Source organism: Saccopteryx leptura, chromosome 1 (genome assembly GCF_036850995.1).
Source record: "Saccopteryx leptura isolate mSacLep1 chromosome 1, mSacLep1_pri_phased_curated, whole genome shotgun sequence".
NCBI lineage: Eukaryota > Metazoa > Chordata > Mammalia > Chiroptera > Emballonuridae > Saccopteryx > Saccopteryx leptura.
In genome coordinates, this window is record NC_089503.1 from 261,888,234 (window position 1) to 261,960,322 (window position 72,089).

At 44.5% G+C, this 72,089-nt stretch overlaps 1 pseudogene; it reads right to left on the bottom strand.

Annotated features, from left to right (window-relative positions):
• Positions 1-30,556: 30,556 nt before the first annotated feature.
• Positions 30,557-31,913, bottom strand: LOC136388317 (cyclin-dependent kinase 16 pseudogene; annotated as a pseudogene).
• Positions 31,914-72,089: the final 40,176 nt, after the last annotated feature.

Below are 72,089 nucleotides of genomic sequence, written 5' to 3' on the forward strand. Positions count from 1 at the left end.
ACTCATGGGGGTAGGAGCTGTGTTGGTCATAGCAGGCTGGGTTATTCTTCCTATACTCTGTATCAGTCATTGCAGGTTAGGTTATCCTGCCACAACAGACAACCTCACAACCTCAATGCACTCAGGACTAAATACAGACAGAGTCTGTTTCTCCCTTTTGCAGCTACCTTCCAGAAAAGTTGGCTTGGTGCTCCAGGCTATGGCTCTGTGTTAGTAAGCGACTGCCCCGGCAGGATCGGAGCTGCGCACCATCCATGGAGCGCTTTGGCCCTGCGGTGACACATAACCACTTCTGGAAGCAGAGGAGACCCAGGACTGATGCACATCGGCGATGTCTCCTGCTCTCACCCCTCCCGGCCGCGGTTTCTTCCTATGGTCTTCACTTCCTTTTTCAGCAGAGGCAAATTAAGGTCGGTTGAGGCCCTGGGTGCGAAGAAAATATAGGGCCTCTTGTTATTAGAAAAAAGTGTAAAGTTGGGGTTTTGCGGGGCCCTTCAGAAGTCGGGGCCCAGGTTGCACGCCTGGTGCATCTGCCGTTTAATCCGCCTCTGCTTTTCAGTAACAAAGAGGAGCTGGGTACTTTCTGTTTAGATATTCTGTCATAAAACGTGGCCAACAGTCTAGCACCTTTCTTTGCCCTGCTGCCTATGTGCTCTGGATCACGTGCCTCTGACATCCCCTAAGTTAACCCTATTTTATAGAAATATCCGGGGGTGTCCCTGAGAATCTTCCTTGCACATCTGACTTGTGCATTCATGGCCCTAAAGAATGAAGTATATCCACCTCAACTTAAGGTCTGAAATTTCCTAATTTTAGACCAAAATTAGTTTTCCAGGTTCATTTGTTTATTCAACTCATGTCCAAATTGATAATTTATTGTTTCTTAGGTAGCACCTCAGCCTTCATCTCACCCTGCTTTTCTCCTTGTCCATTCTGCTGTAGCTACACTAGCCATTTTTTTTAATTGTTTGTTTTTTTAAATGTGCGAAGCTTATTCTTGTCCCGGGGCCTTTGCACTTGCTGCTTCCTTGCATGTCCTTGGACATGTTTTGCCTCCTCCAAGCTCTCTGTACACTCTCTTCTCTGAGCTGAGAGTTCATCACTTCTCTACTGTCTCATCTAGAGCATGTCCCCTCCAGTCATCCTATCATATCAGCTTCTTGCTATTTCTCACTATAAAAAGTCATTGTGTATTCTTCTTTGTTTATATTTATTATCTGCCCTTCCCACATAAACCCTCAAGGTAGGGGCCTTGTCTCTTTTCTTTTCTCCATCACTTAGAACAGTAAATGGCACATAATAGTTGCTCAGTAAAAATTTGTTGACTAAATTGATGCCGGCTCTCAACATGTGGTCTAGGTACTTCCTCATCTGGCCTCCTCTGCTATTCCATCCCCATTCTGGCATGTTTAAATCCTATGTGCGCTTTAAGGTCAGTTTAAAGACCACCACTTCATGAGTTTGTCTCTTATCCATGTTTCCAGTTCTCCCCCAGCAAGAAAGCATATCTCATCTTTCCTGAACACCTATCATACCCAACAGAAATATCTGTAGTTATCGCTCTCAGAAGGCTATGATATTCATTTTTACTTGATTTCCCAACTTCCCAGTGGTCAGTCCTTGTGTTACCAGTGAAAATGGGGTCTATTGCAGTGTTGCGAGTAAAGTACTTTAGGGACCCGCATGGGAGGATGGAGGTCTAGCAGTAAGATTTACTGTAGAAGTGTAACTTTGCCCCCAGGTTCCCAGTGTCACATCCCTAAACAGCTAGCCTAGCTCTGTGTCTGTGGCTGCAGTCCAGCAGTGTTGTGCCCAGATCCCCCGGAGTCTGCATTTGGAGTCTACACAGCTGCTGGCCACATGGCTGCTATGGAGAGAGAGCAGGCAAGTCATGGCAGCTGAGAGAGACTTAGAGCCTTTGTTAGGCTGATAATATTGCCTTGGGCTTGGGAAGGACCAGGCACTTTTCAAACTAACCAATTAATTTCCTAATCTTTCACATGCTTCTGCTGGTTGCTCCCTCAACCAATCAATATCCTAGATCACCCAGGGTTCTGTGTCTCTTATCCAGACCAATTCTTTCCCAGGCTAGGCTCCACCCGTTATGGTCATGTTGAGGGGAAAGCCCCAAAAGTCTAAATTCAGGATTGATTCTGAAGAACTGACACAGAGCTTTCTCTTTAATAGGAGAAACTTATATACATGGGCACAGCAGCTGCTCTGGTGGCAGTGGGCCGGATAAAACACACACCACTCCCAAAAGGCAGTCCCCTTTTTCTAGGGGGTTAATAGAAAACCATATGGTAGGTATCACATAGTCACCAGAAAGAACGATGCATTTCTAAATTAAAGGTAACAGCAGGCAGCCTGACCTGGTAGTGACGCAGTGGATGGAGAATCAGTCTGGGACATGGAGGACCCAGTTTTGCAACCTTGAGGTCACCGGCTTGAGTGCAGGCTCATCTGGCTTGAGCACGGGCTCCCAGCTTGAGTGCAGGCTCATCTACCTTGAGCACGGGCTCCCCAGCTTGAGCTCAGAGTCTCTGGCTTGAGCAGGAGAGCATAGACATGAGCCCATGGTCTCTGGCTTGAGCCCAAAGGTTGTTGGCTTGAGCAAGGGGTACCTCGCTCTGCTTGTCCCTGGTCAAGGCAAGTATGAGAATGCAATCAATGAACAACTAAGGTGCAGCAACAAAGAATTGACGCTTCTCATTTCTCTCTCTTCCTGTCTGTCTGTCCATATCTGTCCCTCTCTCTGACTCTATGTTTCTGTCAAAAAAAAAAAAAAAGAGGTAACAGCAGGTAGTTGCCGCACTCCGCACTCCGTACACTCATTAACCTCCCTCCTGGGATATGATGCTTGCCTTTGGGAGGCAGCCTTCTGGCTTTGGGGCAGTCAGCCCAGTGTGAGGTTTGCAGAGTCACAGAGAGGACTCACTGGGAGCACAGCCCTTCCCAGACGCCTCTGCGGCTGGAGCCACACTGCATCTCTGCAGTGAGTCCCCTGCAGTTGCCATCTTGGTTCCCTCTGTACATGTCTCAAAGTAAAGCACCTCCCTCAGTGCCATCTTTTTTTCTTTTTAATATTTTTTATTACATGGTTTATTCTTTCCATTTTTTTCTTTTCCTTTCTTTTCTTTGAGAGAAGGAAAGTGTGTGCATGAGAGAGAAACAAGAAGTGGAAGAGGGGCAGAAGCATCAACTCGTAGTTGCTTTCACTTTAGTTGTGCATTGATTGTTTCTCGTATGTGCCTTGACTGGGGCCGAGCCAGTGTCCCCTTGTTCAAGCCAGCGACCTTAGGCTTTTCAAGACAGGGACCTTTTGGGCTCCAGTTGGCAAACTTTGAGGTCATATAGACGATCTCCCGCTCACACCCATTCTCAGGGCTGGAGACCTCGGAGCTTGGAACCAGTGACCCCAGCATTCTGGTTGACGCTTTATCCACTGTGCTACTACCGGTCAGGCTCTCTGGGACATCCTGACTTCTACTGGGCATGTGCCCAGCAGAAGAATTTCTCCTACTGTTTTAGCTTTCCCGTGGTGATGACTGGGAATGGTTCTTGCCACCTGCTCTGGGGATTAGGTCCCGAGGGGAGAGGATGCCCTGGGAAGTGTGTGAAACTGTAACTTCCTAGTGAGGAGAGCAGGCTATTGTCTGATTCAGCTCCCTGGTTTGTTACAGTTAATAATACCTGATTCCCTTTGCTTCCTTCCTTTAGTAGTGTCTAGCTGCCTATGTAACCCTTGCAGGTGAAGGGTTTGCAGAGGTGCTGTGGCTGGTGAGAGAACCTGTCATGCCTGGAAGCTTCCTTGTCCAGAAGCCATTCCTCCACATCCTGGGTGAAACCCATTCGCTCCTACCTGTTGGTTATACACGAATAAAATAAACCACAGTCCTTAGTGGTAAGGACATTCCCTGTGCCTACTCTCTCTTTCCTTGTCTAGCTGTCTCAGAGTAGCTGGTTGAGAACATAAAGGAATCCCACAGAGGCTGCCCCGAGGGCCTGGGCGTGTGGGGAGGAGGACTACAGTGACTTCCTATGGGAGGTGCTTTGTGAATCTGGTCTTGAAGGAGGAGACTGGACCAGGTAAATTTGAGACAAGATAGCCACTGGAGCAAAGCTGTACAAAGGATATTTTCTGGGCCCAGGCCCTCAAAATTTGTTTGCTGGTAGCAGTTCAAAGTCATGAAGTCTCTCACTTGAGCCTGGAGCCTGAGGAAGTGCAGTTGGTACTATCAAAGGGAGGACTGCACTTTGTCCCCAGGGCTACCCAGCCCCCAGAAGTCTAAGGACTGGAGAAGAGCAAACCCTATGGGGATGAGGAATGGGGAAAGGTAAGAAAGACCATAGAGAAAGGGCATATATGCAGGGTGGAGCTTACAGCTATGCACAGCCACAGTCAGGGGACAGAGGAAGCAGGCCTGGGAGTTTGCATGCCGGGCCGATTCTGTAATAACCAACATCCCTCTGGCTTTAATGGGCTTTCAAGGAGGTCTTGAGTTTGAGCCTGTAATTTAGTAGAGGTGTGGCCAGGGGTACATTGTGTAACGTCTTTGAACCTCAGTGTTGTCACTCAAGCTGTGGAGTTTAGCATGTCAGCCTTGTAAAATTATCAAGATGAAATGAAAAATCCAAACAAAGTGGGTGCTACAGCTCACACATGTGCCTCATAAATACGTTTATTCTCTCTCTTTGTCAGGGGACAGACCAACACTTTCCCTTCCTCTGCAGATGAAGAAGCTAAGGCCCTGGACCAGGACATCACCTGTGAATGAGGGCTGGATTCAAACTGAGGTCTCTGCTTACTTTGGAGCCTTTCAGGTCTTCCAGCTGAGAGGGGCCAGTCATTGTGCTGGGGGATTACACACAGCTCTACTTTCTCCAGCAATTAATATAAGCCCTGCTGTTGGGCAGATAAAATATATTATGCTCACTTTGTTAAAGATGGCGCTGCCCACGTGGAAGCCCATCGCCCAGGTGATATTAGTTCCCCTTCTTGCTTGGGATGGGCGTGATTATGTTAATATGTGTTGGGGGAGGGCTTTTGCACCAAAAGGTTTTAAAAGGAAGAGAGATCATGTTCCGGGGGAAGAGGGATTACGTTCTAGAAGGAGAGCAGGTTGGAGAGCAGAGAAAGGCCACATGCAGGAGAGGAGAAGCAGCCAAGATGGTGGAGTGCTGAGGGAGAAGCCAGTTTGTGCAGAGTTTGTGTAGAGAGAAGGAGATGGGGAACAGAGGTGAATAAGGCTGGTGAGCTAGAAACCTTTGATTCTAGGAAACTCGGATAAGTCAATAGCTTTGTGAGCACTGAGTGAGTGGGTTTTGGAGCCCAGTGTGTGTTTTTACTTGCCCACTGGGTGCAAGCTAGGATTAAAGGTAATAGCCCACCAGTTCTTGGCTTTGTTGTTTCATTACCGTCTCTCTGAATCAAATACGAACCTGCACAGGCCAGGCAGCTGTGATGGTGGTCCCAGCTACTGGCTTTACACCTGCCCTATGCCCACTCCCACTCCAAAGCTTTATGTCCACAGTGGGAGTCAGCTGTTGCCATCGCTCCTCTAGAGAACAGTCAGACTTCCTCCCTTTTTGCAGGAGGCAGCCATGGTCAGAAAGAGGGTGGAAATGCTTCACCCAGCATCCCTGCAGGCAGAGGGCAGACACTGGAAACCCCAGCCTTGCATCTCTGGCTCCCTGCTCACATTCTTGGAGCCCTGCTCCTCCTGCTCCTTCACAGCTCAATCAGAAACAAGCCAGAACATCAGGCAATGTTGCCTGAGCAGAAAGGCACAGGCCAGTGAGGATAAGAGTCAATGTAGTGTTGCTGGAATGTCCTTTTCCCCTCAGCAGTCTCAAAGCCTTCACGAATAGTTTTAAAATAGATTGGGAAATAAGATAACAGTGTTTCTCAAGAGAAGTGACAAAAACAAGGCTATGTGGCTGCCCCCGCTGGTCTGCAGCTTTCTTGTGGGGGAACATGGGGGAGGGTGGCATCCCGGCTGTGAACGAGGAAGGGGACAGGAGGTGGACGGAGGACATCTCTCTCGTGGTCACCCATTTTGGAGAACACAGCAAGGCCAGAATTCTTCAGAAGAAAGAGACTCAGGCTGACTCAGAGCTGGATGGCAGGAAGGACTCCTAAGTCTCCCCCAAAAGATGGACTCCTTCCCTCCTTCTTGCCCACCATCACTTCCCAGAGCCCACCTGTTAGACTATCCTGGGTGTGTACCAGGGAGTCCACGTCTCTCCTGTGTGAGAAGCACCAGTGACAGAGAGCTCAGAGCTCCTCAAGTAGCGGAGGGTGGGTGGGCTGGCAGTAGCCTGGGGGTCTCTGGGCAGCTGCCTTATTCATAAGTGAGGAAGTGAGTTTGGTTGGACATCTTGTCCAATGGTTGCAGTCACCAGAGACACTCCCCTACTCCAACTTCTACAAAAACACTGGTTTACTGAAACAGGTTAGAGAACATTAGATGGATGTCCTTTCTGGCTCCTCTGGGTCTCAGAGCATGTGATGTTTGAATTGTGAGCGGCTGGCCTGGGGGGAAGCCAGAGACGTACCATAGCATAAAATCCAAGGAGGCTTCAGCCTTGGCCACGTTCACAGAAGAGTCCTTCCTTAAACTCTGCATCCTCAGACCTCTGTGCTCGCATGGCAGTTCCAGCTCTGGGGGGTGAGCAGGTATTCTTCCCTCTCTGTTCCTGGAGAGCTGTGTAGTTGTCTGGACTAGCCAAGAAAGATAGCCATCCAGAGAATAGTAGGGACGATAGGCTCTTGTCTTAGCCAAAGAAGCCCAGGCTGTTGGGAAAGGCTCTCGGGAAGGGAGAGTGTAAGTATGACAGGGGCCAGGTCTTCCTGCCCAGCTCATCTGAGAGATGAGGGGGGGAGCCTTCCTCTGTGTGTCAGGCAGTGGAATGAGCATGACTTCCAGAGTCAGAGGGAAGGACCTGGATTTCTTCATCCTTTCTGAGCCCCAGTTTCTTCATCCATAAAACAAGACTCTAATACCTCTCCAAAAGGTTGTTGAGAAGATGAGAAGTATGTAGTGTTGTAAAGTACCGTACCCCAGATGCTGAAAAGAACTGTACCTCACTTCTGCAGGTTTACGTAGAGACACCAAGTCCAGATGAACTTTAAAGAGTTTTATTAAAGGAGGAGATTTATTAAATATGCTGGCCACATACGGCTGACACGGGGCATTTGCAGACCCAAATCGTGTGTGCCAAATACATCTCAGGGGCTGGTTATATACCCTTGATCACACACAGGCTGGGGAGAGCATGACATCATGGCACAAGCTTATAACATTTGTTTAGGGGATACATAAGAACATTAAGACTTTCAAGGTAACACAATCAAAGACATTTACAATCTTTCAGGGTTCATCTTCCCTCCTTTGCCTAGAGATATGTTACTCTCAGGATTCCAGGAAGGGGGGAGGAACTACAATCAATGTAGGGTGGTATGTAAATTCTGTCTCCCATTGAAAGAGAAGAAGTTTCTCAGTTAACCTTTATTTTAGTTTTAAAACTAAATGACCCATTGTTCTTGCAAGCCAGAAACTTCTACATTATTCTCCCTCCCCTCCCCACAGGAAGGACGGGACAGGAAAGCTCGACCTTTCCTCCTAGAATATCAACGTTAACCTTGCAGCCCTTTGGTACCTTACTACAGTAGAAGAGTATAAGGAGGATGGTTGTTAGGATGTTAAAGACATTCATAAGATGTAAATTTATCTCTCCTTCCAGATAGTGATAAGGGAAAAAAAACTTCCCAGAGAATCTGGAAGCTATCCACTGAATCCTAAACTTCTCCTTCATCCTCCAGTGCAGCTGGGGAAGTAGTCCTCACATGTGGTAGCGCCCTTTCCTGCTTTCTGCCTAACTTGGATAGCCTTGGCCATTCGAGAGTGGGGGCTTGAGAGAAGAAAGTAGTGGAAGAAGGATCTTATCAGGGATCCTCCTGTGAAAGGGGAGCGTTCACCGCACTAGGCCCTCTGCTGAACGTGTGTGTACTGTGGGTTAGGAGCTCAATCAGTGAAGCTGACCCTGCATCTGGGGTCTTTCCAGGCACCTGTTGACGCCTGTGGGCCAGCAGGGTGTCGTCAGGTCAGGCTCACCCAGCTCTACTCGGGCCATATAATGAAATCAGTGAAGGCATCTGGACCAATATCAAAGCAAGTTTTGCAGCTGCAACTGAACCCCATTCTTTCTGGTCCCAGGCTTGTGACCTGGCTCTATTGCACCCCACATCCTGTGCTTACTCTTCCAAGTTTTGCCCTGAGCTGCCATCAGGGCTTCTTTCTGATGAGTTTGTATGAGTTAAAGTAATACTAAATATGGCCACAACTGCTTAAATTTCAACTGTAGGTCCACCCTGGCAACACTTGGCTTCCAGGGTTGCTGGAAAAGAAAAGTGTGTGGAGAGTCAGGCCTGGGTGGTCTCAGCAGACACTTAGCCTCTGCTTACAGCCAGAGCTCGGCGACATGGCCACATTGCAGGGGAGGTTGGGGAGCAGAGACTCTGCCTTGGAAACAAAGGGCTTAAATGACGATGGTGCAGGTGGGGGATTAGCCTGTCAAGGATTAAGGAGCCATTGGGAGTCAGCTCCCACGCTGCCCTCTGTCCTCTGCCCACTGCCCGATTCTGACCCTGGCACCCAGGACTGCAGGCCTGTTTCACGTGCCCCTATGGGAAGCTCTTAGAGTTGTAACATTCTAATAGTCCAGACCAGGGAGTGAGTCCTAGGTGATCTAATTCATTCTCCAGAAGAGCATACTGGCTTTGAGGGTGGTTTCGTTTGTCACGTGTGTTGCAGGGATGTTAGGGAAGGAAGGCAGCCTTAGGCTCCATAGGAATGAGTCTCTGAGGAGAGGGAGAGTGTGGGCTAGCTGGGTGGGGTGGAGGCACAGGTCCAGGTCCTGATTTTGACCCCCTCCTGGCTGTGGGCAAGCTCCTGTCCCCCAGCCTCAGTTTCCTCAGTTGTGTGACACAGAGAAGCCCCTTGGCCTGGGGTTGCCCTGAGGACTAGACCTGGTGAAGGTGTGTGAAAGCAGTCAGCATGTACCAGCTCTCACTCCATGCAAGTATCGGCCCTCCTGGGAAGGAAGGAAGCATGTCCGCTCCCTTCTTTATCACCATCAACGTCCAGTCCCTGCTGTGCCTCCCTCTCACCAGCAGAGCCGTCTCAAAAGTTGTGTATCTATTGAATTTTTTTTACTAAATTGAATCTCATTTCCAATGCACTGAGGGAGCTGGGATTTAAAAGAATTTTCTAGTTGTCTTTTTGTAAAGCTAATAATCACCCCTTGATGTCTCTGATATAAATTAGTTTTTTCATTTACTGGCTTTGTTGGAAGTGGGGTTCCCTTGTATTTTTTAAGCAGCTGAACAGAAGCTGGGGGCTGTCAGAGAGCAAATGGCCACAGAAAACACTTCAGGAGTCCATGAGCTCATCTCTCTGTCCACACTTGTGAATTGTGGTGGAGACCTCTTCTGAGAGAAAGTCCCACTGAGCCCAGGTGAATTCTTGGGGCTGCCTTTCTGTCCTTTCATTGAAATTTATTCCTCTTCCTCACCCGCTCCTTGCAACCATGTGCTGGTGCATGGAACACAGTATTTCAGTCCTCAGATCCTGAGACACATGTCCTGAGGTCCAGGCCTGACTTCAGCACAGATGCAAATTCATTCGTCTAGTCTTTAAATCTCATTTGGTTTGTCTGTTTTCCCTAATACGAAGAATAGAATTAGTTAGCTTGCTGCTCAGCAAGGCTCCCGTATAAAATTTATGTAAATTATCTCATTAATAAAATTACTAAATATAGCATCAACATGGTTACAAAGAAAAAAATTAAAGCTCTTAGATTGTAAGTGTCCTTAAAAAACAAAGCAATGTTCCACCACTAAGGGAAATGAAATTTAGCTCCTTAACCAGTAAGCAGAATGTGGGGGGAGGGTCAGAGGGAAGATTAGGGAGGACTGGAGACAAAGACAGAGAGAGGGGAAGGAAGAAATCTCTGAGCTAGACACAGAAATAACCATTTAATTAATTGCTCTCCTGGGATTTGCTGGGTCTTCGGAATCAGGTCAAGAATATAAACAGTTCTTGCCTTCTTGAAATAGCTATTCTTATTATCTTTTCTCATGGCGGAGAGATTGTTCCAATAAAGTGAAGGTGCTAGTTGTGACAATAGGTCAGAGGGGAGAGAGAGAGGGAGAGACATGCAGGCCAAAACTAGGGAGCGGGGGCATGGAGGAAGAGTAACGTTAGAAACTGTGGGCAGACCTGGCATTTTGTATTAGTGGTACATTTTAGAGCACCTTAGGGAGAAGCAGAGACCTGCAATATTTTGATCCCTCCCTCTCCCTTGGTGCCTACGTAGAAAATGTCCTTTGTCCTCTGCTTCCCAGAGTTTCTTCAAGCCTTCCACTTTTATTTAGTCCTTCTTTGTTTCAACCCTCCCCATTGCACTCTGTGTCCCGTCTCTAACCTCTTCTAGTGCATCTTCACAGGGCATCTTCTGAAAATAGGCTTAGGTCATGTTGTTGTGCTGAAAAATGTCTGTGGCTCTTATTAGTCTCACTCCATACCCTCAGCCTGATGTTCAAGATCTCTACCTCTCCACCTGACCCCTTACTTCCTGTCCAGCCTCCTCCCCAAGACCCTACTTTGCCTCCCACCCCCAACAGTGCCAGAGGTGCTCTCTAGGCATGCCCTCTGCAGCCTCCTTGCCTCTGTCCACATGCATGTGTCCTGTCCCAGCTCTCACTAGGCTTCTCCATCCCTCTGTTCCCCAGGACACCTCCGATCTAGCTCAGATGGTAGTTGTCCTGACTTCTCAGGACACTCACCTATTTACCTATATAAACACTAGACAGCTGGGGGCAGGGGACCAGCCAGACCAGGTTCATTTCCTACTCTACCATCTGCCAGCTGCTAGACCTCATACACGTTTCTTCATCATTGTGGGAGGGACTCGGCTTCCTTATCTGTAAAGAGGTACAGAACTATTCATGGGAGCAAATTGTGCAATGCCTAAGCACAAATGCAGAGCAAGCAAGCCTCTGTTAATGTGAGTGTTTATTCTCATTATCTGTCTCCCTCTTGGCTGTGGACTCCTTCAGAAAATTACAGTGTCTTCCTCAACTTGATTATCCCAGCAGCCTATCACATAACACAGAAGTTTTCAACCATTGTGTGCAAGAATTTTTAAAGCATGCAATATCTATTTAGTCAGTGCCACTGACCTCTTTTCCCTTAGATTGTCAAATTAAAAATGACAACAACACAATGGCTGTTTGTGTAAATCAGTGGTAGTCAACCTGGTCCCTACTGCCCATTAGTGGGTGTTCCAGCTTTCATGGTGGGTGGTAGCGGAGCAACCAAAGTATAAGTAAAAAGATAGATTTAACTATAGTAAGTTGTTTTTATAAAGATTTATTCTACCAAACTTAGCGAAAATCTGACATAGTGTACTTGGTGAGTAATTATTATTATATGCTTTAACTTACTGTAACTCCGCTTTATAAATTTTATAAAGTGAAGTTACTTCCCTACTAACAGAGATACAAAAGTGGGCGGTAGGTATAAAAAGGTTGACTACCCCTGGTGTAAATGAATCAAAATTATAACTGTTTTTTTGTTGTTATATTGGCAAAAAATATCATATATGTTTTGGTGTGCTGCAGAATGTTAATAATTAGTTTATGTATGCTGTGAGATGAAAAAGGTTGAAAATCACTGACATTACAGACTTTTACAGCTTGTTGATTGAATAAGGGTTCTGCGCAGGGAGGGCCTTACGAGTACACTCACTCCTGGTTACCCTCCCATTCAGGCTGAGGACTGGGCTTCGGGACACAGTGAGAGGAAGAGCGTGCTGCGTGTGGGGCCACACTTCCAGACACTCTGTCCCTCTTGACCTCTCCCACCCCTGCGTGGGCATGAACCTGGGGGACCAATCTATGACAGAGGAGCCGATCCACCCTTCTCATGGCTCATGGGACCAGGTTCCTGCATAAACAGGTGACTCAGGTCATCGGATTCTTGATGGGATGTGAGCTGACACTCAGGCATGGTGGTGGGTATGACCTGTGCCCCAGGGGGCAGCTGTGCTGTGGAAAACCACAGCTATAACCAAATCAGCACAAAGGGTGGATGAGTTTGCTAAGTCTGCAAACTCAGGTGGCCTGATATAAACTTTTTGTCTCTCAGTTCTGGAGGCCAGGAGCCCAGGATCAAGGTGTGGGCAGGGTTGGTTGCTTCTAAGGGCTGTGAGGGAGCATCTGTCCCCTACCTGTCCTCGTGCTTCTGGTGGTTTCCTGGCCATCGTTGCCGTTCCTCAGTTTGTAGTGCATCACCTCAGTCTCTGTCTTCACCTTCACATGACATTTCCTGTGTGCATGTCTGTGTGCAAATTTCCCCATTTTGTAAGGACACCAGTCATATAAGATTAGGGCTCATCTTAATGACCTCATCTTAACTAATTATAACTACAGTGACCTTATTTTCAAATAAGATCACATTCTGAGGTCCTAGACATTAGAACTTCAACATATGGATTTGGAGGGGACACAATAAGGGAAGAGCAGAAACTAGGACTTATCAAGGGAGATAGACAGCAGGTAGGAAATGGAACAGAGGTGTGGAGAGAAGCAGGTCCACCAGAGCTTGCAGTCTAAAAGGAGAGAGAAGGAGAGAGAAGGAGAGAGAGGGGAAGAGAGGGAGAGAGAGAAAGAGGTAGAGAGAAAGAAAAAGAGAAGAGAGAGGAGGAGGACAGAGGGGGGAGAGGGGAGGGGAGAGAAAAAGGAGAGAGAGAGAGAGAGAGAAGCTTGATTCCCAACTGTCCAGTTCTGAGCCACCAGGCTCAGCCCTACTTGGGTTCTATGAGGTTCCTCTGAAACTTTCAGGAAAGCTTTTGACTTTCTCTGAGGCGAATGGGTTTGTTTCTAGGGTTAGAATGACTTCTCTAGAGTAAGGGCATGCAGAGGAACCATCTGAACCAAAGCTTTGTTTTCAAACAATCGGAGCCAGGAGCAGAACTAAGGCATCAGGGAAAAGAAATAAACAACACAAACCTCTGACTATACTGGGCCAGGTCTCTTCAAAGTCCCTTTTCCTTTTCTACCCTCAGCCTGACTTTAGTCACTTTTTTGTGCCCCAGCCCAGACTTGCTCCTTTCTCTCTGCTTATTCTGTGGAGAGTTCCATGGGTGCACCCCTTTATTCCAGAGCCTGCCAAGACTATCTGTATGGGCTTTTATCTGGGCCATATACACTTGACCTTTAAGTTGATGAGAGCTTCTTTCCAAAAGGTTTTAACTGGAATCTCATTTATCTAGAGAGACTGCAAATTCCTTAAGGATGTGACATTCCCTAGGGTTTTGCTCTCTGATGTTCAGCAAACATTAATGGAATAACAAAATAATTGCATCCTATTTAATCCCTATTATAAACAGGCAATTTACCATGATGCTCCATTCAAGAGTTGAAGGTACCTAGTGTAAATTTTCCCTCCAACCCCTGTTTCTAAGTTACCAGATCGTTCTCCCTGGAGGCACCCAGCCTGAACAGTTTACTGTGTATCCCTCCAGAGGCATTTTAGGTGTCTGCACCTGACTGCACATAACTGCTTTTTCTTCTTGCTGCGTTTGTAGTAGGAGCCAACCACAGAGACCACTCTGCCCTGTGCTTTTTTATTTTTGCTTAGGAACTTATGTCAGTGTGGTGATTTTAAAGATGTGTCAACAACCAAGAACAAAGGTGTTAAAAAATTTTTTTTAAATAAAGCAATGTTCACAAATCTTTTGATACCTGTCTGCTCAAAAGATGAACGGTGCCCCCACCCCTGGCTGGGCTGGAATTAGTGCCTCGCTCCCAGTGAACAGAGAACAGCCAAAGGGTGAGGTATCACTCCAGAGATTAGGTTATACACAAACTGCCCTTCGTCTTGGGAGCCCTCTTTCTCTCTCTTGAATCCCTTATCTGCAGAAACCAGCTGTCATGTCCTGGGGACACTCAAGCAGCCTCGGGGAGCCCGAGCGCCTGCCAGGTAGGGGACCGAGGCCTGCCACACTGTGTGCATGTGGAAACTGACGTTTTGAGACCTGCCAACAGTGACAGGATTAGACTATGGAGGAGGCAGACCCTCCGGTCCTCCTGGTTCTGTGTTGAGATGACCCCAGCAACCGTCAACTGTAGCCTGATGGGAGACCCCCGGGCCAGAGTCACTCAGTTAACCTCTACCGGGTTCCTGCCGGGGAACAAGAGGTGGTGCATTTGGTGGCTTTAAGCTACCACATTTGCTATGAAACAGGAGGTCCTGGGACACCCTCCCATAGCAGTACGTGTCTATTTCTTTTCATAACTATTTTGTATTAATTGTCTGGACACAGCATTTAAAAAAATGTTTGTATTGATTGAGTTTAGAGAGATAGAAAGAGAAAAAGAGAGAGAGAGAGAGAAGCATTGCTTTGTTGTTCCACTTAGTTATGCATTCATTTCACTTCCCACATGTACCCTGACCAGGGATCAAACTTGCAAACTTGGTGTTTCGGGACATTGTTCTAACCTTTGTTCTAACCTTCTAACAGACTGAACCAACTGGCCAGGGCCAGCATTGTTTGCTTAGAGTTTACACTAATTCACACATGATGGGCAACAGGAGAGGACTGGTCTGCCCCAAAACCCTGCTGGCTTCTGTGTGCCCTTCGGGGCAGGGCACAGAGGGGGTCTTAACCTGCTTGGTGATTAAAGGGTAGCTTCTACATCTCAATAGGAAATGAATTAAAACACCCCAGGTTTGTTTAGGCCCCACAGGCTCTCTGGCTTCATCCAACAAATTCAGTCTCTGCACAGTGTATGAATAGTAAAAGCAGCAATGGCCACCGCGGGGCACATTGAAGAAATATATCATACAAAACCAGACCAAGTCTAGTCTTTTTTAGCTCCTGCTCGCTGTAAGATGGGAAACAGCCAGGGGCCTAAAAAATCCTTGCTGAGGTGTGCAGGTGTCTGTTGACCTTCAGTCCTCGCAGGGAGTGTGGGAAGGGGGCTGCTGTTCCCTCTGAACCTGCCAGGCAGCTAGGCCTTCAAACGTTTCTGCCGCTCGGCTTTTCCTTCTAAGCCAAGCTGCCGCTGGGGCTCACTCTGCAGGAGGTGCTGCATCCTGGCTGCAGCCTGTGAGGAAGATGATTGAAGCAGCGACGGCAGGTTTTCTCCTTCTAGTTCCTGCATTCTCTGGCTTTTGGCTACTTACTATGGCCATCTTCTTGCAGCGGTGTGCGGGTCTCCCTTTCCTTGGTCTAGGAGGTGGGAGAGGAAGGAAGGGAAAAGAAGCCTCCAATTCTGAAGAGGCAAGGACTTCAAGGGTTCAGAAGTTTCAGGAATTCTATGGCCTCTTCCTGGCTTTCTGTGTCCAACTAGACGTGAATTGCTTCTTGCAAAAGTGAATGGCTTTCCGCAAAAAGCTTTTTCATGCACTCACTTAACTGAACAATATTTGCTGAGCATTTACTATGTACTTGCCAGGGGCAGATATCCAGCTCCTTCAGATCCATTCCCACCAAGACCTTGGGGTCTATGGTTGTTGCTAGATGCCAGTACCATCCTGCAGGCTCTCACTTGTATAGAGAAACCCTACCTCCCCCTGCTCTCCATTGTTCTTAGAACACATCCACACTCCTCCCCTGTCTTGCTTCAGGACTCCACCTGGACATCCCACCTGCATGCTCTGGCTCACATTTCCTCTCCAGCGTTCGCTCTTGCCACTCCCTGCCTCAAAATCTGCAATCTAGCCACATTGAGCCTATTTCTCCTTGCTCATTCATATATTCCTTCATCCATCCATTCATTTTTATCACACATAATACGCTAGGCACTGTGTTAAGTGCTAATGGTGTACCTATGCAAAAGGTGGTGAGACACCAGCCATCAAGGAGCTAACTGCTGGTGTTGAAGGAAGATGACACAAAAACAAATAAGTAACTAATGCAAGCTGTGGTGGTGCCTTAAAGGGAGTAATTTGGGTGATGGATAGAGAAAAGTGGATGAAGGTTGGCCAGGGATATCTTTCCACAATGTGACATTTAAGATCTTGGGGACATGCTTTCTGAGCAAAGGGGACAGGTTGAATAAAGCAAAGACCTTGCTCCTTTAATCCCAGGCCTTCATTCGTTGCTCTTCTTTTTCTCTGGCATCCTCCCTAGGCTGAGTCCTGCTCATTCTAGGTAGAAGCTTCTTCCTCCAGGAAGCCTTCCTTGATCACCACACTCTGAATGAGCAGCTTCACCTCTTGTTCCACTTTTCCCCCTCACCCAGAGTGGTTCTTGTTACACTGCATGTGCCTCCCGCCCATTTACTTAATAGAAACCAAATTGGCCAGAACCATGTCTCACTCATTTGCTGTTAGAAACTGTTGTGGTTTGAATTGTGTCTCTAAATGATATATTGAAGTCCTAATCCTCTGGTGTCTATGAGAGTGGCCTTATTTGGGAATAGGGTTTTTCAGATATAATCAAGTTAAGACAAGGTCATGCTGGATTATGGTGGGTCCTAAATCCAATGACTGGTGTCTTATAAGGAGAGAGATTTTAGAGATGGAGATTAATGGTGGGAAGAAGGTCACGTGAAGATGGAATGGCATAGCTATATAAGCCAGTGAGAACCAAGGACCGCTGGACGCCACTCCAGCTATGGAGAGGTGAGGATGGATTCTTTCTCTAGAAGACTGTAAGTGCAGCCCTGCCAGCACCTTGATTTCAGACTTCTAGGCTCCAGAACCATAAGAGAACAAGTTTCTTTTGCTCCTCCCCCTACCCCCACTGGTGTTAACTTGGTATGGCAGCCAGAGGACTCTCACACAGAGCCCTGCCCAGGTCCAGTATACTGCTCAGTTGCTTGAATGAGCTCCGTGCCCAGATGGGACCTCTGAGTCCCCTGTGTCTAGCCTGGGGCCCTCGCAGAGCATGGGCCACTGGGGAGACAGGAGATCAGACGCCTGGCTTAGAATTTCACGGGGAAATCCTTCCTGGCATTTCTTAGGGAGATGTATTTTTTGGAATCTGAATCCTGAGGAAAATCAGTTGAGAAATCAGGAAAATGGGGAAAGACATTGTAAGTCTCTTATAAGAATACTGTACAAGCTTACAATCAATGTACAGATCTCGCAGTTTTGAATGAATTTGCTGAGATGGAGTAGCCAGTAAAAGCAGGAAAATTTGAGGTTCCGTATCAAGTGTTAAATCAAGGGTCCAGTCCTGCAGCCAGACTGGAGCAGGCGGAAGAGACATGTAGCAATCTGATCAGCAGTCACTGCCATGCTCAAGCCTGGTTTTATGGCCCTGTCTGCTGCTAACGGTGAATCACGCCTGCAAATAAAATACATATTATTAAGTTTATGTGCACAGTATACTGTATATAGATACTCTGAATGCTGTTCCAAGAAATAACAAATTGGGAAGCAAAATTAGTCTTTAACTTGGCAGGTTGACACATGACCCCGTGGGCCACTGTTAACCTGGATGGTAGACCTGGATGTCACGTATTTGAATACCACCTGAAATTGTTCTCTGGTGTTTTCTAGAGTCTGAAAATTCCCTGTAGGCCACAGGTCTTTGTAAATACAACTAAGCTGAATTTTTCTTGTTTATTAAATAGCTTTCTTAGGAAATATAGTCATAATAATAAGTAAAGAATAGGAAGACTGTTGGAAGTGTTTAAAAAATAACAATTTTTGGAATTCCGATTTTTTGCTTCCAAATCTAGAAGATTCCTATCTGTTGGGAATTTGGAAACACTAGAGTCCTGACTTAGAAATAGCTGCTAGGCCCTGGTCAGTTTGCTCAGTGGTAGAAGAGCATCAGCCCGGTGTGTGGATGTCCTGGGTTTGATTCCCAGACAGGGCACATAGGAGAAGTGCCCATCTGCTTCTCCATCCCTCCCCCTTTTGCCCCTTCTCTCTCTCTCTCTCTCTCTCTCTCCCTCTCCCTCTCCTGCAGCCATGGCTCGACTGCAGCGAGTTGGTTCTGGGCACTGAGGATGGCTCCATGCCCACCCTTTCAGTCACTAAGTAGAGCTCAGTTGCTGAGCAATGAAGCAATGCCCCAGATGGTCAGAACATCGCCCCCTAGTGGGCTTGTTGGGTGGATCCTGGTCAGAGTACATGCCAGAATCTGTCTCTGCCTCCTTTCTTCTTATTGAATAAAAAAAGAAAGCAAGAAAGAGAGAGAGAAAGAAAGAAAAAAAATGTTGCTGCACTTCAAATAGTGACCAGCTCAATCTCAAACCCATACAATATATTTTTGAGGGCTGAAAGTGACTCTGGATGGGTCTAGTCTATTTTGCCCAAATAGGGGTCCAGCTCCAGTTTCAGCAAGCTGGGTGACCTTGGGGGCAAGCTGCATCACATCCTCACCCTTATTCTTGTCCCCTGGACATATGGATGGATGAGCTCATAGGTATCTGTTTCCCCAGCAGCTTTTCCTATATCCAGGGAGTGTCATTTCAGGAGGATTTATTTGCTGCTTGTTACTGTGTACACCCTTTCGTCCTCACCTGGACCCCATGAAGAAAACTATATTATCTTATTTCACAGATGGGAAAGCTGAGGCACAGAGAGGTCATGTGTTTTGCCCAGAGTCACACAGTTGGGAAGTGGCAGGTCCGGGTTTGGGGGGAGGGGACAGGGTGGTCATGTGAAATGGACTCTGGGTCTGGGTGGAACTTGGCTCCACCCTCTTCTTCCTTCCGCTCAGTTTGCATTTTCTGCCAGCTGCACAGAAAAGGCCTCCAGTGGAGGGGAGTGCTTTAGGGATCAGAGGGGAAGTACACCACATGGCAAAGGCTGGCTGTCCCACACCGCCATAGCCTTGGTTCCAGTGCTGAGGGAGAACAGTTTGGTGCAGATTAAGGTGCCGGCTGAGGTATAGGCTGCCATGTCTCCTTCCCACTCCACAGTTGTGTGCTGGGCACTGTCAAGTCTAGGGTAAGAAGGGGGCCCACTGTGACACAGGGGGCAGGTGAGGACACGATTTCTTGGCAGTGCAGGGTATGGCTGGAGGGCACTGGCTGGGGCACTAGAATCACCCCTCCTACTTTTGTGCTTCAATGTCCCCTTCTGTAAAGCGTAAAGGGTGGCTCGGTGGGAAATGACAATTCCTTCCTAATTTGTATTTCCTGGTTCCATATGATCAAAATAAATCTGTCTTGATACTCCCATTCTTTAAAAAGTCCTCCATGCCCTAATGTTGAACTCTAAAACTGAAGACCTGCATGATATTTACATTACAAATGGAGTCTTCACTTGGCTAGAGGATCCATACAGGTATATTGGGAGCAGAAAGCTTTCTTCTGTCATGGACTGAATTGTGTCTCCTCCAAACTTTTTTGTTGAAGCTCTAACCCCCAATGTGACTGCATCTGGAGACAGAGATCTTAGGATATAATTAAGTTAAATGAGGTTTTAAGGTTGGGACTCTAATCAGATAGCATTAGAAGAAGGAGGAAGAGGAGGAGGAGGCTGAGGGGGAAGGAGGAGAGAGAAGGAAGGAAGAAGGAAGAAGAAAGAAGAAGGAGAAGAAGAAAAAGGAGGAGGAGGAAGAGGAGGAGGGGGAGGAGGTCGGGGGAGGAGGGAGATCTCTTTCTAGACCTACACACGGAGGAAAGGCCATATGAGGACACAGAGAGAATGTGGCCATCTGCAAGACAAGGAGAGAGGCTTGTGCCTCCAGTGCCCTCCAGCCATACCCTGCACTGCCAAGAAATCGTGTCCTCACCTAACCCCTGTGTCACAGTGGGCCCCCTTCTTACCCTAGACTTGACAGTGCCCAGCACACAACTGTGGAGTGGGAAGGAGACATGGCAGCCTATACCTCAGCCAGTACCTTAATATGCACCAAACTCTTCTCCCTCAGCACTGGAACCAAGGCTGTGGCGGTGTGGGACAGCCAGCCTTTGCCATGTGGTGTACTTCCCCTCTGATCCCTAAAGAAACCACCACTGCTGGCACTTGGATCTTGCTTGAACTCCAGCCTCCAGACTATGATAAAATAAATTTCAGCACTTTAGCCACCCAGTCTGGCAGCCTGAGCTGTCTAAAACATCTCAGTCCACTCTGGCTGCTATAACAAAATACCACAGCTTGGTAGCTCATAAAAAACGTGATTTTATTCTCACAGCTATGGCATCTGTCAAGTACAAGATCAGGGTGCGGTCAGGGGAGGATCCTAGCTGGAACCTCACAGAACAAGTCAAGAGCTCTGAGGCCTATTTATGAGAGCACTAATCCCGTTACTGATTAGATGACCTTATCATCTCCCAAAGGCCCGACCTCCTGATATCTTTGAATTTGGGGAGGTTTGTATTTCAACATATGAATTCTGAGGGACAAGCATTTGGATATAGCACATACCCACCTCATCCTGGTGGCATATACATATGCTTTGACTTAATAATTGTAATATGAAGAAGAGAGACATGTGTGTGGGGTACAGATGAATGTGTGTAAGGATGTATATAGTTGTGTGAATAAGGATATGTGTATGTAGGAGTGTGAGAATATGTGTGTGTATGTAGGTGTGTGTGTAGAACTCTGTGCAGGTATGTGTGTAGAGGTGTTTTTGCATAGGTGGGTATGTTTTGGGGTATGAGTGTAGGGATGTGTGCGCATAGAAGTGTGGGGTTGTGTAGAGGTGTATGTGTACATTCTACACTTTAAATAAACACTCTGAGAAAACCCATCAGAGGTGGAGCGAGAGCCTTCCGCCTGAGCCTGTGAGGTCCCGGCAGGGGGTAAGGACCTCACCACAGAGGAGCCTTTTCTGAGGCCCAGAAGGTACCTGTGACCTGAAGGCCAGGTATTGCATTTCTTGGCCCTCCCGCTCTGCTCTCCCCACTGCACAGTGGTCCAGCAATGGACCCAGCTGGCTGTATCTCCATCTCCTAGCAACCATTCTTGAACGGTGGACAATGAATGGCAAGGTCTGGAGGCTGGGCTGGGTCAGGAGGGCTGGACCTGGGCTGCTCCTCCTGGGAGCCCACACCCCAAGGCTAGTCAGCTGCTTTCTCAGTGGGTCGGGGCGGTATGTATTTTTAACTGTATAATCTGTGTTGACAGAATGGATGGGAATGTTTCATCAAGCAATTACACAAAGGATTCTGACTTGTTCAAAACACAAAGGCGACAGTCAGCAGAAATTAATGTGCACGCGTGCTCTGCACTAAGTACTGCCACTTTGCTTAATGAAGGAGCTGTTCCCCTCGCCCCCGAGTCACTCACGAAGGGGAAGGAAGGCAGAAAAAGTTATTTCCTGGCTAAGTGAGCACAGTTCAAGCAAGAAGCATTTCATCCCTCTGCCATTCATCCAGTGAGGGTCCCCTGGGGTGCTGGCCTGTCCTTCATGCCCTGGAACCTCCTTACTCCAGCCATCTCTAGTGTGAGTGGGACTGGGACAGTCATATTCTGCCCTGTGGTATTCTTAACTAGAGGTCACCAGGATGATGATCAAAAAGATGGTTTCCGTCTCTCTCCTGTCCTCCTTCCCTCCCCTTTATGCCCCCCCCCCATTTTTGAGGAGGGATTTGTGGAGGGAGGTTTAGTAGTTTCTGAGCCTTAGCAGCTACAAATGGGAGAGACAGTGTGGGAGGCTGAAGGAACAGGCTTGAGGTCGGCAGGCCGGGCTGTTTCTGGCTGTGCCACTGGAGACCTTCGTGATCCTAAGCAGTTGGGCCTCAGCTGGATCATAACTGAAGCAGAGGTTAGGATGGGATGGTGTTCAGAGCCCCTTGCAGCTCTAACATTTCAGGATCACTCCTAACCCCGCTCCCTTGGCTGTTCCACTCAAGTCTCAAGACTTGGCGCCTCCCAGGCCTGCTGAGTGACTGCCTGCCATCAGGTCCAGGTGAATGGGGAAGGGGTAGGAAAGGGGAATTGGGTGGGGCGAGCTCACTGCAGGCCAGCCTTCCCAGCGGACTTGAAAACGCTGGGCTGGGTTCACTCATCACTATATATTTTTCCCCATGTGAAAGTATCTTTATTATTACTATCCGTCTGGAACACACATGCATGATGTAAAAAGAAATTCAGTTAGCAAGAGAAATCCCCCATAAACATATTCATTCACTCATAAGGTGCATGCTGCCAAAGGTTCTTTTTTTAAAAATCTTATTTTTATTAATTTTAATGCAGTGATATTGATAAATCAGGGTACATATGTTCAGAGAAAACATCTCCAGATTATTTTGACCTTTGATTATGCTGCATACCCCTCACCCCAAGTCAAATTGTCTTGTCACCTTCTATCTGGTTTTCTTTGTGCCCCTTCACTCCCCCAGCCCCTCTCTCTCCTTCTTTGCCCCATCCCCCCCCCCACAGAATCCCCGCCCCGCCCCGTTACCATCACATTCTTGTCCATGTCTCTGAGTCTCATTTTTATGTTCCATCTATGTATGGATTCATATAATTCTTAGTTTTTTCTGATTTACTTATTTCATTCCATATAATGTTATCAAGGTCCATCCATGTTATTATAAATGATCCGATGTCATCATTTCTTATGGCTGAGTAGTATTCCATAGTATATATGTACCAAAGCTTTTTAATCCACTCGTCCACTGACAGACACTTGGGCTGTTTCCAGATCTTCGCTATTGTGAACAATGCTGCCATAAACATGGGGGTTTTGGAACAGTTCTATGGTGTTCTTAGGGTATATTCCTAAAAGTGGTATAACTGGGTCAAAAGGCAGTTCGATTTTCAATTTTTTGAGGAATCTTCATACTGTTTTCCACAGTGGCTGCACCAGTCTGCATTCCCACCAGCAGTGTAGGAGGGTTCCCGTTTCTCCACATCCTCGCCAGCACTTATTCTGTGTTGTTTTATTGATGAGTGCCATTCTGACTGGTGTGAGGTGATATCTCCCTGTGGTTTTAATTTGCATTTCTCTAATGATTAGTGATGTTGAGCATTTTTTCACATGCTTACTGGCCATCTGTATGTCCTTTTGGAGAAGTGTCTATTCATTTCTTTTGCTCATTTTTGATTGGATTGTTTGTCTTCCTGGTATTAAGTTTTATAAGTTCTTTATAAATTTTGGTTATTAACCCCTTATCAGATGTATTGTCAAATATGTTCTCCCATTGTGTAGTTTGTCTTTTTATTCTGTTCTTAGTCTTTAGCTGTGCAAAAGCTTTTTAGTTTGATATAGTCCCATTTGTTTATCCTGTCTTATTTCACTTCCCCGTGGAGATAAATCAAGCAAATATATTGGTGCGAGAGATGTCGGAGAGTTTACTGCCTATGTTTTCTTCTAAGATGCTTATGGTTTTATGGCTTACATTTAAGTCTTTTATCCATTTTGAGTTTTTTTTTGTGAATGGTGTAAGTTTGTGGTCTAGTTTCATTTTTTTGCAGGTAGCTGTCCAATTTTCCCAACACCATTTATTAAAGAGGCTGTCTTTACTCCATTGTATTTCCTTACCTCCTTTGTCAAATATCAGTTGTCCATAGAGCTGTGGGTTAATTTCTGGGTTCTCTGTTCTGTTCCATTGATCTATATGCCTGTTCTTATGCCAGTACCAGGCTGTTTTGAGTACAATGGCCTTGTAGTATAACTTGACATCAGGAAGTGTGATACCTCCCACTTTATTCTTCTTTTTTAAGATTGCTGAGGCTATTCATGTTCTTTTTTGGTTCCATATAAATTTTTGGAATATGTAATCTATATCTTTAAAGTATGTCATTGGTATTTTAATTGGTATTGCATTGAATTTATAGATTGCTTTGGGTAATATAGACATTTTAATGATGTTTATTCTTCTTAACCATGAGCACGGTATATGCTTCCACTTGTTTGTATCTCCCTTGATTTCTTTTATCAATGTTTTATAATTTTCTGAGTATAAGTCTTTAGTCTCCTTGGTTAAATTTACTCCTAGGTACTTTATTTTTTTGGTTGTAATAGTGAAGGGGATTGTTTCCTTAATTTCTCTTTCTGACTGTTCATTGTTCGTGTATAAAAATGCCTCTGATTTCTGAGTATTAATTTTATATCCTGCCACTTTGCTGAATTCATTTATCAGGTCCAGTAGCTTTTTGACTGAGACTTTAGGGTTTTCTATATACAATATCATATCATCTGCAAATAATGATAGTTTCACTTCTTTTTTTCCAACTTGAATGCCTTTTATTTCTTCTTCTTGTCTTATTGCTATGGCTAGGACTTTCAGGACTATGTTAAATAAGAGTGGTGAAAGGGCACCCCTGCCTTGTTCCTGATCTTAAGGAGATTGCTTTTAATTTTTGCCCATTGAGTGTAATGTTGACTGTGGGTTTGTCATAGATGGCTTTTATCATGTTGAGGTATGTTCCCTGTGTTCCCACTCTGCTGAGAGTTTTGATCATGAATGGGTGCTGGATTTTTCAAATGCTTTTTCTGTATCTATTGAAAGTATCATGTGGTTTTTCTCCTTCCTTTTGTTTATGTGATGAACCACATTGATTGATTTGTGAATATTGTACCAGCCTTGCCTCCCCAGAATAAATCCCACTTGATCATGGTGTATGATTTTTTCCATATATTGTTGGATCCGGTTTGCTAATATTTTGTTGAGGATTTTAGCATCTATATTCATCAGGGATATTGGCCTATAATTTTCTTTCTTTGTGTTGTCTTTGCCTGGTTTTGGAATCAGAATCATGCTTGCCTCATAAAAGGAGCTTGGAAGTCTTCCTTCCTCTTGAATTTTTTGAAATAGCTTGAGAAGGATAGGAGTTAGTTCTTCTTTGAATATTTGGTAGAATTCACTTGTGAAGCCCTCAGGCCCAGGACTTTTCTTTGCTGAGAGTTTTTTGATAACTGTTTCGATCTCATTTGGTGTAATCGGTCTGTTTAGGTTTTCTGATTCTTCCAGATTGATTTTTGGAAGATTGTATGTTTCAAGGAATTTGTCCATTTCATCTAGGTTGTCTAGTTTTTTGGCATACAGTTCTTTATAGTATTTTCTTATAATATTTTGTATTTCTGTTGTGTCTGTTGTTATTTGTCCCCTCTCATTTCTAATTTTATTTATTTTAGTCCTCTCTCTTTTTTTCTTGGTGAGTGTAGTTAAAAGTTCATTAATCTTGTTTACCTTTTCAAAGAACCAGCTCCTTGTTTTATTGATCCTCTGTATTGTTTCTTTAGCCTCTATGTCATTTATTTCCACTCTGATCTTTATTATTTCCTTCCTTCTACTACATTTGGGCTTTACTTGCTGTTCTTTTTACAGTTCTTTTAGATGCAGGGTTAAGTTGTTTATTTGAGCTTTTCTTAGCTTCTTAAAGTGTGCCTGTAATGCTATGAACTTCCCTCTCAGTACTGCTTTTGCTGTGTCCTATAAATTTTGAGTTGTATGCTCATTATCATTCATTTCCATGAATTTTTTAATTTCTTCTTTGATCTCATTCTTAACCCATTTGTTATTTAACACCCTGCTATTTAGTTTCCATGTGTTTGAGAATTTTTGAGCTTTTCTGTTGTGGTTCATTTTTAGTTTCATGCCATTGTGATCAGAGAAAGTGCTTGATATGATTTCAATCTTCTTAAATTTGTTGAGACCATTTTTATGCCCTAACATGTGGTCTATCCTAGAGAATGTACCATGAACACTTGAAAAGAATGTATATTCTACTGCTTTAGAGTGAAAGATTCTGAAGATATCTATTAAATCGAGCTGATCTAATGTGTCCATTAAGTCTGCTGTTTCTTTGTTAATTTTCTTTCTTGAGGATCTAGCTAGTGATGTTAGTGGGGTATTGAAATCCCCTACTATTATAGTATTGCTGTTGATCTCGCCCTTTATATACATCAAAGTCTGCTTTATATATTTAGGTGCTCCTATATTAGGTGCATAGTATTTATAATAGTTATATCTTCCAGTTGGATTACTCCCTTTATCATTATGTAGTGGCCTTCTTTATCTTTTACTATATATTTTGTTTTAAAGTCCATTTTGTCTGATATAAGTATTGCTACCCCAGCTTTTTTTTCATTTCCATTTGCATGAAATGTTTTTTTCCATCCTTTTATCTTCAATCTATGTGCATCTTTTGTTTTGAGGTGTGTCTCTTGTAGACAGCATATGTATGGGTCCTGTTTTCTTATCCATGCAGTTAACCTATGTCTTTTGATTGGATCATTTAATCCATTTACATTTAAGGTTATTATTGATATGTAGTTGTTTATTGCCATTTTATTCTTTAAAACTGTATTCCTCTTTTGCTATATTTTTTTCCCTCTTTGATCTATTTATAACAGGCCCCTTAGCATTTCCTACAGCATTGGTTTGGTTGTAATGAATTCCTATTTTTTTTTTGTCAGGGAAACTTTTTATTTCTCCTTCAATTTTAAATGATAGCCTTGCTGGATAAAGTAGTCTTGGTTGTAGGTTCTTGTTCTGCATTACTTTGAATATTTCTTGCCATTTCCTTCTGGCCTCAAGTGTTTCTGTTGAGAAGTCAGATGTCATCCTTATGGGGGCTCCTTTGTAGGTGATAGCTTTGTTTTCTCTTGTAGCTTTTAATATTTTCTCTTTATCACGTAGCTTTGGTATTTTAATTATGAAGTGTTTTGGTGTAGGTTTCTTTGGGTTTCTCTTTAATGGAGTTCTCTGTGCTTCTTGAACTTGTGAGAGTTTCTCCTGCATTATTTTAGGAAGTTTTCAGCTATGATATGATTGAACAAAGTCTCTATCCCTTGTTCTTTCTCTTCTTCTTCAGGAACCCCTATGATGCCGATGTTATTTCTCTTCATGTTGTCACAGAGCTCTCTAAGAGTTTCCTCAGACTTTTTGAGTCTCTTTTCTTTTTTCTTCTCTGCTTTCTTGCCTTCATTGAAGTTGTCTTCTAACTCACTGATTCAATCCTCAGCTCCATCCCTCCTGTTTTAAATTGCTTCCATTTTGGTCTTCATTTCTGATATTGTATTTGTCATCTCTGACTGTCAATATCCTTTTTTATACTTGCTATTTCTTTATTTAGGTGTTTGTAATGACCATCCATTGTTGTTCTAAGATCCTTAAGCATCCTTACAATCATTATTTTGAACTCTGCATCTGGAAGTTTTGTTATTTCCATATCACTCAGTTTATCTCCTGAAGGTTTCTCTTGTGGTTTCATTTGGATTGCACATCTTTGTCTTCTCATTATGTCTGTTTGTTTTGTTTGTAGAGCTGGTTGAGTCTAGGCTTGGTGTTGTCTTATTGTTTTATTTCTCGGTCTTCTTGGGTTGGCATCAGCTATTATTTGTAATCCACTTTCAGATTTAGGCTGCTTTGAAGTCTTGATTTGTTTGTTTTCTTAACAGGTGATAGTCTTGTTTACTGATCTCAGGAAGGGGCTTATTTGAAACTGTATCCAGGGATGTGGTGGGTGTAACCTGAGACTCTGAAGACCTCTTCTACCAGTTAATCTCTCTGGGGGCAGGGTGTTTTCTCAGCTTCAGTAGGGGGAGGTGTATTTCAGATCTCCATGAAGACCTGAGTTACTGCCGCTCTTCCCCACTTCTTGTTTTCAGCTGTGTCTTCTTGCGCTGATTGGAATTGGAGAGATGTCTGGAGATCTGTGACCTGGAAGCAATTTAGTCTTTTGTTTTGTGGAAGGATCAGCCCCTCCCCCAGCTATGGCCACCTCAAGCACTGGGTGAGTCATCTTATCAGGTCCTCCCCTGCATTCCTCTGCCCCTTGCTGTCTGTCCCTCTCTCTCCCCTTTCCTCTTGGAAGACAAGCCAGCCCTTTCAACACACCTCACTCCCTAGTCATCAGACAAGTGTCTGTGAGCAATATTTTCTGCTCTTTTCCCTGGAGTGAGAGCCCATATGGGCTCTCAGCCTCAACCCCCCTCCGTTCCTGTAAACAGGGGAGATGCAGGTGCTCCCTACCAGGTTTGTTGTGGCTTCTTCTTTGCTCCTTGGTTTTTGAGAGCTGTTCTTGTAGTCCAGAGTTGATTTTTCATGCTGATTGTTCCTAAATTTCAGTTTGTATTTCAGTTTGGTGGTGAGAGCTGGGAGTCTGTGCATCTGCCTACTCCGCTGCCATCTTCCAAGATTGCCAAAGGTTCTTAAAGCACACAAATAAATACATAATAAGTGCTTGAATTAGTGGGATTTGGATTTTCACTTTGGTCTTCTGACTTATGGACAGTTGATGTGCTGACCACCAAGAACATCATGGCCAAGGAGGGAAGGAAGCTGCTTCCTCTGATGGCAGGCAAAGAGGCAGTGGTCCCCAGCTGCAAGCTGGGTCGGGTGTTTTGGGCAGGGAACCTCCAACAGTCACTCCCGCAGGTTGTGTGTAAATTTCAACCTGAAGGAACTTCAGACCCTGTGATGATTAATTTCATGTGTCAACCTGATGGGGGTTTAGGGGTGCTTAGATAACTGGGGAAGAATGATTTCTGGGTGTATCTGAAAGAGATTAGCATTTGAATTAATATACTGAGTATAAAAGGTGGGCCTTACCAAAAAGGGCGGGCCTCATCTAATCTGCTGAGGGCCTGCATAGACTTAAACCCTGGAGGAAGGGGAAATTTGCTCTTTGCTGTAGCTGGGATATTGGTCTTCTCCTGCCTTTGGACATCGGCACTCCTGGTCTCAGATCCTCAGGCTTGGACTGAGTTATACATACACTGGCTTTCCCAGTTTACAGATGGCAGATTGAGGGACTTCTTGGCCTCCACAAGCATGTGAGCCAATTCCTGCAACAAATCTCATACATATGTATATATTTCCTATTGGTCCTGTTCTCTGGAGAATCCTGAATCACATAAACCTCTTGGTACATTTCCAAAGAAGCATGTGTGAAAGGCTAAGAACCTTTAAAAGCTGAAAACCAGTTTTTGTTAGAACAAAGGACAGACTCTCCAGTGATTGAAGTTTCCTACTCTCTCTTTTAAGAAACTTAAAACATGATAAACACATGCCTCTTTGTATAAAGAAATAAGAAAACAGGTAAGTCTATAGAAAAAAAATAATAGCGTTCCTTTTTTTAAAAAGGTACTTCATGTTTTATAAAAAAAATATAGACATTTTTAACACACATATTTAAGTTGCCTTTGTGGTTGGCTTGATGTTTGTCATTTAGAGATAGCTTGAGGTGACACGTCATTGATACATCTCCTGAGACCTACACATGAAGCCACATTTATTCAGCCAAGCCCTAGGAACATAAAGATGAATATAGTTTCAGTTGTTGCTTTGAAAGTTCTCACAGTATGTTAGGATAACGGCCCCTCCTAAACAGTTAAGTATAATGCATACTAACATTTAGAAATCTGCTAAGAAACATAGAGGCAGAGAAGAAGTAATGTATAGATGTGAATTAGGTAAACTTTGAGGTCATAGAGGTCACTTAGAACATCTTTCTGCTCAGATATTAATCCAGATATGTGCTATTTATTCCCATTATGAGAGCTTAATGGATGCTGTGGGTAGATTTGTGGAGACGGAGCTCTAACTTACTTTCTGCTGCTGGAGGCAGATAGAGGTGTTGATATCCCTGCAGAAGCCCTACTTTGCTGGCCCTCTACCTCCTAAGTCAGCAGCTCTTCTAAGTGTGCATCTTATACTCTAGGGCAGTGATCCTGGCTTCATTCATAGTACATGTCAGCCTGCAAGCCTTGTGATTTTACCAAGCTGGACAGATTCTGGTTATACACAGACCTCAGCCCTAAAAGCTTCTAGATTATCTGTGGGGGATCAGCCCTGTGTCAGCTCTCACTTATGCTGGAGTGGTGGGTGAGGGCATTCTCACATCTACAGAAAAGTACATTTGATGAGATGAAAACTTCAACCCAGGGAAGTGAAATGTACTGACTTAGGTTAACTGGACACAGACCCTGAGACAGAGTAACACATGTAGAGAGCTTCTTATAGATTGCTCTTAGGAGATTCACCTATGAGAGAGTAAGGAGGACAGAATAGGCAGTAGGAGAAACTGATCAGCAAGGATGTTGCCATTGAGTTTTTTGGCAGATCTCACAGAGATCTCTGGAGCTGGGACAGACCTTCAGAGTTTTCACACTGAGGCAAGGGTGTGGTGGCTGTGTATTCCACCAGCCAGTCACCCGCTGGCTATGGGCTACCTCTGGGGAAGAAGAATAGACTTGGATGAACCAGTTCCCTCCAACCGAGGACAATTCCCAGTGAAGGCTGCAGCTCTGAGCTATCAGCAGCTATATTCCCAGCAGCAAGGGGCAGGATGTTCAGAGAAAGTGGGACAACAACGCTGTCCACTACAGTCCACCTTTTGTGACGCTCATATCTACTTACTTCTTACATCTCATCTAGAAACAGGTCCTTCAGGATTCTGATTGGTCGGATTTTCTAAGAATGTACAAACAAAGGATTAGTGGACAAACTCTACCTCCTATTGCTACTGTTAATTTTCTTTTCTTTTTTTAAAGGAGCAATGAATGCTTTGTTAATACCCGGCAGACAGGCCATGGGGAAGATGTGGGCAGGCTAGCAGATATTATGCAGATCGATGCATCCCTACAGCCACTGCCTGCTGGGGCCTGGGCTTAGAACTCAGTGTCCAGCACATGGAGAGCTGGCCTGCCTGAGATGGAGAGTGCAGGCTGGCCACTTCTGTAACTGGATCTCCTTTAGTGCAAATATGGATGTTGTGTCAGGAAGTCTATGGATCTGCTCCCCAGGCAGAGGAAGAATGGGTGTTTCATGGTGTCCTCTGTGGAGATCTGGCTGCGACCTTCAAACTGCAGCAGCTTGGTGAGCAGATCAGCCCCACTGGTACCAAGTTGGGGAGCATGGCCCAAGAGGTCCTCAGCATGTTATTTGGGGGTAGTTATGTGACTTGAACTTTTCATTGGATAGGATACCCGGCCACATCTCTTCACTTGAGGTTCCCACAATGTGGAAGCTGAAGGTCAGCTGTTCCTCCACCTTGGAGCCCAGGAAGAGGGGCCTGAGCATGGCCATCTGATAGAAGACGCAGCCCATACCCCACATGTCAATCTGTGTGGAGTGCTGAGTGGCCCTGAGCAGGAGTTCGGGAGGCCAGTACCACAGGGCCACCAGCTCACTGGAGTAGGCTCTCCTTAGAACTGACTTGGTCCAGGGCAGGTGAAAGTTGGCTAGCTTGAGCTCTCCTCTCTCGTTCCTGAGCAGCTTCTAGGGATTGAGGTCTCAGTGGAGCACTTTCTTCTGGTAGCGGTAGGCCAGGCCACCCCGGAGCAGCTGGAAAAGGAACAGTTTCACGTTGTACATGTTGATGGTGGTCTCACAGTTATCCAAATAGTGCTTCAGGTCCTTGTCCAGGGACTCAAAGACAAGGGTGAGGGACTTCTCCCTGTGCATAATGTCCTGTGGCGTGATGCTGTTGGCATGTCTGAGGTCCCAGATGGCGATGCAGTATACTCCCTCTTTGTGTCCCAGTCTTATCTCCTTGAGCGCTACAAGGCTGTCTGTGAGCTGGCGTTTGCCTTTGTAAATGGTGGCAATGGCACCCTTAATCAGCTTGTCCAGCTTGATGCAGGTCTCCAGTTTCTGAAAGCTGAGGGGGGACAGGCTCACACAGTGGAGAAGACGGCCGAGACTTGCCAATGATGGGGAGATCGAGGCGGATCTCGCACCAAGTACGGTTGCACACGCGCACCCTCGCTGGCCACTGCACCTCCTCAGAGCATGCGGCTGAAACCTGCTCACTTTCTCTGTCAGCCTCCATTTCTGGTGCAGAGCTGAATGGTCCCTGTCCGCAGTGAAGTTCCCTGGGGGCAACCCGGGTGGGGGCCTCCCCAAGGGCACTGTCGCCACCATTGCCACACTTATCCAGGCCTATCTGTTCAGGGGCACTGTTGGTCTTGTCTGTGCCTTGGCCCCCTCAGAGTGTCATTGCCAGCTGCACTTTCATCTTCAGCCTATCCATGGAGGAACTAGAAGGTCAGCTCTTCGAGGGTAGATTTCTGAAGGTAACAGCTATATCCCAAGAACCTGGAACAGGGGGCTGCCTGAGCAACCTCAGCACACTAGGCCTGCAGGGAGGCGGTCTCCTCCTCCTCCTCCTCACCTTCTATCCTCCTCCTCTCCTTCCCTTCCCATCCTCCTCCCCCTCTGCCTACAGGTACGAGTCCCAGTAGTCTTGGTCACAGCTGCTGGGCCTGGGCCACCTCTGACAGGTGGAGTCTGCATCCCTCTTAGCCAGCCAAGCTCGGTGGCGGGCAGTGCCCCCAGCGGTGCCCCCGGGCTCATAGTGTCCACTGGAATCTGGAGGTCACGCTGCTAACACCCAGAGCCCACTGCTCATGGAGACGCAGTGGATGCCAGGGTTGAACAGCCTACCAGCCACTCACGGTGCAGGCCGCCTGCAACAGTTGGCCTTGAAGTCATAACTGATACTCACTATCCTGCTACTCCATCACCCATTCTAGATATCCCTCTCCTTTGCCTGATACTTATACTAGTCTAAGTGATGTTGCTGTTAGGGTTAACCAGACACTCATCATCTCTGAGGGTTTTGAGCCCATGGTTACCAGGATCTTCTTAAGGACATGGCTACTGTGTTTCCTTACTGTTAAAACAAGGCATAATAGATGGCTCAGTGGATCAATTCAGTGCCAGAGAGATTCTTTTCTGCCCCCACTGTCTCACAGCAGCCCATCTTTTGTCCTGTGGTTCTTCTTGGCCTTCTGAACCAACTGACTGCTAACAGTTTCAGCTTAGAGTTTAATGGACTCTTATAGAAACCCCACAGTGTTCCTCCTCTGGGAACCAAGACATCTAGACCCGCAGAGTCTAAGGCTATAGGATTGGAAGCATAAATCTCCAAATGAGTGAGATACGGGTTGATGGTAAGTGGACCCACTCTTCCTTCTACCCCTTAGTTTCCTGACTCGTGTATTCTATGTCTAGGGCAGTGTTTTTCAACCAGTGTGCCGTGAGACATGGTCAGGTGTGCCGTGGGGAAATTAAACATGGGTCCTCAAACTACGGCCCCGCAGAGGCTATTTATCTGGCCCGCTGCCAGCCGCCTCCATCCGAACATAAACATTCCCCTCACAATCCCTCCAGCTATCAGCGACAGGAAGAGTGGAGGCACAGGGAACGTTCACTGACCAATCACCTTCTAGGATTCATCCCGACCACTAGCGATGAACCAATAGTAGGCCGCCTCTCATCCACACCCAGGTCCCCGCTCGGGCTGCCTCGCACTTGTCATTGTGTGGCCAAGGCGAGTAGTTAAAGCTGCTACTCCTCCCCATGGTCCCGATTTCTAATCCTGGTCAGGACTGGAGGTAAATGTTGCCACCACTAGATGAAACCTCAACCTCAGCTGGTTATGTCTATCCTGATGGTGTATATAGATATTTGACCTTTTTCTTTTTAAAAGAGGCCCCCGCAGAGGGTGATATACAATGCATCACAATGCATCGCAATGTTATCTAACTTTAAAGCTAAAGTTTGCTGATCTTCCTTTGGACAGTTTTTGGTTATCTGTTGCCAAGGAGTTCCCCATTCTGGCCAACAAAGCTATTTTGACATTGCTCCCGTTTTCAACCACATATCTTTGTAAGCTGAGCTTCTCAAGCTTGACTGCGATAAAAACTAAAAACAGAGAGAGACTGAGAACTGTTGAGGAAGAGCTTCGTGTGTGTCTTTCTACCATTCCTGCCAGGATATCCCTTTTGTGTTCATCGAAACAGGCCCAGGTTTCACACTAAGTGAGTATAAATACATTTAGAAACTATATTATTAACTATATGTATAATATGTACTGTGTTAGAGTGTCATTTTGTGTCATTTTGGTAGGTGGTGTGCCCCAGGATTTTGTAAATGTAAAAAATGTGCCGCGGCTCAAAAAAGGTTGAAAAATCACTGCTCTAGGGGACACAGTGCCTCACAATGCGTATTCATTTAGGATCTATTCTGTGTCCAGACAATGGTGTCAACTTCAAGTTGATATCTCAGTTTCTGCTTTAAGAGGTCATCCCACCACTCTATTAGGCTTTTAACACCTGAGGGTGCAGCAGGTGGTAGGACCAGTGGATCCCATGATCAAATGCCCACTGCCACTACTGTACTTGTTTATTTTTTTCCTTAGATTGCTTGGCCCAAGGCTGCGCTGGTTGGGATTTTATGTCTGCTGAAGATATCCTCTCTAATCCTAAGATAGTTGGGCTGGCCAAAGCCCTATGTTAGTCGTATTGAATCATTAACCACTCCAGGGTAAAAGAAGTTGAGAGTTGCCATCAAAGGCCTAATTCATCTCTTTAGCGTGGTGTCAAGTACGGGGCTCAGCTTTGACTTCTAAGGCTAGTTGGTTGGATATTCGGTAGCACCAGCAGCTACATCAGCCTTGGTGATGGGACTGCCTCCTGTTGGGCCCATGAGAGCTTTCTTTTTTCTACCATGATTATCCCACTCATATGCCCATCATACCTGTACTAGGGGGCCATAACAAATACTGACTGAAGTAAATGACCAAGTCACTCTGTCTACTTGATTGCTTAGTGTCTTTCTCATCGTGGGTGCCCTTGGTGGCTATTAGCTCATCATACTAAAATCTTTACACTCCATTCCTATTTATCCATCTAGGTGAGTTTCCTGAGATCTTGTTCCCAGTCTTTCAATCTTATTCATTTTAGGACTCTGGTCCAACTAGCCCATCCAATAAAGATGCCCTAAGTCTATGAATATTTTTACTTTGGGTCGTGTGTCTCTCCACAACATGGAAGGCAAGAGACATCACCCAAAGTCCGGATATTGGGAAGAGTTGTCCTCATTGCTGTCTTTCAGGATCACTCCTGATGGGGCTGTTGTGCAATTGCTGCCCATTTTCAGCTCATACTGACACATGACCCATGTGTATATCAAGCTTAGACTGTTTCCTCCTCCGCTAGTGAGTATAAGGGAGCCCTCCCTTGATCTCTCAGCTACAGCAAAATAAGTATGACCTCTGGGACAGAGATATCAGTGCAACAATGGTAAATGAAATGAGAATTGAGATTATCTGTTCTTGTAGCTTACTTGCAGACCAGAGGTTCTTCTCACGCCCAGATAAACCTCTTCCAGCTTACAAATGATTGATGTTGGATTGGCCTGACTTTATAACTTTTGGATAGGACAGAGCCCAGCTCTGATGGACAGCTTTGGCCACATGGCCTCTTGATACCCATGCTCACATAATCCATTTTTAAAAAAGATTTTATTTATTGATTTTAGAGAGAGGAGAGAGAGAGAAGGGGTGGGGGGAAGAGCAGGAAGCATCAACTCATAGTAGTTGTTTCTCATATGTGCCTTGACCCAGCAAGCTCAGGATTTCAAACCGGTAACCTCAGCATTCCATGTCGATGCTTTATCCCACTGCACCACCACAGGTCAGGCTCACATAGTCCATTTCTACTAGGGTGTTGTGGCAATCCAGGCCCTGCCTTTCAAATAAAATGTCCATTGCAGATAGCATGGTCTTGCTCCAAAACTCTAAGCATCACATTGTGATTCCTTTTTGGGGCTTGCTGTCAGCTTTACTGGATGTCTTCTCCAAACACAGAACCCACTAATACCACAAGGTCTGCCAGGTTGTATGGCCAAGTGACAGGATGGTGCCTTACATCTTGGACCTGAGGCAGAGCCCTTTCTAAGCCTCACTTAGAGCTGGCCACCCTTCACATCCCCCAGTAAATAGGTCAGAGCAGTTTTCTGAGTATAAAATATACTTAGGGCCCTGGCCGGTTGGCTCAGCGGTAGAGCGTCGGCCTAGCGTGCGGAGGACCTGGGTTCGATTCCCGGCCAGGGCACATAGGAGAAGCGCCCATTTGCTTCTCCACCCCTCCGCTGCGCTTTCCTCTCTGTCTCTCTCTTCCCCTCCCGCAGCCGAGGCTCCATTGGAGCAAAGATAGCCCGGGCGCTGGGGATGGCTCTGTGGCCTCTGCTTCAGGTGCTAGAGTGGCTCTGGTCGCAATATGGCGACGCCCAGGATGGGCAGAGCATCGCCCCCTGGTGGGCAGAGCGTTGCCCCTGGTGGGCGTGCCTGGTGGGTCCCGGTCGGGCGCATGCGGGAGTCTGTCTGACTGTCTCTCCCTGTTTCCAGCTTCAGAAAAATGGAAAAAAAAAAAAAAAAAAAAAAAAAAAAGAGAGAAAAAAAATATATATACTTAGAACTCAAAGAGACCTACCAAGCTCTTTTCTTAGTGGTGGGAGCTGTGAAATGCCATAATCAGTCATTTATTTGGGGAGAATGTCTTTCTATGCCCTAGACCCCCTGGTTGGCAAACTGCAGCTCGTGAGCCACATGCGGCTCTTTGGCCCCTTGAGTGTGGCTCTTCCACAAAATACAACATGTAGGCGCTACCTCAATAAGGAATGTACCTACCTATATAGTTTAAGTTTAAAGAATTTGGCTCTCAAAAGAAATTTCAATTTTTCAATTGTTGTACTGTTGGTATTTGGCTCTATTGACTATTGAGTTTGCCGACCACTATCCCAGACCATTGGATGCTAAAAACTTTACTGTGTGGCAAGACTCTGAAACCATGGAGTTCACGCACACCCTCTGGAACACAAATTATTGTTTTTATTGTTATTTTCAGCAATCCAAACTTATTTTTCCGCTATGTTCCCTTCCCATCATTCTCCAACTGGCCCTTGCCTGCCTTTCTCCTATAATGAAGCTTCCACTTCTGTCTTGCTGACTTCTCTCTTGTTCCTGAAGGGTGCCATGCACCAGGCTTATACGATCTTCCTTCCTAGACTCTCAGCCTCATTGGCCCATTGTGAAGCTGCCTAAACTTGTCCTGTCCTCTGAAGGAGCAGACAGATCACATGCTTTTTATTAAAGGAATCCAGGCTTACTTCTTAGGCCCTCTACTGACTTAGCCGTGTGACACTGGGTAAGCCATCAATCATGTTTGCTGATTGACTTTCTCACTTCTAAGTTGAGGATAATAGCAACTTCTTCACTAGCTTGTCATGAGGGTTACATGTGACAAGTAGGTTAGATGCTCAGCACACTGCCAGGCACACTTTAGTTGCTCTACAAACAGTGGCTATTGGATCTAGTAGCAATCCTACTATTATCTAACCACTGAGTCATTTAATGCACAATTATTCAGAGCTATAGCCCTTACCTCAAGATTGACAGGAGTTTCCTGAAGCTTTTCCTCCCTCCCATGTACTCATCTTCCCTCCACACCTCCCCCTTCTAGCAACACCCACAGCATAGGAGCCATTTCAAGTCTGAACACTAATCTCTTTGTCATGTCTCTCTACATTTCCCTGTATGACACATAAATTGTGAGCTGCCTGAGGGGAGAAACTCCTGTATTCTTCTTTATACCTCCAACCTAACACATGGACACATGCCCTGTGCTCTCTTAAGTATTTGTAAAATAAGTTAATCAATGCATAGCTACAATTTTTAGTAACATAGATGGTTCCACCTTGCAGGTGGGGGGACCTGTTAGGTCATGATGTCAATTTTGCAGGTTGTGACATAAAAAATGTACCTAGTGCACATAAGCATAAGTATTATTTGGTGAAATATTTTGAATACATGTCGTGGTCTGGGTTGTGGCATAAAAATATATTTCTTATTATGGACCATAGTAAAAAACAAAATAAAGTTAGGAAAATACTGACAGATGCATGACGAAGTTCTCAGCGCAGATGCTGAGCTCCCTGGACAGAAAGAACCAAGGAAGACAGTAGGTGCCAGAACCCCCATTCGGGAGAGACAGCAGCTGGTTCAGCTTGGCTTTCCTGGGCCAGTGGGATTGAACAGGTATTCAAGGGAGGAAGGGGTGCTCAGTGCTTGAGCACAGTCCCTCCCACTCTCACTGCTCTGCAAGGAGCTGCAGGGCAGGCTCCTGAAAGCTGCACCTGGCATTCCCTTGGGAAGACTCAAAGCACCCAGTGCCCTGCTATTGATCCAGGTTTTCCTGTAGGAAGCCCTGTTTTCTCTAGGGTGTTAGGTTGTAATAAAAACATGATTGCTTCTTCTCTCTCCTCACTTATTAACCTGAAAAGGTAACCTGGAATCATTAACCTAGGAAGATTTGGTGATAATTTCTTGGTGCAAAATTTGTAGATGCAGCTTGACGGTTAATGAAGAGACCACAGGACAAACTCCTTGAAGAGGAAATTACACTGGGATTTCTAGGAGAGATGGCTTCCCCATCTATGAGAGCTTTGAAATGAAATGCAGTGTCCTCAGTCCCGGGACTTGGCGAGTAGGAAGCATGGCGCCTTCACGTGGGTGTGTGACACCCTCCTGTGTCTGCAGTGGTGAAGCTTGCCTCCTGGGCTCTGGTCTGCACCCGTGTTTCCTACCTTCCTTCCTGGGCCTGGGCCTGAAGCCTGGCTGCCTGCTGTTTGTACTCTGAAAAGTGCTTTAATTGGGAATGTGAAATACAATATTAAATGCCCTTTTTGTGTCTGGTGAAAGGTCTCTAAAGCTTAGTTTAACTCCAAGAGCTTAAATCAATAGTAGCATCCCATTTTCTAATCGCAAGGAATTTAATAATGATCAGGGAAGTCATTGTCAGTCTGATCTGTAGGACCATTAGGAGTTTAACTCTTGGAAAACAGCTTCCTGTCAAACTTACATACTGTTATTATATTAAATGTCACTCAGAAGGGTATTAAAATCCTTCTTTAGAGAGAAAGCATTACAGAGGTCCCATCAAAATTACTCTATATGCTGATGAGCTGGCGGCTGGGGGAGAGTGCTGAGAGAGCCTGAAGCTGGAGGGAGGGAATCACTCTCTCACCCAGATTCACCGAGTCAGGAAGGAGGTTGGCCTGGTGTCTGAGTCTCTAATTCAGAAAGTCCCTTGACACACCTCAGCCTGGGGCCTGGAAAGATTACTTGTATCCCCAGCAGCCTGAACACTGCTCGGGACCTGGGAGAGAAGAGCAGCTCTTCCAGCACTATCTGGGGGCCTCCAAGGGACCTGGGAGAGAAGAGCAGCTCTTCCAGCACTATCTGGGGCCCTCCAAGGGACCTGGGAGAGAAGAGCAGCTCCTCCAGCACTATCTGGGGGCCTTCCAAAGGACCTGGGAGAGAAGAGCAGCTCCTCCAGCACTATCTGGGGCCCTCCAAGACCCCTAGTGCAGGCAGGATGCATGGGCTCCAGCAATTCAACATCATTCATTATTAAAGAGGTCCGTGGTGACCTCATGTTAGAGCTCAGCCCCTGCACTCACGCTCACTGTGTGCTGCTGAGGATTGTAGCCAGGCCCACTCTGCAACTGAGGGACCTTCTGTGAATTGAATCTGATGTTTTTTCAGAGATTACATTTTTAGAGAGAAACACTTAATTGCAAAGGGATGTGAACAATAGGAGCTAAATAAAAATAAAGAAGAGGAACTCATTGAAAAGCTGAACAAGGAGAGGCGCAGGAAAGGCCCGAGAGTTCTCCCTGTGACCTCAGGAAGGCCCCTGGCCCCTCTGCTCACTGCGTCCTTCCAGCAGCTGACCTCCTGTACAGCGCAGGAGGAGCAAGTGTGTCTGGGCTCTGTGGAGCTTGGCCCTTGCAAACAAAAATTTCAATATAAATGAAGAGAGAGTTTTATTTCAGTATGATTTACAAATCAAGGATGTATGAACTGAAGACATGTTCCAAAATGTATGTGATTGGGCTAAGTTTTTAAAGGCAAAAATTGCAAGGAGCTGATAAACAAAGAAATGGTTGCTAAGGAAACAAGACCACAAATTTCAATCATTCATTTTCTGATTGGGGGCACCTAGACTTTTCAGTGGTGGGCTGATGCAGTGGTAAAGCAAGTGGAGTCGTGAGGTGAGAAGGATGGATAACATATGATTAAGTGTTTGTCAATGTCCTAGAGCAGTGGTTCTCAACCTTTCTAATGCCGTGACCCCGCAATACAGTTCCTCATGTTGCAGTGACCCCAAACCAAAAAATAATTTTGGTGGCTACTGCATAACTGTAATTTTGCTACAGTTATGATTCAGAATGTAAATACCTGATATGCATTATGTATTTTCCGATGGCTTTAGGCGACCCCGCCGGGGTCGCAACCCACAGGTTGAGAACCGCTGTCCTAGATCCTATCTGGGCTTGTAGACCAAAAGCCCTTGGGTTACTTATCAACAGAGGTTGATGAGCACAGAGAGACTTCATTCTGCAGGCTGTTTCCAAGTCTGAGGAGCAGAGTCATTGTTGGGCAGATAAAATATATTATGTTCACTTTGTTAAAGATGGCGCTGCCCACGTGGAAGCCCATTGCCCAGGTGATGTTATTGGTTGCCCTTCTTGCTTGGGATGGGCGTGATTATATTAATGTGTGTTGGGGTGGGCTGTGGGCAGGCAGGATCCTTATAGCCTGGAGCTTGGTTTTGCGACTAAGCCTTTCCCACTTTTTTTGATGTGGGGTGGTGCACTCTCATGAGGAATCCCATTATGCCTCAGATAAGTGACTTTGTATCAGAGACTTCCTTGTTTGTATAAACAAGGTTTAACGGATTAAAGGTTTTGGTTTCTACACTATAAAGTGGGGCAGACTGGGAGCTTGCTCTCTCTCAGTTCCTGAGATTAGCGTTAGAGTGAAGAGCAGAGAAAGGCCACATGGAGGAGAGGAGAGGTAGCCAAGATGGTGGAGTGCTGAGGGAGAAGCCAGTTTGTACAGAGGGAAGGAGATGAGGAACAGAGGTGAATAAGGCTAGTGAGCTAGAAACCTTTGATTCTAGGAAACTCGGATAAGTCAGTAGCTTTGTGAGCACTGAACAAGTGGGTTTTGGAGCCTAGTGTGTGTTTTTACTTGCCCACCAGGTGCAAGCTAGGATTAAAGGTAATGGCCCACCAGTTTTTGGCTCTGTTGTTTCATTACTGTCTGTCCGAATCTAATGCAAACCTGCATGGGCCAGGTGGCTGTGATGGTGGCTGTGGCTACTGGCTTTACAGTCATTCTCTGTAAGCAGTCCCAGAGTTAACACTGAAAAAATACAAATGTTGGGCCACAAATTATGATGTTCAAGTTCTTATTAGCTGTCAACCTCCTGTTGTGTACTCACATCAGACATTGTCCCCACATCCCTGGCCAGCTCCCAGGGCTGATAGAATTCTGGAATCCAGGGTCTTCCCCAAGCCACTGCTACTGTGCCCAGCAAAGTTTCAGAAGTGAAGCCTGCTGCAGCCCCCTTTCCGAGTTCCCAGCCCTGGGGGGAGCATGCTCACCAGTACAGATGAAGCCCGTTCTCACTTTACTTGCATTAGGATTTGAGGCTTTTAGAGTCACACTTCATAGGTTTTAACCCCTCTGGCTTTTGCAGAAGGGGATAGCCTCTTCATAAACATATAACACATGCACAGCAGAGATAGAAACACTGATTTTATATATCTGGAAATTCCGACTATAGAGGGTAACTGAGCCCAGCTGGGAAGTGGCAGCCTGTAGCCAGGACCTGGCCTAGGGCTTCCTCCAGGCTGTGTGCTATCTGTATAGTCTGCCTGGGCATGGTTCCATATGCCAAGTGAAGACTCTCGTTTAAGCTCTGTCACCTACACACTGAGTGACTAAGGGAAATGCCACAGTCCCTTTAGTCCTCCCTTTCTTCTTCTGTAAAATGAGGATAATGTCTAACTTTAGGCTTAAATGTATGTAATATTTCTAGTACGAGAGCTGGCTCTTTAAGTGGTTCAATGGGATTATTACTAATATGCTTCCTGAAAACTGTTGGAATCCATGGGAGTCCGAAAGACCAGAGTAACAGGTTTTATTGAAAGGAAGAAAGGAACCCTGCTGGGCACTTCTCTTGGGGAGAAGAGCACTGGGTTACAGACTAGGAGCGAATTATATAGTGTTTGGGAGAGCCTGAGGGGATACTGAGGCAAAAGTCCTGGTATGTTCCCTTTTACGGTTTGAGGATTTCAGCTTTCTGGAATGCTCCTTCCTGGGGCAGGTTGACCAACTTCTTGGAATTCCTCTGTCTCAGGGGCGGGCAATAGTCCAGTAAGGGTGAGGTCTGACAGATAAGCGGAACATCAAGAGAGTAGTTTGGAATACACATATCTCTCAAAAACTATGAAAATAAATGGATATTCAAAGAAAATTAGAAACACGAAGATATGAGGACATATGACCAAGTTCCAGTGCTGGGCTCTGTTGGATATGACTACTTGAGGACATCAGGGTATGCTCATGACAGTGATGTCTAGGTGGAGAGGGCCAGTGATCAAGTTATAACCCATTATATATAGAAGAAGGCCAACCTTAAAATAACCTGGGTTATAGCTTCCCACAGACAGCCCAAGCCCTCCTCAGCCCTGGGGGTTACCTGCAGCCTTGAGATCTCAAATTATCAATAAGAGCAAAAAGTTCTTATTCTACTGTATCTTCTCAGGTATCAATGTTGATGAGAGGGAACAGAGGTGTATAATTCAAAATAACAGTCAGCCAGAATATCTTGTGTGCTGTTCACCTCCTCCACCAAGCTCAAGAGGGATCTTGTCTGGCTATGGCCCCAGAACCACAGTGCCTGTCATATAGTAGGTGCACAGTGGACATTGGTTGACTACTGAATGGATTCATAAAGTAGACCAGGTGGGGCTAATTAAGATTTGATTATTTGATATTAAGTATGTTGACTTACATGGCAATTTTAGGATTCCAAAGACATGGGCGGTCAGTTCTTGGGTTTGTGTATGCTTCTAGATCATCTCTTAGCACCTCTCTTGCTGCTTGCTCATTTGATGCCCATTTTTATTTACCCACTTAATTTGTTTACAATCTATAACCATAGGCAGAGACCAGCTGAAGCCTGACAATGTTGTAAAACAGGGGTCCCCAAACTACGGCCCACAGGCCGCATGCGGCCCCCTGAGGCCATTTATCCAGCCCCCGCCGCGCTTCCGGAAGGGGCACCTCTTTCATTGGTGGTCACAGCGGATGCATCCTGTGCTCCTGGAGCACTGTATGTGGCGGCACCGCAAAGCGCGGCATGGCTCACGTACAGTACTACTTCCGGTGATGCGGGATGTACGCGTCACGGCTCCAGAAGTGCGTCATATCACTTGTTACGGCTAGCAGTGACAAATATGGAACCGGACATTAACCAAAAGCAGGCCTATAGTTCCTATTGAAATACTGGTCAGTTTGTTGATTTAAACTTACTTGTTCTTTAAGTATTGTATTTGTTCCCGTTTTGTTTTTTTACTTTAAAATAAGATATGTGCAGTGTGCATAGGGATTTGTTCATAGTTTTTTTTATAGTCCGGCCCTCCAGTGGTCTGAGGGACAGTGAACTGGCCCCCTGTGTAAAAAGTTTGGGGACCCCTGTTGTAAAAGTCTTCTCCCTGGAAAAAGCTTGCACCTTAAGAAAGTTGGGGTGGAGGGTAATGGGGTCTATATCTGGCCATCTGTCTGTTTTCCCTGGGAAGAAGGAAGAAGGAAGAAGGGAGAGGCGATTGCTACTTCCTTGGACTCTGCCATAAATCAAATTAAGAGCACTGGCAATCTGTCTGGGGCCACAGTAATTGAAATTAATTGGATTTTAGAGATAATAACGTTTATGTTAATGTGGGCATTGAGAGGAGACAATAGCTTAGGAGATAAGTACCTAGGAGAGGTGGGGCAGGAGAATTTGCAGTCTCAGCAGGAGAGGTTAGGAACCCTGGAGGGGGAGCTGCTAGGCTTGGGACAAGGGAAGGATGTTGTAGAGAAAACTGGGAGGATTTAGGGAAGCCAGAGAGGAACACAATGGGGGAGGAGGAAGAAGGAGAAGTACCTCTCTGGATATTAAAAGTCATATGAATAGTGCCAGATGTTCCTAATTAAGTTCTTTGTATATGCCAAGCGCTATGTGTTTTAAATTTAAGTCATTTATCCTCACCACAAACCCATGAGGTGGGCACTATATTGTTTTCCTTATTTTAAAGAAGAGAAAACCTAGGTTTATAGGGGTTTTAATCACTGGCACCAAGTTGCTTGGCCAACACATATGCAAACTAAAGCACTCTGAGCCTGTACTCTATAACACCTCTTATTTGTCCTAAGCTGGAAACAAAAGAGCAAAGAGGACCAGGAGAGGTAAAATCCAGGAACAATTGTAAAGAGAGTGATTTTTGTCTGAAGGAGGGACCTAGGACCAGGGACAATAAAGATCTGATTCCAGATAGTAAACCCTTCACAAGAAAGATGGTGGCTTTGCAGGTTTGCCCCTGGCTCTTGTATCACAGGTGGTCTCCCTGTGGGGCTCTGCATGAATGTGTGTGTGTGTGTGTGTGTGTGTGTGTGTGTATGTGTGTGTGTGTGTGTTGCAGGTGGGGTCCAAGAACACATAGCGGACTGCCTACATTAGCAACCAGCTGATCCTCTGATGGAGCAAAGGTAAACTGTGTGTGAGAGTGAAAACCGCCACCCCATCCTGGTTTGTAGGTTAATTGACCTCTGAAACCCAGTCTACACTCTTATTACCTGTATTGAGCTAGAAGGGGCATAGTGGTGAGAGATGGGCAGAAGAAATGTGGTCTCGGAAGAGAAGCCCCAGATCACGTGAGTGATGGCAGTGAGACTGAGAGAAAGACCTGGCTGTGAGTGTCCTGCCTGGACTCCTACACACTATTCTGCCAAGACTCCTTGAAGGTTAGGCGGCTGAAATTGTTAGCTACTTTGAAGAGAGACACCTGGGCCTTCCGGTGCATACCTGCACTACTTTGGTTGTAGCAGTGTGGTGTGGTTTGGAGAAATTTTGTAGGTAAGAGTTGGGCACAAATTAAACTTAAACATCCACACTAGTTGAGTGACCTTAGGAAAGTCACTTGCCTTTCAAATTCTAAGATTCTTTTTTTTTTTTTTTTTGTATTTTTCTGAAGCTGGAAATGGGGAGAGACAGACAGACAGACTCCCGCATGCGCCCGACCAGAATCCACCTGGCACGCCCACCAGGGGCGATGCTCTGCCCACCAGGGTGTGATGCTTTGCCCCTCCGGGGTGTTGCTCTGCTGTGACCAGAGCCACTCTAGCACCTGGGGCAGAGGCCAAGGAGCCATCCCCAGCGCCCGGGCCATATTTGCTCCAATGGAGCCTTGGCTGCGGGAGGGGAAGAGAGAGACAGAGAGGAAGGAGGGGGGTGGTGGAGAAGCAAATGGGCGCTTCTCCTATGTGCCCTGTCCGGGAATCGAACCCGGGTCCCCCGCACGCCAGGCCGACGCTCTACCACTGAGCCAACCGGCCAGGGCCTCAAATTCTAAGATTCTTAAGTGCCAAGTAGGTATACTGATACCTGCCTTTCTAGTTCTCTTGGAGTTTTCAAATAATGACCCAAACCCCTGCCCACTGCAGACATGCATCAGGAGGGGTGGGGAGGGGGGGGTCTGCTTATCCTTTGACCAGATGAGGGAGCAAAGAACAGAAAATTTAGGATTCTTCTTCTCTCTGGTTATTAGTATTTTTCTCTGTATTACTAAATAACTTCCCTGAAATCTGAATGTTGACCTCTCCACCCTATTTTCCTCAGATTTAGGTCAACATTGAACTTTGTGTTTCCCAAATGAAAGGCTGTGTCATTATTAATCCATTTGGACATTTCTTTCCTTTCATTTTTGAACCTTTTCCAGTTACTTATGCTTAAAAAGGTCTAAAATGTACCTTTAATCTTCTTGTCAGACGGCAAATGGCCACATCCAGCTTCCTTTTTATAATATAAAGATATGTTATGCAGTATAATTTTGTGCTATGACAGTATGCAAACACATTTAGGTTAACTCATGGGACTCTTCTTGCATATTTGAGAGAAATGACAAAATGGTAGTAAGATTAACACTCAGCCTGTTAGATCTGGTTTCAAACTGAATGATGCTTAAACTGATTCTAAAGTCATGGTATGTGTCAATGTCATGAAATCTTCTTGGCTTGCCTTCCACGTCATTAGGGAAGCCATTCACCTCCTTGCTAATTAATGTCTGAAGCTTGGAAATCCCAGCACAGTGGCCTGCGATCCCCTCTATCCCTGGACCACGCCACGGCCATGTCCTCCCATTTCCCTTGGTCTTTGTCTCTGGGAAACCTTACACAGCCCAACATCTCATCTGACCCTCCAAGGCATACACACAACACCATAATGACAGACAATTAAATAAAAACGTTGTCTGTCCTGACATTGCCCTGCCCTGAAAACAGAGAAGACTGCGAGCCACTTAGAAGCAACGAAAAGCAGCAAACTGGGTAGAAATTGCACTGCAGCTCTTAAGTTCAATTTTCCTCGTAGTTCAATTTTCTAGTTTTGCACTTTCCCAGGTAAATCACATTAATAGAGGAGAAGGGGGGCACAGGGAGATAGCCAGACAGTCCTTTGGAGTGAGTGAGAGCATTCCATCCTGAGCCACTGGGGACTAGGTAGCAGGTACCCTTGACAAGCAGGTAGATGTTCAATGGTATGAGGAATCACTTAAATGAAAGTAGGAGCAGAGGTCCTCCGCTGGCAGGACGTATCTTCATCATTGCTGTCGTGGTGCCTGTTAGCTATCCCATCTATCATTTGTTCAGTACCTCAGTGAAACTAGCCAACTGCCTGTTTCAGCAGAGCTCCGATGTGCCCATCTGCCCAGAGAGCAGGAAGCTGTTTTCTCTACGGGTTCTTGCCACCCTCCACCCCTGTTCACTGCCTGTTAATGATCCTTCATTTGCATCATGGAACAATGCAGTCTTTGGCCAATTATGTGAAATGATGGGCACTCTGTAGGCGCCCTCGGGCACTGTTTACCTTCTTTGTTGAAGCAGTGGGCTGAAGTGAGTTTATATTTCAAACATTACTTGACTTCTATGTTTCTGGGTGGAAGCAGTGAAGTTTTCACTAGCACAATGAGCCTCCACTTTTGGCTTAATAAACTGGCTGATGGAGAACCTGGATGAAATGTGAAGTCAATCTTTACGTATCCCTTTAAGGGATCTTCTTCACTCATAAGCCATGAGGAGAACGGGCATTTCAGAGTGCAAGAAACTTGCCCTTTCTATTGCAGGAGACTTACTATAGCCCATTTTGAGATTATTTTTGGCATGCCTCCTCTGAGAGGCTTCTCTTACCATAGAACTGTTAATGCCATTGTTTTGATTCAGGAAAAATGTTTGCTTATACTGTACTTTTGAGCACAATTAAATGTCTAGTAATCATCTAGGGACCGGAATACAAAAGTAGGGGAAACCAACACTATGGGACATTTACTACCAGCCAGGCACAGTGCTATGTGCCTTTCTGTGAATTCTCATCTAGTCCTGCCAAACAGGAATGAAACCTGGTTTTACAACTGTGAAAGAATACAGATAGGTCAAGATATTAATCCAAGATTGAATCTCTAAAGACCATGCCTTTTCTAATGCACAAGGAGGCAGTATTGAGCAAACTGAGAAAAATGTACTCAGGTCTTGGATCTGCCACATGTTAGCTGATTTACTATTGGAAAACCATTTATCGTCTCTGTGTCTCAAATTTATCATCTGTATAATAAGGAGAGGAGTACTGTTCAGCTTTAAGATTGTTACAAGATTAAATTAGACATCATAACAGCCTTGGGCCCACTGCAGGTAATCAATGACTGTTAGGACTTTTCCTTTTTATATATGCTACTCAGGGAGAAAGCTAAAAGAATCTCAAAAGAAGACAAGGTATACTCATGTGAAAAAATTGGGAACATAAAAGCACTGAATTTCACAACAACATTTATTGGTATTATATATGTTTAAATGGCATGGTATAGCACTTAGTAAAAAAGCTTATCATTAAGGCAATGCATGGGTAGTGCGAACGCTAAAAGCAAGAAGAGTTAGATGAGGGAGAGATCAATACTGAAGTCATAACGAATGACAATCATCTGCCCCTAAGATAGCTTGGATTTTTTTAAAAAAAATCTTATTTTTAAATAGGCAATACATTCATATGGCTCAAGTAGAGCTTAAAAGTTTACAAAGAAAAGTTTTCTCCACATATCTAATTTTTAAGTTTCCCAGCATTCCTCTCCAGAGGCAACTGGTGATATCAGCAGAAATAGATTTTGTTTATAAGCAAATACATATAAATTATCTTTCTTATCCTTTATTATGTTCTTTCTGGACTATTATTTACACTGTTATTTCACTTACAAGATATATTAATTTTTGAAAAAAATTTATTAATTTTAAGAGAGAGAAGAGAGAAAGAGAAAGATATTAACACCAGTTTGTTGTTTCACTTATCTATGCATTCATTACTTTATTTTATTTTTGTTTAGCTAGAGAGAGAGAGATGGGAAGGGAGAGAGATGAGAAGCATCAACTTGTAGTTGTAGCATTTAAGTTGTTTGTTGATTGCTTCTCATACATGCTTTGACCAGGGAAGGGAGGTCCCGCCAATGATAGTACACTCAAGCCAGCGACCCTGCACTCAAGCTGGTGAGCCTGCACTCAAGCTGCAGACCTTGGGGTTTCAAACTTGGGACCTCAGCATCCCAGGTCAATGCTCTATCCCAGTAGTTCTCAAAACTTTTTGAAGTTGGCTTGCATTTAAAATCCTACAAATAATTGTAGGTGCATTATATACAAATTTCTGAGAAATATGTTGTAATAATTAAGTAAAATGTTAAAGAAAAAATATAAAGTCCAAGCATGCATTTATGGTAATTAAATGAAATAAATATGACAAAATTAAATGTATTCTGACATTAAAAAACATTTTTATGTTACATTTTTTGAGCAATGCTTTTTAGAATTCATAAAAAAAGGGGTGAAAAAATAAAAAAACAAACAAAAAGTTATCTTTTTATATTAATATATATAGATACATTCTTAGTAAGATTTAGTAAATTCAGCAGGTCCCGGCATGAATGTATTATTTTTTCATTCTTGTGTTTATGAGAAACATGAGCCTGATGTGTCCTAGTGATTTCTTCAATGTTTGGGCATATATTTGAAAGGCAAACTCTCATTTCCTTGTCAATGCATTGAAGAATTCCTCTCTTTTTACTTTTAATTGTGTCAAAGGTAGAAAATCTTAATTCACATAAATAGGATGTTGAAAATTGTAGTAAAATGTTCAAAACTTTTTTAGATATTGCCACATATTCTTCTTTTACAGAAATCCAAAAGGCTTCAAGAGATAATTCCTTATGTTTAATCATCTATCCAAAACCCCCACCATACATATCATCTTAACTTTACACCAAACAAAGGATAGAAGAAACTTGCCTCCAGTCTTTCCAGGGAACACTGGGATAATGTAAACAATTCAGCACCAGCTTAACAGCTTTTTGCAACCGAATCAGGCAAGTGAGGTTGGGCAGACTGTCAGCTTACAGCCAATTCCCCACACCTTTGTCCCCCCAAAACCTAAACTCCAAAAACCCTGTTGGTTTTTTGGTCCCCAACAGGCACATATTTCTCTGGAATACCATAGGCGCACCTGGAAATCTTCTAGGGTGCACCAGTGCACCCTGGTGCACACTTTGAGAACCACTGCTCTATTCACTGTGCCACCACCAGTATGGCTCACTGGTTGATTCTTTATTTTTTCATTCTTTTTTTTTTAACAGAGACAGAGAGAGGGATAGATAGGGACAGACAGACAGGAATGGAGAGAGATGAGAAGCATCAATCATTAGTTTTTTGTTGTGACACTTTAGTTGTTCATTGATTGCTTTCTCATATGTGCTTTGACCGTGGGGCTACAGCAGACCGAGTAACCCCTTGCTCAAGCCAGTGACCTTGGGTCCAAGCTGGTGAACTTTAGCTCAAACCAGATGAGCCCATGCTCAAGCTGACAACCTTGGGGTTTTGAACCTGGGTTCTCCGCATCCCAGTCCGACGCTCTATCTATTGCGCCACTGCCTGGTCAGGCTCGTTGGTTGATTCTTGTATGTGCCCTGACCAGGGATTGAACCCACAACCTTGGCATATTAGGAGGATACTTCAACAATCTAAGCTACTTGGCCAGGGCCAAAATATTTTAGAGATTAATGTATATGTTAGAGAGTATATAAAGAACTTTATTTTTATGCTAGCATAACATTTTATTGTATGCAAGCATTATAATTTATTAAATCCTCATTTATGTATATTTCTTTTATTTTCAATCTTTTTCCACATGTAAAAATGTTGCAGTAAAGAATTGTGTGGGCCCTGGATGAGTAGCTCAATTTGTTAGAGCAGTGGTAGGCAAACTGTGGCTCGTGAGCCACATGCAGTTCTTTGGCCCCTTGAGCGTGGCTCAAAGGCCAGCTTAGGAGTACCCTAATTAATAACAATGTACCTATCTATATAGTTTAAGTTTAAAAAATTTGGTTCTCAAAAGAAATTTCAGTCGTTGTACTGTTGATATTTGGCTCTGTTGACTAATGAGTTTGCTGACCACTGGTTAGAGCATCGTCCTGACATGCTGAAGTTGCAGGTTCAATCCCCGGTCAGGGCACATACAAGAATCATCAACCAATGACGGCAGGAGTAAGTGCAACAACAAATTGATGTTTCTCTCTCTGTTTCTGTGTCTCTCCTTTCCTCTCTCTCTAAAAATCAATCAATAAAAAAGTTTTAAAAAGGATTGTATGCATATATCACTTCACATATGTGTGAGACTACCTATAAGATAAATTCCTAGAACTGGATTTTTGGGTCAAAGATTTTGTGCATTTTGTAATGTTGATAGTGATTGTCAAATTACCTTCTGTTGAGATTCTAATTTATCCTCTTCCCAGCTTCTTTTGAGAGTACTTATTCCCCTACAGCTTTTCATCCTAATGTTTTACAAAACTGTTGGAATTTTACCAATCTGATAGAGGAAAATAATATCTCAGTGTCATTTAAACATGTACTTACCATATTATGAGTGACGCTGACCATCCAGTCTTATGCTTAAGATTATTTTTGTTTTTCCTGGAAAATGTTTCTTGTGAATGTTTTCTTTTCTACTGTGTTGTTTATACATCTTTTCTATGCCCTTTACTTATATTTTGCAGTTTGTCATTTGTCTTTTAACTTTGTATGTTGTGTTTTTTCCCCACACAGATGTTTTTATTTTTGCATAGTTAAACTTTAAATATTTTAAACATGGGTATTTAATTCCTTGAATTAATATAGAATTTTTTTTCCAGTGTGATTTGGGCCTGTGGTTCCTAATGCACCCTTCTCAACTTGTAAGGGAGGAAGTCCCAAAATTTCTCTATTGTTTCATGGCTTTGTTTTAGAGCAGAGGTAAGAGCCAGTCTACTGCTTTTCACACACTTTTCTTAATTCTGGGAACTTCATAAATATTAAATTAATGAAGGGAAGAGTGGATAAAAGGAAACATCGAGTGGCTGAATTTGGGTCCTGACCGTGGTATGCAAGTCCACAAAGCACAGCCTAGGCGGTTCCATATTCCATTTTGGAGAGTGGGTTAACATGTAGTGCACAGTACCATCACTTTCCAAGTAGCCATGAAATGTTAACAGTTACTGTGCAACAGATGGAATAAAAGAAGGTTTTTAAAAAGGGCTGGAGATGGTGTAAATGTTCGGGACATATACAACAGAAAGACTTCAGCACCTCAGACAATGCATCTTTTTTTTTTTTTTTGAGACAGAGTCAGAGAGAGGGATAGAAAGGGACAGACAGACAGGAACGGAGAGATGAGAAGCATCAATCATTAGTTTTTCGTTGAGCGTTGCAACACCTTAATTGTTCGTTGATTACTTTCTCATACATGCCTTGACCGCGGGCTTTCGGCAGATCGAGTAACCCCTTGCTGGAGCCAGCGACCTTGGGCTCAAGCTGGAGAGCTTTTGCTCAAACCAGATGAGCCCTTGCTCAAGCTGGCGACCTTGGGGTTTCGAACCTGGGTCTTCCGCATCCCAGTCAGACCCTCTATCCACTGCGCCACCACCCGGTCAGGCAGGCAGTGCCTCTTTCTGTGGTTTCAGTTACTTGAAGTCAAACCACAGTCTGAAAAAATTGGATGAAGAATTCCAGAAATTAACAAATTCATAAAATTTAAATTTCAGGCTGTACTGAGTAGTGTGAGGAAATCTCATGCATCCTGTTCCATCCCCCCTGTGATGTGACTCATGCTTTTGTCCAGTGTGTCTACACTGCATGCACTCCCTGCCTGTTAGCCAGCAGGGTTATTAGATCTACTGTTTTAGTATTGTAGTGCTTTTGTTCAAGTCACCCTTCTTGTAGCCTAATGCTGGGTCACAATGCCCGTGTCATTCACCTCACTTCATCTCATCATCCAATCATTGTATCATCTCACATTATCACAAGGAAAAGGGTAGGTAAAGTACAATAAGATATTTTGAGACCATGGACAGTTAGCTCAGTAGATTAGAGCATCATTTGGAAACATCAAGGTTGAGGGTTTGATCCCCTGTCAGGGTACAAATGGGAAGCGGCCAATGAACACACAACTATGTGAAACAACAAATAAATACTTTCCCCCCTCCACTCCATCTCTCTCCCTTCCTGTCTTGGTCTCTTTAAATCAATCAATTAAAAAAATATATTTTGAGAGAGAGAACAACTTCACATAACTTTAATTACAGTATATTTTTATAATTATATTTTGTTGTAAGTAATTGCTGTTAATCTCTTACTGTGCTTAACTTTCAAACTTTATCATAATTATGTACATTTTTTAATGGAAATGACATTTTAAAAATAAAGATATACAGTGTGTCCTTAAAGTCATGGTGCACTTTTGACCAATCACAGGAAAGCAACAAAAGATGATAGAAATGTGAAATCTGCACCAAATAAAAGGAAAACTCTCCCAGTTTCATACCTATTCAGTGCAGTTCGCTGTGGGCTCACGCGCAGATTTTTTAGGGCTCCTTAGGTAGCTATCCCGTATAGCTTTGACAGACTCATCACTGACTGATGGCCAACCAGAACGGGGTTTCTCCACCAAACTGCCGGTTTCCTTCAACTTGCTTATCCCACTGAGTAATGTTATTCCTATGTGGTGGCACTTCATTATAAACGCGCCGATATTCATGTTGCACTTTGGTCACGGATTCGAATTTAGCGAGCCACAGAACACACTGAGCTTTCCTCTGTACTGTCCACATCTCGACTGGCATGGCCGTGGGCTGCTCCGCTGTATACACGGTGTTATGTCATCATCTGAGCATGCGTACATGCTGCCACATCACCCTACAGAAACTGGGAGGGTTTTCCTTTTATTTGGTGCAGATTTCACATTTCTATCATCTTTTGTTGCTTTCCTGTGACTGGTCAAAAGTGCACCATGACTTTACGGACACACTGTACTTTACTATTTTCTACATTAATGTTTTCATTTTTTTAAATTTTTATTAATTTTAATTTATTGTGTTAACATGGATTCGTGTCCCTCTTGATATAACCAACACCTTCACTCCTATCCTTTTTGCTCCCCTCCCCCTAGCTCCCTCCCCCCTTCCCTCTGCAATTTGCTATCCTGTTATCTGTATTTATGTGTTATGTATATATAATTTCACTAATCCATTCACCTTCTCTGATCCCATCCCCTCATCACCTTTCCCTCTGACGGCTGTTCCTCTGGTCCCTGTGACCCCACGTCTGCCTCTATTCTGTTCCTCAGTTCACTCTGTTCATTAGATTCCACATATACATGAAATAATATGATATTTTTCTTTCTCTGCCTGACTTATTTCACTTAGCATAATAATCTCCAGGTCCATCCATACCATCTCAAAAGGTAAAATTTCTGTCTTTTTCACAGCCGTAATATGTACCACAGCTTTTAATCCACTGGTCCACTGACGGACACTTGGGCTGTTTCCAGATCTTGGCTATTGTAAACAATGCTGCCATAAACATGGGGGTGCATATCTTCTTTTGAATCAGTGATTTGGTATTCTTAGGATATATTCCTAAAAGTGGGATAGCTGGGTCAAAAGATAATTCAATTTGTAAGTTTTTGAGGAATCTCCATACTGTTTTTCCACAGTGGCTGCACCAGTCTGCATTTCCACCAGCAGTACAGGAGGGTTCCCTTTTCTCCACATCCTTGCCAACACTTACTGTGTGTTGATTTGTTAGTGAGCGCCATTATGACAGGTGTGAGGTGGTATCTCATTGTGGTTTTAATTTGCATTTCTCTGATGATTAGTGACATTGAATATTTTTTCATATGCATATTGGCCATCTGTATGTTCTCTTTGGAGAAATGTCTATTCAGTTCCTTAGCCCATTTTTTGTGTGTGTGTGACAGAAAGAGGGACAGATAGGGACAGACAGACAGAAAGGGAGAGAGATAAGAAGCATCAATTCTTTGTTGTGGCACCTTAGTTGTTCATTGATTGTTTTCTCATATTCTCATTGATTGTTTCTTTTTTCTTTTTTTTTTTTGTATTTTTCTAAGGTTGGAAGTGGGGAGGCAGTCAGACAGACTCTCACATGTGCCCGACCGGGACCCACCCAGCATGCCCACCAGGGGGCGATGCTCTGCCCATCTGGGGCGTTGCTCTGCTTGCAATCAGAGCCATTCTAGCGCCTGAGGCAGAGGCCATGGAGCCATCCTCAGTGCCCGGGCCAACTTTTTGCTCCAATGGAGCCTTGGCTGCAGGAGGGGAAGAGAGTGACAGAGAGGAAGGAGAGGGGGAGGGGTGGAGAAGCAGATGGGCGTTTCTCCTGTGTGCCCTGGCCAGGAATCGAACTTGGGACTCCTGCACGCCAGGCTGACGCTCTACCGCTGAGCCAACCGGCCAGGGCCCATTGGTTGTTTCTTGACCGGAGGGGCTACAGCAGATGGAGAGATCCCTGGCTTGAGCCAGCAACTTTGGACTTAAGCTGGTGAGCCTTGTTCAAATCAGGTGAGCCCGCACTCAAGCTGGTGACCTTGGGGTCTCAAACCTGGGTCCTCTGCGTCCCAGTCTGATGCTCTATCCACTGTGCCACTGCCTGGTCAGGTCCTTTGCCCATTTTCTAATTGGATTGTTTACCTTCCTGGTGTTGAGTTTTAGAAGTTCTTTATAAATTTTGATTATTAACCCCTTATCAGATGTATTGGTGAATATGTTTTCCCATTGTGTGGGTTGCCTTTTAATTTCGTTAATGGTGTCTTTTGCTGGGCAAATGCTTTTAGTTTGATATAGTCTCATTTGTTCAATTTGTCCTTTATTTCACTTTCCCATGGAAATAAATTGGCAAAAATATTGCTATGAGAGATATCAGAGTTTACTGCCTATGTTTTTTTCCAAGATGGTTATGGTTTCGTGACTTACATTTAAGTCTTTTATCCATTTTGAGTTTATTTTTGTGAATGGTGTAAGTTGGTGGTCTAGTTTTATTTTTTTGCATGTACCTGTCCAATTTTCCCAACACCATTAATTAAAGAGACTGTCTTTACTTCACTGAATGCTCTTACCTCCTTTGTCAAATATCAATTGACCATAAAGGTATGAGTTTATTTCTGGGTTCTCTGTTCTGTTTCATTGATCTGTATGCCTGTTCTTATGCCAGTACCAAGCTGTTTTGATTGCAGTGACCTTGTAGTATAACTTAATACTGTATCAGGAAGTGTAATACTTCCCACTTTATTCTTAATTTTCAAGATTGCTGAGGCTATTCGTCTTCTTTTTTGGTTTTATATAAATTTTTGGAATATTTGTTTTATATCTTTGAAGTATACTATTGGTATTTTAATAGAAATTGCATTGAATTTACAGATTGGTTTGGGTAGTACAGAAATTTTAATGATATTTATTCTTCTTATCCATGAATATGGTATATGCTTCCACTTATTCATATCTTTGATTTCTTTTTTGAATGTCTTATAATTTTCCGAGTACAAGTCTTTTAGCACCTTGGTTAAATTTACTCCTAGGTGCTTTATTATTAGTAGTAGTATTATTTGCAATAGTGAAGGAAATTGTTTCCTTAATTTCTCTTTCAGACTGTTTATTGTTAGTGTATAAAAATGCCACTGATTTCTGAATATTAATTTTATATCCTGCCACCTTGCTGAATTCATTTATTAGGTGTAGTAGTTTTTTGACTGAGACTTTAGAGTTTTCTATATATAGTATCATGTCATCAGCCAATAATGATAGTTTTACTTCTTCTTTTCCAATTTGTATTTTTTTTTATTTTTTTCTTCTTGTCTGATTGCTGTGGCTAGGACTTCCAGAATTGTGTTGAATAAGAGTGGTGAAAATGGGCACCCCACCTTGTTCCTGATCTTAAGGGGATTGCTTTTAATTTTTTCCCATTGAGTATGATGTTGGCTGTGGGTTTGTCATAGATGGCCTTTATTATGTTGAGGTATGTTCCCTGTATTCCCACTTTGCTGAGAGTTTTGATCATAAGCAGGTGCTGAATTTTATCAAATACTTTTTCTGCAATCTATTGATATAATCATGTGATTTTTATCCTTCCTTTTGTATATGTGATGAATCACATTCATTGATTTGTGAATATTGTATTAGCCTTGCCTCTGGAATAAATCCCACTTGATCATGATGTATGATCTTTTTGATGTATTATTGGATTAGGTTTGCTAGTATTTTATTGAGAATTTTAGCATCTATGTTCATCAGGGATATTGGCCTATAGTTTTCTTTCTTTGTGTTGTCTTTGCCTGGTTTTGGAATCAGAATTATGCTTGCCTCATAAAAAGAGCTTGGAAGTCTTCCCTCCTCTTGAATTTTTTCAAATAGCTGGAGAAGGATAGGAGTTTGTTCTTCTTTGAATGTTTGGTAAAATTTGCCTGTGAAGCCATCAATCCAGGACTTTTGTTTTCTGGGAGTTTTTTGGTAACTGCTTCAATTTTATTTGTTGTAATCAGTCTGTTTAGATTTTCTGATTCTTCCAGATTGAGTTTTGGAAGATTGTATGTTTCTAGGAATTTATCCATTTCACCTAGGTTGTTCAATATTTTGGCATATAGATCTTTATAGTATTTTCTTATAATCCTTTGTATTTCTGCTGTGTCAGTTGTTACTTCTCCACTTTCATTTTTAATTTATTTATTTTAGTCCTCTTTTTTTTTTGATGTGTCTGGTTAAAGGTTTGTCAATCTTGTTTATCTTTTCAAAGAACCAGCTCTTGGTTTTATTGATCTTTTGTTTTGTGTTTTTAGCCTCTATGTCATTTATTTTCACTCTGATCATTATTATTTCCTTCCTTCTGCATCCTCTGGGCTTTACTTGCTGTTCTTTTTCTAGTTCTTTTAGATGCAGGGTTGTTTATTTGAGGGTTTTTTTTTGTTTGTTTTTTTTTTGCTTTTTAAGGTATGCCTGTGATGCTATGAATTTCCCTCTCAGTACTGCTTTTGTTGTGTCTCATAAATTTTTAGTTGTAAGTTCATTTTCATTTTTCCTAAGGAAATTTTTTATTTCTTCCTTAATCTCATTGTTAACCCATTTGTTATTTAATAACATGCTATTTAGCCTCCAAGTGTTTGAATGTTTTTCAGTTTTTCTATTGTAGTTGATTTCTAGTTTCATGCCATTGTGATCAGAGAAGATGCTTGATATAATTTCAATATTCTTAAATTTATTGATACTTGTTTTGTGTTCTAACATGTGGTATATCCTAGAGAATGTACCATGAGCACTTGAAAAGAATGTATATTCTGATGCTTTCAGGTGAAATGTTCTGAAGATATCAATTAAATCCGTTGATATAATGTGTCATTTAATGTCACTATTTCTTTGTTAATTTTCTGTCTGGAGGACCTATCCATTGATGTTATTGGGGTAGTAAAATCTCCTACTATTATAGTATTACTGTTGATCTTGCCCTTTATGTTCTTCAAAATCTGATGTATATATTTAGGTGCTCCTATATTAGGCACATAAATATTTTCAATGGTTATATCTTCCTGTTGGATTGCTCCCTTTATCATTATGTAGTGAGCTTCTTTATCCCTTACTATATCCTTTGTTTTAAAGGCTATTTTCTCAGATATAAGTATTGCTACTGCAACTTTTTTTTTCCATTTTTATTTGTATAAAATACTTTTTCCATCCCTTCACTTTAAATCTATGTGTATCTTTTGTTCTGAAGAGGGTCTCTCGCAGATAGCATATGTATGGGATCTGTTTTCTAATCCATGCAGCTACCTTATGTCTTTTGATTGGAGCATTTAATCCATTTACATTTAAAGTTACTATTGATATATACTTATTTATTGCCACTTTATTCTTTAAATATACAATCCTCTTTCAATATTTTTTCCTTTGCTCTTTTTATAGCAGGCCCTTTAATATTTCTTGCAGTACTGGTTTGGTGGTAATAAATTTTTTGAGTCTTTTTGTGTCTGAGAAGCTTTTTATTTCTCCTTCAATTTTATTTTTATTTAATTAATTTATTTTTTTACAGAGAGAGAGAGAGGGATAGATAGGGACAGACAGGAATGGAGAGAGATGAGAAGCATCAATCATCAGTTTTTCATTGCAACACCTTAGTTGTTCATTGATTGCTTCTCATATGTGCCTTGACCATGGATGGGCCTTCAGCAGACTGAGTAACCCCTTGCTTGAGCCAGCAACCTTGGGTCCAAGCTGATGAACTTTGCTCAAACCAGATGAGCCTGTGCTCAAGCTGGCGACCTTGGAGTCTCAAACCTGGGTCCTCTGTATCCCAGTCCAATGCTCTATCCACTGCACCACTGCCCAGTCAGGCTCTCCTTCAATTTTAAATGATAGCCTTGCTTGTTAAAGTAGTCTTGGCTGTAGGTTCTTGTTTTGCATCACTTTGAATATTTCTTACCAATCCTTCTGGCCTCAAGTGTTTCTGTTGTGAAGTCAGATGTCATCCTTATGGAGGCTCCTTTGTAGGTGATTGACTTTTTTTCTCTCACAGCTTTTAGTATTCTTTTTTGTCTCTTAACTTTGGCATTTTAATTATGATGTGTTTTGCTGTAGGCCTCCTTGGGTTCCTCTTTAATGGGACTCTCTGTGCTTCTTGAACTTGTGTGATGTTTTCCTTCATCAATTTAGAGAAATTTTCTGTCACTATTTCTTCAAATATATTCTCTAACCCTTGTTCATTTTCTTCTTCTTCAGGAACTCCTATGATGCAAATGTTGTTTTTCTTCATGTTGTCACAGAGCTCTCTTAGAGTTTCCTCAGTCTTTTTGAACCTGTTTTTGTTTTGCTGCTCTGCTTCTGGGCTTTTGTTTATCTTGTCTTCTAAATTGCTAATTCGATCCTCTGCTTCATCCAGCCTGAAGCTGATTATTTCTAGTGCATTCTTCATTTCTGGTATTGTATTTGTCATTTATGACTGGTTCTTTTTTATGATTTCAATGTCCTTTCTGATGCTTGCTATCTCTTTATTTTTAGGTACTCATTATGACCACCCATTATTGCTCTAACATCTTTGAGCATCCTAAAAATTATTATATTATTTTAAACCCTATGTCTGGTAGTTTGGTTACTTTAATTTCATTTTGCTCTTTTTTTTTGTGACAGAGACAGAGAAAGACAGAGAGGACAGATAAAGACAGACAGACAGGAAGGGAGAGAGATGAGAAATATCAATTCTTTGTTGCTGCACCTTAGTTGTTTATTGATTGCTTTTTCATATATGTCTTAACTGGAGGGTTACAGAAGACTGAGTGATTCCTTGCTCAAACCAGATGATCCCACTTTCAAGCCGGTGACCTTAGGGTTTTGAACCTGGGTCTTCCACTTCCCAGTCTGATGCTCTATCCACTGCACCACCACCTGGTCATGCTCATTTATTTCTTTTTGGGGGGATTTTTCTTGTTGATTCATTTTGGTTGCCTTTCTTTGTCTACCCATTTTGTCTGTGTATTAGGTAGTGCTGTCTGACTGCAAAATTTTTATGGTGTCTTTATGAGGAAGATGGGCTCAATGGTACTGACTTCCAGACCACCTGTCTTTCTTGCTCTAGGAATGCTTCTTGAGAGTACTATTTTCCCTCCTATTGTATGTGAGTATTGAATGCAGTTGGTCCTTTCGTGGGTATGGTTATCTCTTCAGGCTGGCTGACTCTAAGGGTCAACTTTGATCATTTGTATTATACACTGTGCAATGTCTTTCCTGTTGGGCATATTTATTCTCCACAGTGTCTGATGCCTGCTAGACTTCTCCTTTGGGCATGCTGCTTGTGTAGTTAGCTGAGTGTAGGGTTGGTGCTATTTGCTACCCATTACCAGTTGTGTTGGTTCTATATCTTCTTGGGTTGGCATCAGCCATTGTTTGTAACCTGCTGTGGGATACCTGTCTTCAGCTACTGCTCTTTTTGCCATTTGTGTCTGCATTTTATGTGTCTGGGTAGTGTGGGAGGTGCCAACCTGTGTATAAGAATCAGCTTCCTACTGCTTTGCGATGATAGCAGCTCTGTAAAAGTCCCAGGCTCTATAAGATTTGCCTCCACTTTTCAGTTGGTCCATCTCCTCTTGAAGCTGTGTGGTCTTTCCTCAGAGTCTTCTGTAGAAAGACTATAGTGTGGACTCAGACTGGCTTCACTCAACCAACCCCTCTACAGGTTGCAAGCTTGTTGGGTTAGGGCAGTTGAGGTTTGAAATACAATGTTAGTGGGACTCCCTCCTTCAGGAGTTTCTTGGTCAGGAGCTCGGTATGGAGAATGTGGCCCCTATTCCAGAGCCTAATCACTCAGCAACTGCTGGATACTCAAATTTTATTTCTCCCCAAGGTGAGCAGCAGGTTCAGTTCAAGTGTGGATGACAGTCCCCTCTGCAGAAGTTCTTACAGCTGGTGACACCCTGGTCTCAGGGAGGAAGACTGAGAGAGTCTTCTCTTGGGGCTGACTTTGCCCCTCCCCCAGAAAGTGGCTAAGCCCCTTGACCTGACCCAACAATAGGCTCACAAGGACCCACACTTTAAATGTCCATGCTTCATGCCTCTCCCTCTTCCCCCTATGAAATATAGCCCAGCATGGCAGGATATCCAGCACCCAGCCTGGCTGAATGTGAAGCTCCACCCTATCCAATGCACATGAGCTCCTGTGCTAGTGCTGATCACAGAGAGTGGAACTCACCTCAACTGGGCCAGGTGTGAGGAGCCCTTTCTTAGGATACCACTCTAGCAAGGCTTGTTAGGTCCTGAACCTATGCTCTCTGCAGCTTGCCACTGGATATGCCAGCCCTGGGCCTCCCTGGCAGGAACCCAGTGCAGACCAGTGGGAGACACTGCCTGTGACTGGCCCTCAGCAACCTCTTGAAGCTACAAGCAATCCAGGATTTGTGGCTGCCTCTGCTGGGCCCAGGTGCTCATGTAAATACCAAGCTGCACACCTAGGCTAGCTTTTACTCACTCTGGACCTGGGGAAAGGTCTGCTTAAAAGGACAAGGTTCCCACCTGACCAGGCAGTGGCACAATGGATAGAGTGTTGGACTGGGACATGGAGGACCCAGGTTTAAAACCCTGAGGTCTCTGACTTGAGCAAGGGATCACTCGGTCTGCTGTAGTCCCCTAGTCAAGGCACATATGAGAAAGCCATCAATGAACAAAGATGCCACAAGAAATAATTGATGCTTCTTATCTCTCTCCCTTCCTGTCTGTGCCTATTTGTCCCTCTCTCTGTCTCTGTCTCACACACACACACACACACACACACACAACACACACACACACACACACAAAAGGCCAAGGTTCCCTGAGTTCCACCTCCTGTAGCCTCTACTGGTTGGGCTAGACCACTGAAAAAACCTCTGGAAGAGTCTAAAACCTGCAGCAATTCAGGGATTAGGAGGGGTGTTGGGTGTGGCTCCACCCCTTGGCTCCAGGTGTGAGTCTGTCCAGATTTTTTCCACAGACCTCAATAGGGTATGGCTCCAAGAGTTGGGTGGGTGTGGCCTCTGAGACTGAGAAGTGTGGTCTGCCTACAGTCCAGACATTTTCTACTGAGTCTCCCCTGAGGCAGAATCACCAGTCTTAGACTTAGGAGCATGTGGGGGAAAGCTCCAGCCTCAACACCTGAAAACTGAGTCACTGATGCTCTCTTGCTTCCTGGCTTCTCAGCACAACCCAGTCTCCATGATTGGGGCAGAAGAGACTTCCAAGGGTGAAGCAGTTGCTTTTCCCCAAGCTGATGCTGCTCAGTAAGCACTGCTCCACCCAAGAAAGATGGCGACTGTGGTACTGAAGAATGACTCAGCACAGGGGTTCTGGTGGCTGTCTGTGGGACAGCTGTGTTAGGCTTGCTTGCGTTTTAACAGCTGCAAGCACTTTGCCTGATTGGTACGTGAGTGTGTGGCTGCGCCACATGTGTATGGTCTATATAGGGCTACGGGTGCTTGTGATTGAGAAATTGGGGATTTCAGATGCGTGGATTGCCTGCCCACCTGCCATTGTGAGGGGTCACTTTGTTGTTTGCCTGAGAGGCAGTTTCTCCCATCTGTGTGCTTGTCCACCATTGTGGCCCAACCCTTTCCAGCTCTGCTGTTTTTCTACCACCTGCCCAAATCCAATGTGAACCTGCCTGGCCTCGGCCACCAGCATTACATCTGGTGTAGTGAGCAGGATTTGGAGCAGATTGGTATGGAGCCGTCAACACCCTTGAGGGGTGGAATAGAGGATTGGCTGTTTCTGGTGGCTCTTCTGGTGGGGACCGTGGGTTGGGTGTCTTTTACAATCCTGTGAGAAGAAACCAAGAGCTCTGTGCAAGAAGCTGAGCAAGGTCAAAAGGTCCAGGATGAGCTGCATACTGAGAGGCAACAACTGTGTGAACTGGAGCAAACATTGGAGAAGGAGGCTGACCGGGTCTGAGAGCTGCCGTGTGAGGTGCGGGCTGAACACCAACGGCGCCTGGAACTGGAAAGGTCTCTGAACAAAGAGTTACAGGTTCACAAGTTGCAGTTTGCCCTGGAAGCTGAAGTTGGCAGTGACGGCTGTTGGAGAAACAACTGTGAGTTCAGAAGCTTGAGAGTCAGCTTCAGGCTGAGAGCCAGCAGCCACAGGAGCCAAAGCAGGCACAGAAGATGGAGCTGCCTTCCTGCCAGGGGAGTGGCTCTGAGTTGGCAGGAGCAGGAGTTTCTGACTCTTCTGAGGGGGAGGCTCAGGCTGCAACTGCCATCTGCAGACTCGGAGTCTGGCTGGTGGTCACCAAGAAGGTAAAGACCCAGCAGCCAAGAGTTCCTTAGGGGCAGCCACAGCCTCCTCCCCAGGTAGTGGAGCACTCTGTGGTCTGGCCCTACACCCAGGCAGAGCTGACGGAGTTGGGGGTGAAATTCAGGCAGAAACCCACTGAGCCCCTGGCAGCCTGCTTGGTGAAGCTGTAGGACATCGGGGTGGGTGGCATCATGTTCTCTGGAACAGAGGTGGACCATAAGGCTGTGAGGGCTGCTGCCTGTGCTGCTCCCCTCCCACCCCGCTGGTTGACTAACAAGTGAAACAGGCCTGTGAAAATTACCCAAACACAGATGTGGGTAGATTTGATTGCAGCTGGAGCAGATAGAGAGAAATTAGATGGCAAGCCTAATAGAGTCTTGGAGCTTTGGCGGCAGCTTGAGTCAGGACAGAGGTTCCAGCAGCAGAAAAGGCAGGGGAAGCGGGTGGCCCCAATATCTGCCAGGAAAATGGCTGGCGTTCAGGTTACAGGATCCCCAAGACCCATTGTCCCAGTTTGAATATGGGGAAGGGTGAGGGACCTGTCCGAGAGGGTCCGTGTAATGCCAGTGGCCAAAGCCAGGCAGGTTCACATTGGATTCAGGCAGATGGTAGAGAAACTGTGGAGCTGGAAAGCGTTGGGCCCATACCCGTTTATTGGAGGCTCGCAAAGATAGGTGAGCAAACAAACAACAAAAGGGAAAGAGTTAATAAACAAAGAAAAATCTGTTTTTCGCAGTAAGGACAAAGGAGCAAGGAAAGCCGCACCTCAGGGTGGTGGGAGAGCGATCTGGGAGAATCACCACGCAGGGGCAGCACCCATAGCCTCATATAGTCTATGCACACGTGCCTCTGCCACATGCTCATGCGCTAATCAAGCAAAGTGCTTGCAGCTGATAAACCCTCAAGCAAGCTTAACACAGCTGCCCCACAGATGGGCAGGGGCCAGAGGCCCCATGTGAAATTGGCAATCCACTGGTCTCCTAATGTGCAGCAGGCGTTGGCATGAGAAAGCAATAGGTGCTTTTTGTACAGCAGCAGCAGCTAAGAGAACTGTTAAGGTGACACAGGCCTTGAATGTGTTTGATCCCACCAGGCCTTATGAGCTTGTTGAGGGGTTTGGATGGGGTTTGTGGCAACAGACAGCACGCTATGGAAAGGTGCTGAGGTCCGTTAACAAAGAGCTGTATGGCTAGTTGCCTGTAATGGACCTTTACCTTGGTGATTTGCACAGACAGCTGGGCTGTCTATCATGGACTGACTCTTGGACTGCGACCAGAGGTGGGCACTGGTTCCCTTGATGGATGGTGTAATGCTGGTGGCCGAGGCCAGGCAGGTTCACATTGGATTCGTGCAGATGGTAGAAAAACTGCGGACCGGGAAAGCATTAGGCCATTCCGTTTAATAAAGTCTACAAACGGCAGACAAGCACACAGGCAGGGAAAACCGCCTCTCAGACAAACAAACCGCAAAATGGTCCCTCACGGTGGCGGGTTGGCAATCTGCGCCTCCGCAATCCCTCTGAGCGCAAGCATGTCGCTCGTGGACAGTACTATGAGAGACCCTGATGGGGGGGGGGCAGTGGCACCTGTGGAGGCCCTCCTGCACTGGTTCTCATCCGGTTGCAGAGGTGCACCAAGGACACTTTTTGTTCTCCATGGACATGGCCCTGGACTGTACAGCCCCCCCTACAATGGGAAGCCTTGTTGGCACCTACGTTGGAGAGTTGGAGGTGGGCCTCCAGTTTGTACCTTAGGCAAAGGGCTCAGGGAGATGTTGTGAAGGACACCTTTGTAATTACTGCGTAACTTTTGCTGTTGCTGTAGTTTCTGTTTGATGTCGTGTAGATTGTGAAGTGAGTAACCCTAAAGGGGTGGGAGGTGGGGCAACTGTGTAAGGCTTGCTTGCAGGGTTAGCACCTGCAAGCACTTTGCCTGACTGGTGCGTGAGTGCGTGGCTGTGCCATGTGTGTATGGCCTCTATAAGGCTGTCCCTCACAGTGTCTCTCCATGGGCCTCCAACTTTACACTCTCCTCACGCAACTCTAGTCCTCTCAGCTCTCCCCTGCCGGAGCTACAGGTAAGTGGCTGTGAACAAGATTTTCTGTGCTGGCCCTTTAAGATGAAGCCTACATCTCCAAGATCTCCGTCTCTTTCTCGCAGACAGAAACCCCAGCTCTTTTCATGGCCAAATGCTCTCTGGGTGCCTATTCTAGGTTCTGGGGCTCTAGACTGGGCTCCCGGCCTGGGGCTGAGCACCCACACCTCTCAGGTGACCCTCCCCACAGTGAGAGTCCCTCCGGACCCTCAACCACAGCTCTCTCCTAGGAGCAGGAAAAAGCCCTTTCCACGTCTCTGCCTTTCCTACCAGTTTTGATGTGGCTTCTTCTGTGATCCTTGGTTATAGACTCCTCTTTGTTTAGTTCAAAGTTGGTTTTTCAAGATGATTGTTCTTAAATTAATTTGTAATCCAATTTGGTCCTGGGAGGTGGCTGTTGGAACATCCGCCTACTCCTTTGCCATCTTGGAATCACCAAGATATACATTATTAAATCAGTATGTATGTTTATGGGAAAAAACACCCTAGTGTATATAGGATTTGGTGCTATTTTTATTTTCAGGAATCCACTGGGGGGTCTTGGAATGTATCTCCCCCAGATAAGATAAAGGATTACTTTGGAGACACTAGGACTCCGCCTTTTAGCATGGAGTACAGTGCTACATCTCTTCTGCAGAACTGGATGCTGGGTTTTCAGTGTCCTTTCCCTCGGTGATAGTTACCTGTGGCCTGTTTTCTTGCAAGCCATTGTCCTTTTGCTCCAGGACAATTTTTAGGGCTGGCCATTTTTTTGTAGAACATACCTTATTTCATCTTGAACACAAAGGCTCTGCTCCTGGCTACCTGCCACTGGGAAGTGATCTGATAAACAACTCATGCTCAGCTGGTAATGATTGCTACTAATTTATACATCTTGATTTTTTAAGTCCAAAGACTACATCTCTTATAGAAAGGTTTTATGTGATGAGAAAGTTGACAATGGATGCATTTGGGCCTGAGAAACTCGGTTCACACGATCTCAGGTTATCTCTCTCTAGGAAGCAGCAATCTTACTTGTGGTAGCTGTTGTGGGTAGATGAACTACACATAAAGCTCTATAAACTGAAGAGAAAATGAACAAGTCCCATTATAGTATGTTCCTTTATAATTCTGATGTTGTGAAGTGCTTGGGAACGGGGGAGAGCATACCAGGAGTCAGGCCTAACAGACTTGGCAAAGATCTCTCTGATATTCCTGATAGCATTTCTAGAGCTGTCCTGTGAGGCCAGCAGTAAATAGCTCATGAGAGCATGCAAGTTCTGTGTTTATTTAATCTAATTCAGGGGTCCCCAAACTACGGCCCGCGGGCCGCATGTGGCCCCCTGAGGCCATTTATCCGGCCCCCCGCTGCACTTCCAGAAGGGGCACCTCTTTCATTGGTGGTCAGTGAGAGGACCACTGTATGTGGCAGCACCGCAAAGCGCGGCGTCGCTCACGTACAGTACTACTTCCAGTGACACGGGACGCAGGCGTCATGGCTCCAGAAGTGCATCGTATCACTTGTTATGGCTAGCAGTGACAAATATGGAACCGGACATTGACCATCTCATTAGCCAAAAGCAGGCCCATAGTTCCTATTGAAATACTGGTCAGTTTGTTGATTTAAATTTACTTGTTCTTTATTTTAAATATTGTATTTGTTCCCGTTTTGTTTTTTTACTTTAAAATAAGGTATGTGCAGTGTGCATAGGGATTTGTTCATAGTTCTTTTTATAGTCCAGCCCTCCAATGGTCTGAGGGACAGTGAACTGGCCCCCTGTATAAAAAGTTTGGGGACCCCTGATCTAATTCCTTTTCAGCACCTTCGACCACATATACACTTTTTCTTTTCCATTCCTGATCCTCAGGCTGGGAAGCAGGGTCTGACTCTGCCTCACCACCAGCCCTCAGAGCATTTTCTGACCACCCACAAGAGCCAGGTTAGATGTGTGTATTTAAGTGGCTACATGCTCATCCTTGTGGAAGCTGTGACCTTGATTTCTAATGACAGCATGCTGTTTGCCCCTGCTCAATGCATGACACCAATAGGAGGGATGTCTGAGGTCTTCTCCAGACAATGAAAAGAATTTCTCAGAAGGAGTATCTCATCTTGAGGTTGATAAATACATATGCATTTATATTATTTTCTTCGATAATTCCAAGAGAAGAAATGGAAAGTGGTGTCACAGATGAGCTGTCAGAAGTGCTAAGACAAGGCTTTCCATGGTGCTTTAATGCTTCAAATAACTTAGCCTTTGAAAAAAGGACTGATGATTATAAAATCTTAAAAAAAAGGGGGGGGGCTAGGAAAGGACCCTGAGGGTGGGAAGGAGAAACTAACATCTATTGAATACCTGCCTCTGTGCTGTGCTTTTTAAAAAATATATATTAACAGAAATAATTCTCACAATTTTATTATTTAAATATTTTTACATAGTTGATAAAACTAAGGTTCTGAGAGATTCAGTAATTTTCCTGAAGCCTCAGTATTAATAGACAGTAGAATAAATCAGCCTCATTACAAGCTCATTTGACTAGTCCATCTGACACCTTCCCCATTATGCCCTCTTGTTTTAAAGCTGAGCAAACTTAGACCCAAGAAAATAAAGTCACTTCCTCTTACTTCTCAGTTTAGAGCAGCAGGAAGCCAGAGAGGAGAAGTGGGAACCCTTTCATCGTCTTCTTCCTCCAGTCCTTCATGTCTTTAATGATGTGTTTTGATCACCACAGAGATTTTGCTGTTAACGTAGTTTGAATCCCCTCCATGACAGTTTCCTTTAAGTGATATGCATTTAATGAGTTGATAAAGTTGTGGTTTGGAGCTCAGATGGTTGCATAAGGCAGGGAGGGCCAGCTTCTCCCTGTAGCTCATTACTTAGCACGGCACCCAATATGCAAAGGCCACACCTGGGGCCCATGCAGGAATCTGTGTGTCTAAGCATGTGGATGTGTGCACATGTGAGTACATGTCCAGAGACCAAGCAGGAGTGGCCCTTTTTTTTTTTTTTTTTGGTCTGTCAGTTGATTTCTGCCAACTAGACCACTCTGTATCCTAGGAAACTGAAAGAAGTTAGTGGTCCATAAATTCACCATTGATCCCCCAAATAAGGCTGTTTCTTTTGGAAATGGTAACAATGACTCTATCAAGAGCATGTTAGGGTTGTGGCCTCATCATTGTTATGACATCTTCCAAGTCAAGTCACACTCTTTGCACTTGCCATGTGAAGCTGGCATTTGGAGATAAGCTTTAGCTATGTGTCATCAAGCAAGGGACTCCTCATGCAGCAAGGGAGTTGTGCTTCCTAGCATGACTGAGGATAATGGGATAATGGGAGGCCAGAGTCTTTGGTAACTTGGTAGAGTCCAGATTCCTCTCATGAGCTCTGGAAGGTAAGACTCCGTGGTCCAGCAGTGCTTGGACTAGAGTGGTCCCCTCTCACCAAAAATGAAGGCTTCATGGATAGAAACACTGCTTAGTAAAATCAGCAGTAATAATTCTGAATGAGCGGTTTTGAAGTCAATAAACTGACTTCAAGTCCTGGCTGTGGCTGAGCCTCTGTTGTACCATGTGACCTAAGACTAATGACTTAACTTGCTTTGACCTCTGTTTTCCCATCTGTGATATGAAAGTAATAGTATCTCATCTACCTGTTTCATAGGACTACTTCAAGCGTCAAAAGGGCTCATATGCATAAAATTGCTTTAAAATATTAATGACCCATAAGATATTCTAATCATTAGGGCCAGTGTTGCAAACTCCCCCTCTCTCCATTCAACCAAAAAAGTGCTGTTGATTCTTTATTCCTTATAACTTTCCCATTGTGGCCAGCAGAGTTATGAAATGGCTCCTAAGATTCCTACCCGTGGCACATAACCTCTGTCATTCTCTCCTTTTGAGTGTGGGTCGGAAATGTAATTAAGATGAAACAGTCATTGCTGTGATTATGTTCGCTTACATAACACTTCATCATAACAGCCTGGAACGGGAAGTTCCCTGCTGGCCTTGAAGACACAGTGTCCATGAATTCTACAGAAGCAAGGGAGTGCATTCTGCCAATCACCAAGTGAGCCTAGAAGACCTTGAGGGTCAGATGAGACCCCAGCCCCAACTGACTCCTGAGGTCAGCCTTGTGAGAGCTGGAAGAGAGAACTGTACTAACTTCTGCCCAGACATCTGACCTCTAGAACTGTGTGATTATGAACAAGTAACTGAGCTTCTAAATTTGCGGTCATTGGTGTGCACAGCAATAAAAATGAATACACCTATTTATTCTTTTAAAAATTTCACTGCTACCAAATAAATCCCAACAAATATATATTTTTTCTTTTATCTAAACTGTTCTCATCATCAATGTGGAGCTAGTCAGTCTTCCTCTCCCAGCCTCGTCTCCTAGAAATCTATTCCATACTGACGCACGGGACTATTATCTAGCCTTCATTCTGCTGGCAAGGGATTCTTCTCATTTCCACATTTCTGAAATGGGGCTGTGTCCGAGAAATGGGAACGTGCACACTTCTCTCAGTGCTTGCTTTCCTCCCTGAAACCTCTGATGCAATGGGTGATGCATCTCGCCAATTGACACAGCCTATGAATTGAGGAGCTCCGGTGGTTCAGTCTTAGCCACAACTGTGCAGTGCTAAAAAATGTCTCACAAGAGCCTTAGATGCCTTCCCAGGGAGGCAGGCACAGGCTCCCTTCTCAGGAACCTCTTCAGCAGCACTGACAGGGAAATGCACCGATGCCCGCAGGGAGCAGCTGTCGTGGTCAGCCTTGGCATAGGGCATGTTTGCATTCATTCTCTCCTTCTTCTGCTCTTGGTTGGTGGCACCTCAGATTCCTCTGTCACCTCTCTTCCTCTTTGACACCAGTGACCCACATCCCTGGCACAGACTATTCCCTAATTCCTAAACAGTGCCACAGATGGTGACACATTTATTGTGATTTTTGGTCATCTATTCTGGCTCTGACCTGTCAGAGAGACCATCTGACTGCTCTTCCCAGAGATCCCAGACCATCTCATTCATTCCCTTACTGAAGCCTTAATTGGATTTATTTTACGCAGAGGAGAGAGGTCCCCAGACCATATGGCCAGAAAGCTCAGACATCATTCATTAGTTGTGACCTTGGGAGTCACTCCTTCCCTGGGTCTTATCTGTACTGTGAGGTATTCTCTAAGCTTTTTTCTTTTAAGTCCAGGCTGATCTTTTGCCTCTTCATTTCAAATCTCCCTCAAAGCCATAGCAGAGGGCAGGTGCTATGGTGGTGTCAGCCTATGTCATCTGAGGGCTTGCAGCGTTCCTCGATGTCCCAGCAGGTGGTGGGGAGAGGCCCGGGCCCCTACTCATCTCCTTGTTCTTAGCAAGTGACGAAGCCATAGCCCAGATTCCCCACCGGACATTTTCCTGCACAGCCAGACTAACTGACATCCTTCTGTCTCCAAGTTCATCCCTGCAGATGTTTCCAATCCTCATCACTTTATCATAATTGCTATGATAAGGAATTTTGCCAAAATGGTAGTAAAAACTCAATTTTCCTAAGCAAAATTAACAACAAAAAGTGTTCACGGCTCGTGCAACCTGGTTATTAAACTGTAGCATAAATTGACTGCAGCTGTGAAATAAGATGTAATTAAAATCTGGGGCCCTTCACCATGTATCTGGTTTGTGCATTTGCAGTGTTGTAGATACATAAATTAACGGGGCTGACCAGCTCAAGCTGTCAACTGGGAACCTGTCCAGTGGAATTATATTCATTTGAATGTGTGTGAGAGAGAGACAAAGAGAGTTACATTCAGGAAAGTACACAGTGACTTGGGCAAAGACATAAGGCAGGGGGTCGAGAGGAAAGACCCCGGCATGACTGGGCTCCACTTCAGATCCATATTAGCTGTGTGATCTTAAATGAGTCATTTATCTCTCAGATTCTTCACATGCTCTGATAACATAAGGCAAGGGCGGTATATTATTCATATGAGGCTTGGCTCTCCCATTATTGGCTGCTGTTCTACTTGTACAAAGCAAAAAGGGTAGATCTGACATGAATGACTTGGAGCTCTGAGAGAAAAAGGAACATCACAGAGTCATTACAAAAAGACAAGACCGATGAAAAAGAGGCCAGGAAACACTAGCAGTGGGTTTAGTTACTCTGGTTGGGTTCTTGTTTTTCAATTTATATAGACATTATTATCTCATTAACTCTTTTTTCTCCCCCAAATGATCGTGTTTTTATTAAACTCATATACAAAGCTCTTATCTTGTAAAGCCCTTGGCTAAGCTATTCATTAAAATGTTTTGCTTATTATAAAAGTCAGTGGATTTTTTTGTAACTGACCCCTGTTTGGCCCCTCCACTACAACCACCCCTAGACACAGCTATACCTTCCCATCTTACACATTCATTTTAGTTTTCCCACTGATTTGAGAAAGAGGAGGGAGAAAGAGAGAGAAGTGTCAACTCGTTCCACCTAGTTGTTCCATTTTAGTTCTGCACTCATTGGTTGCTTCTCCTATGTACTCTGACCTGAAATTGAACCTGCAACCTCCACAGGCCAGGATGACACTTGATCCACTGAGCCACCCGGCTAGGGCCTCATATTCATTTTAAATAAAAGATATTTGCCTGCCTGACCTGTGGTGGCGCAGTGGATAAAGCATCAACGTGGAAACGCTGAGGTTGCCGGTTAAAAACCCTGGGCTTGCCTGGTCAAGGCACATGTGGGAGTTGATGCTTCGTGTTCCTCCCCCTTTCTCTCTCTCTCTCTCTCTTTCTCTCTCTCTCTTCTCTCTCTATAATGAATAAATAAAAAAAAATCTTAAAAAAAGAAGGTATTTGCCTGTTACATGTATCAATATTATGGGTCTCGAGGCCTCAACAAACATTAGGGATTTTGACTTGCCCACTTTAGTCTACTAGAAAAGCTGATCTTAAGAGAGAATATGTTTTATGCCTTACTTATTCACTCAGGTTTCCAAAGAGCCTGGTGTTCTTATCTTGGATGGCACTGAGGCCATGAATAGTTATGGTCACA